This window comes from Pelodiscus sinensis, chromosome 1 (genome assembly GCF_049634645.1).
Source record: "Pelodiscus sinensis isolate JC-2024 chromosome 1, ASM4963464v1, whole genome shotgun sequence".
NCBI lineage: Eukaryota > Metazoa > Chordata > Testudines > Trionychidae > Pelodiscus > Pelodiscus sinensis.
This window is the reverse complement of record NC_134711.1, coordinates 156,479,709-156,536,150: the sequence shown is the minus strand read 5'-3', so window position 1 is coordinate 156,536,150 and position 56,442 is coordinate 156,479,709. Positions and strand designations below refer to the sequence as shown.

Below are 56,442 nucleotides of genomic sequence, written 5' to 3'. Positions count from 1 at the left end.
TACATCTCACTAGAATGCTAATTTTGAAACCTGAAAGGGTGAGACTTTAATGGCCAGCGCTGTTTCATTGGTTATCTTTAGCAGAAATGTTGGGTGTTCTCTGACACTTAACATCTCCCACACTGTTTCAGATGCCCAGAGCCCAAAAGAACCCATTCCCTTGCCAAAACCACTAGCTTCCACAACCCCAAAAAACTTCTAACATTTAAATCTGAATGCTCAGTCAACAAAACCTGAAGCAGTGACATTTATAAATTTAGGCTAGAATGAAAAAAGTCTCCAAAGACCAGTCCTGCACATACAGTTACCCATGCTTAACTTGACTTCAGTAAGACTGAAAGTTAAGATCATGTTTAAGTGTTGGCAGGATTGATTCTTTAAACATTACTAGGGGATATTGCACTGATTTGTGAGCCATTTTTGCAATAAGCTCTGTAAAAGCCAATATTTTTTCTTTATTGTGTAGCTGCTATGAAATTTTTGTTCAGCTGCACACTGTGTACAACAGAAACCAAGGTGACCTGCTAACAATTTATATCCAGGGTGCCACAGATTATCAGAACTTTTGTTCTTGATTTTAGATATACGCAAAAGCTAAAAAGTATACCTATCCCCAGTGAGCTGGCAACTCCAGACATAAGTTAGTACCCTCCAAAGTACAACGCTATGTCACTAGCAAGCCAGGCAATTTAAAAGCTTAAATCTCCATTCTTCTCTCACACTGACAGTTTCCCCACAATGCCTGGTAAAAAGATTAGCTATGCTACAAACACTGAAGATTGTCAGGTTCCGGCCATTTCAGAGTATGTTTTTCACCATTGCCTAACAAAAATAAAAGTGGGTTTTATTTGCCTCAACCTTGGGGTGATTTTTACTTTGTTTTATGTTTCTATTTCTGAAAACTTGAATAAAAATATCAAAAATTTAAGCCAAAGGTAGAACATTCAAAAAGTCTGAGAGATACTGAAAATAGGAGCTTATAATAAAAGAACCACTGTAACCCTTCCCTCATTTTTTTCTGTCACACTGTATTCACATCAGTTGAGAATGTTTCTGGTTATGCTTGCTGCTGAGATCAGTTTGCATTGAGAAACGACTCCCATATGAAAATCAGTAAACCTACAAGACACACGGAGATTCCCCCCCCCACCACCACCACTAGTTAAATCTTCTTAGAGTGAATCTGCCTCAGAGAATCAACAACCCCAGAGAGACACCAGATGATGAAGGATTTGTGATTAAGGGCTTAATCCTACGTCCTTTAAAGCAACATAAAAATTGGCACTGACTTTCAAAGACTTTGGATCAGTCTCCAAAGGAGTCATTTTAAATATTGTGTGATTTAAAAAAATGATATTTAAACATATTTCTACAAGATTGCAATAACAAACCTCAGCAGAACTCAGGCACACCTGTTCTTGGCTCATTGTCCATAACTCTGTTGGGAGTCACAAAACTCAGTGTGAGTCACAGTCCATATTAATCGAAGGTTATTTTTTCTCTGACCAAACACCAGTTTGATTTCTCATTTTATCTGCCTCCTCCTGTGGTTTCAGTACACCAATGTTCAGTACTTTCCAATGTGTGTTTGCTTGCTCTTATAAATGAAGACTTAAATTCCAGAAAGAAATCCAGAACAATGTGCTTTTTAGGATTTGTTTACCAAAAGTAACTTCCAAACAGTTACTTTGGAAGACACTGTTGAAACAAAATAGAAACTTACTTTCTGGATCTGTATTAAGGAGGACTATTTCTCCAGGAGATAATGCTAATTAGCAGGAACCATTACCCTTATTAATCCTACTCTAGAACTTTCAATCAGATTGCATTCTCCCACCTCCTGAGGGAAAAAAATCCACACATTTAAATGATTAACAAGACAGAGAACCATGATGGAAATAATATTTGTCCATTTCAAACAACAATCCATGGCCAATATCCTACAGTACAAAAAGGGGTCTCTTAGAAACTAGGCAGAATGCCATTCAAGATACATATCATTTAGAGTGATGCAGAAGGTATTAAAAGGCTCAGAGGCTTAACACTTGGTGGGATCATTTGCATGTCCTGTAATCTCCCAGCTGTCTCACACAGGAGCTGCTATCTGATCTATGGCAACAACTGGTTTCAGAAATACTTTCTTTGTGTGCTCTACATGATGGAAATCTGGAAGGCTTCCTCACAGGTGACTTCCAATAATTCAGTGAGAGCAGGTGAAAAATAACTAGACTAGACAATAGTCTTGATAAGCACAACAATGAACAATGAGATAAAAGGGCAGTGGCAATTCTAGTGAAGGTCCAACTGAACTCCATTCAAGACTCCTATTGGCATTAGTGGATGCTGGCTGAAGCCCTATATACTGAAAATAGAATAATCATAGAGTCATAGAAACTTAGAACAATGGGACCTTGAGTGGTGAATGGGACTTTGAGAAGTCCAGACTCCTGAGTTGAGGCAGGAGCAAGTAAACCTAGACCATCCCTGCCAGGCACATCTCTCACCTGTTCTTAAAAATCCTCCAATGATGGGGCTTCCACAACCTTCCTTGGAAACTGTCTAGTACTAAATTATCCTTGTAAGTAACAAGTAGATCCTAATAACTAATTGAAATCTCTCGATGTAGATTAAGCCCTTTACTTTCTGTCCTGCCTTCAGTGGACATGGAAAACAGGTAATCATAACCCTTATAACAGACCTTTACATATTTGAAAACTTAGCAGGTCACCCCTCCCCATCTCCTTAACACTTAAATTGCCCAGGTTTTTTTAACCTTTCCTCACAGGTCTGTTTTTATAAAACTTTTACCATTTTTGTTCCTGGACTTCCTCCAATTTCTCCATGTTTCCTAAAGTGCGGTGCCCAGAACTGAATACAGTTCTGGCGAGGCCTCGGTAGCATCAAGTGAAGTAGAGTTCTATATCTTACATAGGGCACTCCTGGTAATACACCTCAGAGTGATGTTCGCCTTTTTTGCAACTGCATCACATTGTTAACTCATTATATTTGTGATCCACTGTAACCTTCAGATCTTTTCAGCAGTACCATCACCTACCCAGTTATCCCCCCATTTAATGGGTGTTCATTTGGTTTTTCCTTCTTAAAACAACTACTTTGCACTTATTGTTTCTAGTTCAACAGACATTCAGATCTTTTTTTCCCATTCTACAAACATTCAATGTTTTATATGTTTGAAAGGAAGTAAACAAATACATTAATATATACACCCAGCTGAATGGCTTCAAAGTACATGACCTTCAACCTATGTGGTATGCACTTTTTGGAAGGACACTATCTAAATCATATACATACAAAAGTAAAATACAGACAAATACAAGTAAACTGCAACATCCAATTATTGTTTTTGTTCTGTAGGTTGCATTTATGATGTTATTTTTTCCAAAATGCACTAATTTTAAAGTTTTTTTCAGCTTTTATCATACAAGTAGTATAATTTAATCATGTAAATATTATAAATATTTGCACTTATCAAACACCTTCCATTGTATAGCTGTTTACTATCATTAGGTAAACAAGGCTTAATCCTTGGTATGCAAACTCATACACGCATAAGTTGGAACTGGTCACAAGTCCCACCGTTTGTGGTACGTGATGCCCATAGAAAGTGATGTAGTTAGGGCTGGGAATTAGATACTTCCTTTCTCCTTCTCAGTGTTTCCTATTCCCCTCCTCCCCCAACACACAGGCTGTGTCTAGACTGGCAAGTTTTTCTGCAAAAGCACTTGCTTTTGCGGAAAAACTTGCTAGCTGTGTACACTGGCCGCTTGAATTTCCGCAAGAACACTGACTTCCTACTGTCTGAAATCAGTGCTTCTTGCGGAAATACTATACTGCTCCCGATCGGGCAAAAGTCCTTTTGAGCAAAAGCTTTGCGCAAAAGGGCCAGTGTAGACAGCTCAGATTTGTTTTGCGCAAAAAAAGCCCTGATGGCGAAAATGGCGATCGGGGCTTTTTTGCGGAAAAGCGCGTCTAGATTGGCACGGACACTTTTCCGCAAAAAGTGCTTTTGCGGAAAAGCATCCGTGCCAATCTAGACGCTCTTTTCCGAAAATGCTTTTAACGGAAAACTTTGCCGTTAAAAGCATTTACGGAAAATCATGCCAGTCTAGTCATAGCCACAGAGTATTCCTAACATGATTAGTGACAATGAGCATCTCCCTTCTCCGGCCCTTTAGTGTTCTACTAAAGGGGCAAGAACCCACAAGCCCTTCCTTCCTGCTATCCATGCTACTCAATTGTGCAGCTGATGATAAATAGGAAAGGAAAAACATCTGCCACACAGGATTTTTATTCAAGTAAATAAAGACCAGTGGAGGTAACTTGTGAACCAACAGCGGAGATTAGACATGTATCCAATATGCTACCCCTTGTCCACATGCTTCCGTGGTGAGGGCAGGAACAGACCACCTAGAGCATCAAGAAGATACTTCAGTATCAATGCCTATAGGCTACTTACCCCTCTAGGCTCTGCCTGCAAAAATGTCGGGTCTGGGATGGCTTTGGTGATGTGGCCCTGTATCAACCTAATGGACTGAATCTACCCAGGACATTTCACACAGGCTATTAAACAGTCATTAACTGCCAAGTCTGAAGTGACAACTGTAACCTAGAGGTGAAATATATATATCCCAAAGCTGACCTCCTGATGCCTCCCTCAAGGTGTGGCTTTGTGCCAGCATATAATTGTATTATGTAATGAACTGACTGATCTCATTCAGAAACCATGTCTTGAAAAATGAAGTAAATGGTTGACATTTATGATTGCCTTTTCTGTCACTAGTCTGTATTGGAGCAACATTATATATACAGTTCAAGGAAGGAGACTAGAGAAAATGAACTTTTTAAAAAAGAATCTCTTCTTTCCTAAAAGTAAAGGGCGTGCTGTATATTTCTCTGGGTTTTGGAGCAAATTTTGCCTCTTATAAGTTTCCTACTCTATTTTTGAAATAAAGTTTGCATCAAATATTTTCACACTCATTATTTCACCTGTGGCCAACAAAAATTAGTAAGGATGTGCATCATTTTATTGTCCTGGCTACTTGCCAGAGAATTGCATTTACTATTATGGAGCCACCTTCTGGTGGCAAGGTGCCATTACACCTACTTAATATTTCTTTTTCCAACTTCAAGTCTTATATATAAAAAATTGAAGCAAGATGCGAGACAGACCAGCTTCATATTATGAGGGCAGGAAGTCTATGGGAGAAACATTGTGCTCATAGGTATATGCACATAAATGGACTTATCAATTTGTGATGGCACACATTTTTCTCTCTGCATGGCTGAATAGTTACTCTTGAAAATAAAATAAATAATGAAAAGGGGAAAAATACATATTAAGTTTCAGAAAACTTAGGATTACAATGAACTGATGGAACTGGGTTCTGACAGTGGTTACGCTGATGTCAACCTAGATTAATTCAATTTTATTCTCCTCGGTGTGACCTTGCAATATCTCAAATAGTCCAGGAGGGTTAAACCAATTCAGGACTTGGACACACACTATTGCATTCATTGCTTGTAGAGAGACGTGCATTAACTACCTCAGTTACAGCAGTGTCCAAGCCTTCACCCATGACTTGCCCAGGCACTTGGGAAAAGGTAGATCACAGTGCCCAGGACAAAGTTCCTGGAAGCTGAAGGCAGAACGTCCTTGGTTTAAGGAGTTTGGCTACGGAAACAGTTACATGAAAGGATTGCCCAAGTCAGAGTCTGGCTATTTTCAAGGCTTATGACAAGATCGCACATCTTTGAGGAAGCATTTCTAATATAAATGCAAAATGTTGATCAAAACTAAAATTACTCCTAAGTCTGGAGGGGAGAAGAATGGAAGATTGCATAGAATCCACCATGGATATTGAAAGGCAGATTTATGTCATGGGGAAGCTTTTCTGAATAGCAGTAATAGGTGCTATGCTAAACCCTGAAGTCCAAGTTGGGCTTGGATCAAAAACCTCCAAGGAAAACCCAGGGTGGTGCCAGGAATGAAGTTAGTTATGAACATGGCATTTTCCCCTGAAAGCCTTGGAGATCACATCTTTTGGATCATTTATTAAAACCATGATAATGACCACTTGCAGCCATTGGAAATTCCTTGCTCTTTTTTTTTTTTTTTTTTAAACAAAGCTTGCAGCCATTGCCTAGCAGCATTTCAGGGTGGGATTTTTGTGGGTTTTTCTACATTTTCCCTCAAGTTTTAAATGAATATGCTATTATTTTTCTTTGTTTTGTCTTGTACTTTATATGAATGGCTCAGTGCAGTTAATCATATATGTTTCACACTTGATGTAGATACATTTCAGTCCTGGAAAAGGTGATCCCTTTTCTGTGCCAAGAAGAATACAGTAGCATTTGTAAACTCCACAACACTTCTATTGCAGAAAGTGCTCTTATTCCATTACGAAACCAACACATCATGTCTGAATTTTGGCTCCTTGTGAAACAAACCTTTATCATGATGGTATTTCTTTACATTAATTGTACTGCTCCTAGTTGAAGATTGATTTCGTACATGCCTGAAAGTTGACTTCAATATTAAGATATATTTTGCAAATGCCAAGAACTAAACCCGTTCTCAACAGGATTCTCTCAGCTCACATTTACAAATGAAGAGTGAGAAATGAAGAACGGTGTTCTTTTTTATCTACTGAGGTCAATATATTTGATATACAATAAAAATATACCTCAGAAAATATTTTTACCTTTGAACAATTGCTATTCTCCTTGGAAACAGTCACTGTTTCAATATCATCCCCCCTTTGGATGGTTATGCATTTCAGTCCTTTAGTCTCCCACTCAAGATGACATGCAGGATAGCCTGACTTCTTCTTGGTCTGGCAGATTCAAGATATGCAGCCAGGTGCTCTTAGCTGTTTACGTCAGAGGAAAACGGCAGCCTCCTTTCCCTTCAGCCTTTCCAGGTGAGTCCTCATTAGATGCCACTGATATATGTGGACAATTGACCTACAATGAATGCTCCTGCTCTTTAAAGGTTAGCATTGGCTAACCTTACCATATATCAGTATTTGTATAGTAAGAAAGATTATAATTTTAAAAAACTGCTCATGCATGTGTCAGAAAGCTTCCAAAGTATCACTAAGACTGTGGAGTAATTATGTCTGCCATATACTTAAAGTGATCATCATTATAGGCATACTAAAAGAAACGGCTTCAACATTTTTCCTAGGAAGATTAATAAAGTGACACATGTGCTAATCTACTCCCATTATTAAGACAGCATAGTCCCATCTGATCACCCAATCCAAGCTGAGCACCTGTAAACTTCAACATGCTTCAGTTAGACTTCAGTCTGTCAGAGGAACGGATGAAAAAGCGTACACTGGAGTGCTTTGCTTTTGACATTGTCGGTGTAGAAGTTTGACTTTGAATATAGGTCATTCATACTGAACTCCAGCAACCTGCATCTTAAAAGGCTTACGGGGTGACAAGATTTAATATTCTTTGAATACTGTTCAGGAAGACTCCAAGAAACATTACAAAGTTTCCAGTTCATGGCAGGATTGGGTAGTTCCATCAGATTCTATCATGGATGCATACTTTATTGGAGGTGGTGGGGGCTTGAAAGATGGAGGTCTGTTCATACTAGAATAACAAAAAAAGTTGTTGAAAACACAACAGCTAACGATGTAAAAATCAATATAAAGTTAATAGAGAAAATGGCAAGAAATAGAGCGCCAAAAGGTAAGAGAGAATTTTGGCCTCTTTCTTCTCTAACATTTTATAGAGCTCAAGGTTGTTCTCTCACCTTCATATTCTAACTCCAGGGGTGGGAACCTCAGGCCCAGGGGCCGGATGCGGCCCCCAGCTTGCCTGGATCTGACCCCCGAGGCTCAGCAGTGGGGAGCCTGCACTGGTGCTCCAGCACCCCTGGCATCCACCCGCATGAGGTGGAGCACACAAAATCTAGGAGCCTGGGTCCTCCTAAACTGTGGTGTGCAAGGGGGATGTAGGGAGTGGCTTTCTCCTTCTCCGTCAGGAGCGTCTCACTTGTATACACCCCCAACTGATTTTTCTGTGGGTTAGTCCCCCTCTTTCTTCCCCCGGCCCAAAAAAGGTTCCCCACCCCTGTTAATCTATTCTGTGGCTCAAAATGATGTTCTGGCATTAATGTGAGCTCTCTTGTCCCCCACCCCTCCCACCTCTGTGTGCAACACACATTTTTTACTCCTGGAGATGCTATGGTGAATAAGGATGCAAACTGTTACTTGCATTGATATATATGGAAACACATTTACAAAGATTTACAGCTGCACATGGAAATTTACAACCCTCAATAAAACAAATGCCCTGTCTCAAGGGGTTAACAATCCAAGGATCAATACAACTTTACTGCAGTTAACTGCATATCCAGAATAGCCAGAGTATGTTTAAAGAGGTTTAGTTTACCATCTCTATATTTCCCCAAATATTTAATGAGACTAAGGTCTCTTATGTAGAAAGTTAAACTGAAGCACATTTAACACTAATCTTCAGTTACATGTCACACAACAGTACATCCATATTTTTTGTTTCTATTAATGTACACAAAGGAAATTGATCTGAACTTGAGTCTGAAACTTTTTGTTGATGCTCATACTAACATCTCTATTTCTCCTCACCATTTTTTATACTAATACTTACATTTCTTTTTGGTACAGACACCATTTTCTGATTCCTAAAAGGATTAGAAAAGAGCATAACAGAAGCAAGATTGCTACAACTGCTGGCCAGGAGAAGTGAACATTCTCTGGTTTCACCTTGGCACCTGAAAAAAACAGAGAAAACGCTATAATTCCAAGGCATGGAAACACAGCCCTCCTCCCCCCCCCCCAAAAAAAAGGAATTTCCGATTATTACCGATCCTGTAAACCTCATTTCATGAGGCATAAGGGATCCATCGGCAAAGGCTTCCCCAGCCGACAGATCCATGTCTAGACTGCTGCGCTGTGCCAGATCAGCTGATCGTCGGCACAGCGTGGCAACCATGTTTATTTTAATGAAGCGGGGATTATTTAAATCCCTGCTTCTTTGCCTATGCCTGGTAAGCTAGTTTACACATGGCTCCATCGACGGAACCATGTAGTCTAGACATACCCTCAGATTTCCATCTGCACCAAACCTGGGGGGACAGACCTAGTTTTCCTATATTTTCCCCAAACCAGTTACAAATATTTCAAATATTAAGTAGAGATTGTGTCCTGAAAAGATTCTCTGTGTGGCTAACCAAACACAGCCCCCTCAGAGAATGCACACCAGGTTCATGCATGTTGTGTGGGTGTGTTAGTTAATTCTACCAGACTTCCAGTGCTGTTGAATATGTTCCATGATGCTCTAGCTCTAAGTCAATACTGAGCTAACCGAAGGCTCAAAATCATTTAAGGCAACACCAATAATGCAGAGTTGCAAAAAAAATTGGGTCTGATTGCGATACAAGTTATGAAGGATGGCAGCAAGAAAATCCCTCTTACTTACTGTGGACCAGGGTGTGAACTCATTATTCACACTGTTGTGCAGTTGCTCACCACACTAGTCCATGTGAGTCAATTCAACTACTCGTGTGACTGACTGCTCTTTTAATGTGAATGAAAAGTTTACAAGCTGTCCCTCCAACTATTAACTTTAGCTCACTGTTGTTTTCCCTCTACCCATCAGCAGTAATAGCTCTGCTCACTGCACAACAAGTAGTACGGGAAACTTGCTGTAACTTTTCATTTACACATTTCTGGAACACATTCTGGTTTGTATGATGGTTACAAGGTACAACATCCTGACATTCCTGCCAGGGACATCACAGCCACAAACTCAGTATTATCATTATTACCTCCAATGAAAACTACTGCATCATAATGGATGTGAAATAAATTAATGATATTTTAGCATAAAAGCTATGTTGTTAGTCCACTAGCAATCAAAGGGAGGGGGAGAAGGAGGATAAATACCAGTAACTTACTGATATATTTGTGGAATTCTATAAGTGTGTCATATTGTTTAAAGTTGCAGTGCATGAAACGTCACAAACCAATATCATCTTTCAGTTATTGGTGGCTACTCACAAGTAGCACACTCAATATACTATTTTGCTGAAGATGGGCTAGGATAGACATATCAAAAGCCCCTGTGATTATCTACACTGTGAAGATAAGAATTGTCATTAGACCTTCATATACTGGTCTGTTCCTTTTTTGGTTGGTTTTTTACTACGAGTATAACTACCCAAAGCTCTGAGGATTACTCTCTCATGTTCTTATATGCAAACAAATATTTATGAAGAAGCAGGCCTGCCGTTGGAGGGAAGCAAAGGGGGCAATTACCCTTGGGTCTGGTGATTCAGAGGGCTTCCCATCCCTTCCACCAGAGACCCCACCCCTTCTGGGAGGGTGGAACCACTAACCCCCTGGTCCAGGGGCCCATGGTGTCCCTGTTAAGGAAATAATTTTGAATGAGTAGATTACCTGTACCATTAGCCAAATTCCTTATAGTCGATAAACCACTGAGATTAGTAAATGAAACTGGATCAACAATTGTGTTGGAAGATAGGGTGCCTAAGAAGAGACAGACATATAATGTAAACAATGTGTTTGACGTCACTGACTATGATGTTTAGAAGTCACTTACAGGCAGTCCCCGGATTACGTACAAGATAGGGACTGTAGGTTTGTTCTTAAGTTGAATTTGTATGTAAGTCGGAACTGGTACATATTGTAGGGGAAACTCTAGCCAAACATTTCTCTAGAGCTCAGTTTTATTCTCCCACACCTTACTTCCCTCAGTCCTTTATTCTCAAGCTGAGGTGTCTGCTGAGAAAAGCCGCTCCGCGTCTCCCTGGTCTGCTGGGGGGGGGGGGGGGGGGCGCTAGCTTCGCGTCTCCCTGGTCTGCTGGGGGGAAGCAGCTAGTGCCGGGTTACCTCACCCCATTTGTAAGTAGGGATCCGATGTAAGTCGAATCCATGTAACCCGGGGACTGCCTGTATATAGCTCATGGCAGCCTGGAAATCAACTGCCCGAAGCTGAGTGCCCACTTTCATTCAAGGGGACAAAGTCAACTTAAGTTTGGACCCAAGATCTAAATTTGATATAAACAACATTTAATACAAATTCACAATTAAAAAAAATCTCCAATAAACAGTGACTTTAGTCACACAGAACTTCTGGGAGAAGTAACCATTTCACTTGCTGTGCAGATGGAGAAATTGAGACCTATAAATATCAAGTGAGTTACCAGATATAACTGAGTATTGTAGCAGAGCCAATAATATAACCCCACAACTACATGCAATTCTACATCTGCCCCTGCACTTACGGTGTGGCAGGGTTACATTTTCCCTGGAGAGGGTTGTGTTCACGTTGCTGTATTGGGCTACTGTAGTAGAATCACTCAACCCTATATAAAAAACAATCAATTTTCAGTAGTTACTTTACAAGCCATTAATTACAGCAATACTAGGCTCAGTTTATGCCCTTTTCTCTTCTAGTTTCTGGGAGTAAACAAAAGAGCAGACCAGCCTAAAAAATGTAGGTATAGTGACTGGTATCTAAACATAATAGACTCAAGTATAAACACGAGGAGTAACATTAGTTCGTACCAAGGGCTTTGGTTCAAACTATTGCGTCCCGGCACACACTTCCTCATTTGAATCAGCTGTAATTCGAACTAGCACGCCGGCGAGATCTTGCTAATGAAGCGTGGGATATTTAAATCCCCGCTTCATTAGCAATTTCGGTCGCCTACATTAGCATCACTAGTCTGAACTAGGGAGTAAATGTAGACGTACCCTTAAGAGATTAAATAATTGAACAGGTAAAAGAAAAAAAAATCCCTATCTTCATATGAGGCTTCCACGATATGTGACTTTTGGTTCTGACCAGAACAGAGAAGTCAGCAAAATTTTTAATAACTTAATCAAATATTGTGAATCCTTTAAAAAAATCCAATTCAAATTTTAGATCAGCAATGGGCAACCAAGTCTACCGAGTGGGCTGAAAGATTGAAATCAGTCATGTGCACTAACCATGACCCCAAGAATAAGATTAAATACATTAGTACATGACATGCTGAATATTTCAAAACAATTCAAAATGCTTTAATCATTCATATATTAATAAAACTGTCATCAACTTCAAAAAATAAAAATGAAACATTTACACTTACTTCACAACATCGAGTTCCTGCCTGGCCTCTGCCCTGCCTCCTCTCTCAACCATGTCCCATGCCTGCTTCTCCCTCTCCCTCCCTGGTCTTCTGGAGCACCAGGAATTGACTCATTTGTGCCCTTTCTCTGCTCCTCCTCTCCCTTCCAGAGCTTGAATGCCACAAATCTGCTGAGGCATGGAAGAAGGGGCAGAGAGCGGGTGCATGGGCTGCTCATAAAACCCCTTTGGGTCGTATGCAGCCCGTGGGATTCAGGTTGCCCACCACTCTTTTAGATGGAAGTTTACACAAGGTCTTTTTTATCCAAACAGAGTAGGCGCTTAATTTCCCATGGGGATGAGCATTATATAAAACACCACACATACTTATTTATTGAGCTCTCTTAATTGCTCTATAAAGCAGCAATATGAACAGCATTACATATTTATTAGTGTTGTCTATTTGTATTATGGCAGCACATAGAAAGGATTCAAGTGGGATCAGGACCTCATGGGGCTAGACTCTATGTAAAGACAGTCAACAGACACTCCTCCCAACCCCGAAGAACTGCAATCTAAGTATACAAAACAAGTCAAGAGTGAAAGAAAGGAAATATTATTGTTAATATATCCTACACACTGCCGATTCACCAACTTGGTCAAAAAGGAATATACCTGATATAACTCTCCTGCCTTTTTGTAGTGTTTGTCCATTGTTTAGCTAAAGCTTAAGACATTATCCCATTCAGGTGTGTCAGTAACTCATTGCTACTCTTTGCTTAGTTTGCGTTCGCCTTTAATACATTTAATATGTTAGTTCTGCCCCCAAACCTCTCTCTATCTTAACTTATGCCGTATCTTATTTTTTAAAGATTTTTATTTTTTATTTTGAAGCTGAGGAAAGTCCCTGCACTGACACGCCTAGAGACTCAAGTCCTGCATGTAACGACCCACACAGAGCTTAGGCAGAAACCGCTTACTTTTAAGTGCCTTATCAGTGAGCCACAAACCTGACATGAACCCACTGATTCCAGACTTTTCAGTATTTGCCTTCTCTGCTAAGACAAAACGTCACCAAGTAATGCCATGTGAGGTGGTGGTTTCTAAGATGTGTCATCCTGTCAACCATAAACTAAAACCTGACCCATTTTGCATAGGCCACCAATGATATCAGATATGGAAACCATTTATAGTCACTGCTGTCTAGAGCTATATTTAAACCAACAACTCTACATAACTTTTGACAAACTCATGCCTTGTTCTTCTGTTCCAGTACCTCAGTAGTCCTTGTCATGACAAACAGAAACTCTAAAAAAGCTAAAAGACATGAATGTCTTTTGATATATTTTGTTATTGATATATTTTGTTATCAAGTTATTACTTATGTGTGCTTCAAGAGGCTGTTTGATGCTAATTCAGACCACAGACACTCATCACAGGAGCTTGAGTTGGGATGCCTAAGGTGGAGGTAGAGAGGACTAGGTAAACGTGGGGTTTGAATATTTACTACAAAGATCATCAAACCCATTTCCAACTCTGGATTCATCTAGTCTGTGGCCTAGCAATTACACTTAGGAGTGATCACACAAGCAGAAAAATGAGATGCTACCTGTTTTAGGTCACAGTTTGCCTAGCTGCAGCTTGCATAAATTCAGATCCATAAGCCTGAAGTCAATGGACTAGAGAAAGTATTAATTCATGTGCTAACTGTTCACCCAGGTCAGTTCAAGAAACATATTTTTGTTGCAAGTCTTTTTTCCCTAAGGCTCTAAATTCTTTTAAGTGTGTGGAAATAAATCTATTGATGGAGGGGGAAGCAAAAACACATTAGGCATTCCTGTCAAGAATACAGCCCCATGTTCATCCAACATCAGACTTTGCATTAGAACACAAAGTAACATTCAGGAACATGTGTCAAACAGATTTGGTGTGAGAGATCAATATTAGCTTGTTTGATTCTAAAGTTCAAAAAAAAAAAAAAAAAAAAAAAACACCACCACCACAACCACCCCATCTTAGGAACTGAATAACATGCCACAGGGAATTTCTTCTCTCAGCTTGCAAGGCAGCACTCATGCCTTAACCTGCAAATATTACAGCTTATGAAAATGGTACTACTTGGAGACTAGCTGGCTCAGGAGAATGATTGTGAGCTAGGAAATCTTTTGTATCCAGGTCACTGGTTTTTCCCTGACTAATGACTGAAAACCATTGCAACCTGATCCCCCAGAAGAAATAAATTAGGGGCATCACCCTGTTTTCTAGAGTCTATATCCTAATAGTTATCAGCACAAATGTTAACACTCAGCACAAAGACCAATGGTTCAATGGGCGAATTGAGATTGGGCTACTCTCTGCCATTGGAGAGAGTTCCTAGGTCTCTCTCAATTTGAAGCACAACATTAGGTAACGTCAGGGGGTAGTCAAGTTAGTCTGTACAGGATAAACTTAAAAAAACAACAAATAGTCTGGTAGCACTTTAAAGACTAACAAAACATGTAGATGGCAGCATGAGCTTTTGTGGGCATGTCAGTTTGGATCTGTGCGAGTTTCTTTGTGAAGTTGATGGATTTCCATGAAAGCTCGAGCTACCATCTATATGTTTTGTTAGTCTTTAAAGTGCTACCAGACTATTGGTTGTTTTTTTAAGTTTAATATTGCTAAGTTTGCATTGATACATAAGCAGTTGCCATCCTCCTTTATCCAGAATCTTTTATTTAATGAAATCTTACAAAGAAAAATATAACTAGAGAGATAGCGGTCTACTTACGCTGTGATGTTTCACTCTCACTGGAAGCTGTGGCATTGGTATAACGTACTATGTCTGTGGTAGAATCAAACTGGCCTGTTGGAAAACAAACAGTTTGCAAAAGTTGTGCTAGAAAACAGGCTTACCTCTCCTGTCTCCAGACTGGATGATGATTAATTCCTTTTTTCTACTCTTATCAACAATTTTGGTTAGTTTAGACAATCATGAAGACGACCTGGATGGATCTTTCTTTACAGAAACCCAAAGCAAGGTTTGGGATTTGTCATATCACAGGAGCACAGTATGAGCTGTGTCAGATTTGGGAAAATTTTTAAGGAATCCAGTGTGAGTTTTCCAAAAATCTGGACTGATTTACCATTTCAATAGGAAAATCAATGAAAGCTTAGGGGTTTAAATTGAGTTTTGGGGCTTGTTCAAAACTGAAGCCAGACATACATCTGCCTGAACATGTATGAAACCAACCTGTCCTTGATCAGTCTCTAGCAATACCATGTTCAGGTGGTGTGTCAGGACCCTCTTTGAAACCCACTTGCAATTCTCCATTTAACAAGTTAAAAAGAATCAAGTAAAATGGTAAACAGTCTAGAGCTGAACCAGTTATTTGTCAGACACTGAAACTGAGGCAGAGCGCAAGCGATTCTCCCACATGGTTCATTTGAGACTTGCTAAAAATGCCAGTCCTTCCTGACACTTGTCTGATTCTGCAAGAATGGCAGTAAGGCATCTGAGAATGCTTGCAAGCCTGAGAAAGTGAAACAAAGCTATTACCTAACACTCAAAATGCAAGTGTCTCCAGGTCCTGCGCAGGAGAGATTAACATGAAAGCTAAGCAGAAAACAGGCTGCAGTTGCAAGAGCTCCAACACTGCCCCCTCTGAGTCTTACAATCTATTTGTGTGTGCTTTCTGCTTGCATCAATCTCCTTACACCAGCTGTCTCCTAGATGCTCATTAAGAGTGCTGTGAAATAAGAAGTTGAATCAAACGACTTTTACACTAATGAGGATTTAGAGGGAAAATCCTCTGCTCAGTAACTCAGCTTCCTCCGAAGACTTTTCTGAAGAAGCCTATGATGACATTGAAACAAAATACAGGACTATGTAGCACTTTAAAAGCTAACAAGATGGTTTATTAGATTATGAGCTTTTGTGGGCCAGACCCACTTCCTCAGATCAAATAGTGGAAGAAAGTAGTCACAACCATATATACCAAAGGATACAATTTAAAAAAATGAACACATATGAAAAGGACAAATCAAATTTCAGAACAGAAGGGGGATACCGGGGGGGGGGGTGAAAGTAAATGTCTGTGAGCTAATGGTATTAGAGGTGATAATTGGGGAGGCTATCTTTGTAATGGGTAAGATAGCCAGAGTCTTTGTTGAACCCCCCGCGTAAAGTGTCGAATTTTAGCATGAATGACAGTTCACAGGATTCCCTTTCAAGTGCAGATTTAAAAGGCTTCTGAAGCAGGATGCAGGTAATTAAGTTGTTGAGACAGTGTCCTTTCTGGTTGAAATGGCAAGAAACTGTTTTTTCTTTGTGATCCTGTCTAATATCTGTTTCGTGGGCATTGATCCTTTGGCGAAGACACTGTCATTCATGCTAAAATTCAACACTATACGCGGGGGGCTCAACAAAGACTCTGGCTATCTTACCCATTACAAAGATAGCCTCCCCAATTATCACCTCTAATACCATTAGCTCACAGACATTTACTTTCACCCCCCTGGCATCGCCCTTCTGTTCTGAAATTTGATTTGTCCTTTTCATATGTGTTCATTTTTTTAATTGTATCTTTTGGTATATATGGTTGTGACTATTTTCTTCCACTATTTGATCTGAGGAAGTGGGTCTGGCCCACGAAAGCTCATCATCTAATAAACCATCTTGTTAGTCTTTAAAGTGCTACATAGTCCTGTATTTTGTTTCAGCTACACCAGACTAACACGGCTACATTTCTATCACTATTCTATGATGACATTGGCATGGAAAGAAGTGGGTAAGTTATTAGAGAGAAAGGAGCTGTGTTATGCAAAGTGCTGGGTCACTCAGCTACCCAATGACCCTTTCTATTGCACAACTATAACTGTGTCAGTAGAACCAGCTACAACACCGCTGGACCCTGTGCACAGGAAACAAGACATGCAGAAGTCCTGTTTACACCACAGCTTTTTACCAGGGGTTCCTGAGCCAGCTATAAAATGTTCTACTTAGAATAGCAGACTCGATTTATATTTGTAGTGTAGTTGAAGCCTTATTTGGATTTCTCACTTATTTATATTTGCATATTGCAAAGCAAACCTAGAAAGGTAACATTTTATTTGCGACACAGGGAAGGTGAGGCCATATCTTTTCTTGGGCTAACTTCTGTTGGTCAGAAAGACAAGCTTTCAAGATTACACATTTTATCTGGCAGCAATTTGGTGGCCTCCACATAGTCCAGCTGGCAGAGTCATGCTTTGTCATGTTTCCCCTCTGCCCCGCCACTTTCTACTATTTCTATGTCTTTGCATTATGTTTTGACTCTGCATTTTATTTTGCATTACCTTTTTACCTTCTCTTAAGTACTAAGACATTCACTTTCTTCTTCTGATGTCACCACTTAACCAGGTTGCCAAAGCCGGTCTACATGTTTAGGTTAATATTGTAAAACGGAGATAATTTGCATGACTCCACCATTTAAGGAATATTTGCAATACCACAATCAAGGATGTGGGACTTTTGCCATCATATGTAAATTTGGGTGTGTAAAGCTTGTAAAGGTACCTTTATATATTTCAGGCCAGATTCATCTGTTCAGAAAGTGGAGGCAGTTCCCATTGACTTTCACAGGAATAATGCAGTCTCCTGGAAGGCTTAATTTGACCCAAGAGGTGGAATTAGCCAAAGGTTTAGGGTTCTTGCTGAGTCAGCTTGATATTACAGGTAAATATGGAACTAAGGAAAGTGTATTGTGAGATAGGAAACCTTGGTATGTTCTGAAAAGTTTTAATGTGTGAATGCTTGTCATTAAGAGGATAAAAACTCTCATGGAAACATCCCACTATCTCAAACTGGGTGCACTAGAGTCACATAACTAGGAGAAGCTAAATTTAAAACAATCACTTTTGCCCTAGTTATTTCGTGCCATCATAGATATGTCACGTTGGCCTTTCTGTGATGTTTAAGATGACAAAAGTCCAGTGCCCACAGTACAGCTGACAATGCATCTGTACTTGTAATATAGAAATGTATTTTCCTTTCTACACCATGACCATGGTGTGGTTCTGAGGAGGAAAATGTGATTAGAGTAGTTTGTTGAACTGACTTCTTCATGCCCATTTCTTCACAGGGGTTGTATCATTTGTGCTAGATTATACTATGTGCCAATTGCTGCCCAGGTGAGAGAGAGAGAATGCCTGCCTAATCCTGGACCATACAAACTGCTGAAGGGAGAGACAATGAGACTCCATAATGCAAACAGCCCTTTAAAAGGGCATTATTAGAGAAGCACAGTGAAACCTTTATTACCTGGCACTCAAGGGGAATTGAATGTGCCCGATGACAAAACATATTGTTCTGCTCCTGCCCCCTATCAGCAGATTGGGCTCCTAGCAGCTCAAGGCAGCTGAGTGGGAAGGAGGCACCTGATGATGATATCAGTCAGCAGTGCCGGCTGTAAGAAGCCTCACAACAGTGGTAGGGGGCACAATGCTGATTAACGTTTTCCAGTTAACAGACTGCTGGATAATTAAGGTTTCACTGTACTTGATACCAGAAAGGACCAAACCATTAGGGTCAAACCACATAGAAGAGGCTCAAAACTTAGTCTGCTTTTGACTCATGCAATTCTCATGTAGTTGTCATGTGGACCAGGAAATTAGATGTGAGCTAATCTCTGCAGGGGAGCCCAAATAAAACCCTGCATTACATTTTCAACTAGTGTTGGTTGAGCAACAGATTTTTTGTTTTGATATAATGGCAATTCCAAAAAAAGGGATGGAAAATAGTTTAGGATCAAACAAAAAAATTTTGAGACAGAAATTAAATGCTTTGTTTTGATTTTGAGCATTTTTTAAATACTCGTTTTAAAAAAAAGTAAAATTCAAGGGATTTGTTAAAGAAAAGGTAATTTAAAACAAAAAAAATCAAAATGCTTAATCTTGAAAGTGTAGAAGTAAAATCTTTTTGACTTTCTTAGTCTTTTTTACTTAAGCACGATGGCAAAATTCACAAAATGTTTTGGAGTAGCTGAATCTGCATATTTTTTAACCAAAAAAGATTTGTGAACAATTTTGTCAAGTTCTGCTTCCAGTAGAGTCCAAAGTTCTCTCCATCCATGTGTAGAATAAATGTTATGTCCACCAAGACATGTGTGGATACGCACCATCAATAGAAACAAATGCAGCTGGCTGTGGGCTCATCAACTGGGCTGCTTTTGACTCTCTCCTTGGCTGTCGCCCAAGCACACAGCTTATAGGGAACATTGGTGGAGTCATATTTCACCGTGCAAACCCAAGTGTCAGCAAGATCCACTAAGACTGCCACAGAGGAAGATAGGGAATCACTAAGTTGAGTCATAGATTATAAATATTTTATTTCTCTAGGCACTTTGTATGCTCTGGTGCTGCAATACTTGGTTTGAGCTTTCAGTATCTGTGAGATATATGAAAAAATAACTGTCTTTTGAATTATAATATATACATGCACAGACACACAGAGTATTTTTGGTCAATTCACCTTCTGAAGCTGGACCATATTTTCGGAAACACAATACATACTACTATATCATAACTAATTTCTCATAGTAGTTTGTTGTTAAATGGTCATCTACTAGGTTGTTTTTAATCAGCCAACTGCAAAGGTGGGTGCAGTAATACCTTTTTTTGGATCAATTACACTTCAAACTACCCAATTGTAACACAGTATGAAATAGGATTATACCTAGGTTTAAATGCAAGTTAAGCACATATGTGCCAAAAAACAGATGTTGTCAGGTATATCGTGTCTGTCTATACTGAACTTTCTTCTTAAATCCGTGCAGCAATACAGAAAATATCTCAGACACAAGAATGAGCCTGAATAATACTTACTTTGTGCAGTGGAAACAGGCTTGGAGGTTACTGGACTTGTGAAGGTTAGGGAAGTTGAAGATACACTTGGAAGTTCTATTTAAAAAAATGTGATAAGGCATTTAGTTCATGGTATCCTTTATTTATTACTAATTCCATTAGTAACTACTACCACCATTCCTAGAGGAACCAACCAAGCTCAAGACCATTGTACTTGGCCCAGTGCTAACATATCATTAGAGACTCTGTTCTAAGTTTATTTACGTTTAAGAGTGGATACAGTAAATAAATTTAGCAAATTAACAAGACAGCTAGAGCAGGATGCTGTGGTTAATAATACAATTATGGTTTTGAACAGGCTAGCTGCATGCACTATTTTTAAGTATTGGGGTTTGTGATGTTTATTTGTGAGGTGAGTACTGTATATTCTTTATTTCTACTTTCAGTTGAGTCAAGCAAGGTCTTTGCAGTGTTAGCCTTGACATATTGGTTCACCATGCAAACCTGCTGTTTACCAAACCCTTCCAAAAGAAGAGGCAGGACACAATAACTGATACAGATGAAAATTATACCATTATTTCTATGCTTTTTTCTTTCTGTAGCGATCACTTAATAGGTCTAGTTAATAATTCCACCATTTTGTCATAATACATGTAGCCCATGCTAATATATATGGGTTACTTATCCATGAATCTACAATGGTGAGTTCATAATCAACTGGTTTTTAAACTACTATTTTTGGATTTCCGTGTTAACTAATACAGGCAGTCCCCGGGGTACTTACAAACGGGGCTTTTCTCGCTCCGGAGGACGCGGGCGGCGAGACTGCCCAGATGCGCCGTGGTCCCACCGCCCGCGTCCTCCGGGGAGAGAAAAGCTACTCCGTGTCTCCCTGGTCTGCTGGGGGGGGGGGGGGGGGGGGCAGCAGACCAGGGAGACGCGAAGCAAAGCCACGGAGGACGCGGGCGGCAGGACCACCCAGATGCGCCGCGGTCCCGCCACCCCGGTCCTCTGCGGCTTTGCTCCGCGTCTCCCTGGCCCCCCAGCAGACCAGGGAGACATGGAGCGAAGCCGCGGAGGACCCGGGCGGCGGGACTGCGGCGCATCTCGGTCCCGCCGCCCGTGTCTCCCTGGTCTGCTGGGGGGGGGGGTGCAGTTAGTGCCCCCCCCCCCCCAGCAGACCAGACTTTTCTCGCGGACGCCTGTGGTAGAGCAGCTGGGGCACTGCCGGTTGGTTCCTCAGCACTACTGGACCAACCCGGCAGCACCCCAGCTGCTCTGCCCCTGGCATCATGATTCAGCTGCTGCTGGTCAGTTTCAGCAGCGGCTGAATCAGAACACCTGGGGCAGAGCACTTGGGGTGCTGCTGGGTTGGTCCAGTAGTGCCGAGGAGCGGCGCTACTGGACCAACCCAGCAGCACCCCAGCTGCTCTGCCCCAGGCATCCCCAAGTCAGCCGCTGCTGAAACCAACCAATGGCTGACTACAGGAAGCCCGAGGCAGAGTTGCTCTGCCCCGGGCTTCCTGGAATCAGCCGCTGATCAGTTTCAGCAGCAGCTGACTTGGGGACACCTGGGGTACAGCAGCTGGGGTGCTGCCAGGTTGGTCCAGTAGCGCCGAGGTGTGGCACTGCGGGGACCTACCCGGCAGCACCCCAGCTGCTCTGTCCCAGGCGTCCAGATTCAGCTGCTGTTGAAACTGATCAGATGCTGATTCCAGGAAGCCCTGGGCAGTTCCGACTTAAGTACAAATTCAACTTAAGAACAAACCTACAGTCCCTATCTTGTAGGTAACCCGGGGACTGCCTGTAACCACACATGAAATTAATTTTACCTTCCACAAGTCATGTTGTACCATTTGAATGAAGGGATGCGGAACTGGACCAAAAGGAAATTGAAATTAAGAAACCTGACAGTGAAGGTAGGAAGTTCATATTTGTGAATGTCTGGTGTATTCACTAATGCATTGAATATGAAACACATAGCTCATTAATAGTTAAGACATTCTCTTACGATGTTTGAGTGAAGGAATAAGTTTATCAATGGGTCACTTTCTTCTCTATCACCACCATATCAATTACCTTATTAGGAATATAATTTTTGCAAAGTATTTTATTTTATTTTTTTTAATTCAGTAAATGTGTGTAACAATTCTATTCAGTATTCAACACATTTTTTTTGACATCTCAAGTAAAATCAATAGAGAATTTTTCCAAGATTTGTGTCATGCTTTCTCTGACTTACTTGATTAAGATCATAGACAATATGGTAGTCACCAGACTGAAGAAAACCCTTTCAGCGTGAGTGGGTACCACTGCATCATAAACACACATGGAACTATAATTCTCAGTCTTGCCTCATTGAGTATCTGATGCTTAAGAACAAGTTAAGTACAGATAAGAACCGAAGAGCAGAAAGATCAGATGAAATATTTTACCTGTGATAGCCATGGTTGTTGATGGAAATGTTGAAATTTCATGATCTGTAAGCAAACAAATCCCATAAGTACTTTTAAATAGCCTTTTCAGTACAGCAATGTAATTTACTAAGTTCCTTAAGGGTTCCAAAGGCACACAAACAATTTACAAAAACTCATACTGGATCTTTCAGAGAAATCAGTATGATCAAGAGGACACACAAATGAGGAAAAACTAAAGAATGGCACAAGTAGAAGAATGACGAACAGGGTGATGAGGGAACATGCTAACAAATAAATAAATGTAGTCAACTTAAGGGTTGCATGCAGTGTTGCTACACAGATTCAAACACCCTGATAACATTAACTTATTTTACAAATCTTAGGCCAGGTTTGAATATCTTTTCAACTGTTGGGTGGATGCTAATTGAAGTCTTCAATGTACCTTGTCGGGATAGACCCCATCCAGCTAAAAAAAAGTCTATTACTGTGAAGGGAAAGATGACGAGGATTCTTTTTTTCCCTTCTGCATAACAAGGTGTCTTGAAGTAGCGTGTGTGCTGCTGACAATTTCTATCCACAAACATTGCAGGTTCCAGGTTTGTGAGCCCACAGTTACTTGAACTCTGCAGATTTTGTATTATTCTAGTGAATACCAAGGAGGGACATGAATAATTTAGGGTGCTATAATGATGCATAACTAGGAGTAAAGTCTTGAAACTGAAATTCTGATATATGCTGCAGAATGCACTGTAATCTGGAAAAAAAACCACTATTCATTAATTACTAGGTGACAGGAGGCTTCTCTGCAGATTGAAGTTTCTTGTTTCTCCTGGCACTGTTTTTAGCTTCCTTATGAGAAGAGATTTAAAAGAGTGGACTATTCAGCTTTGAAGAGAAATGACTAAGGGGAGGGAATATGTTACAGGTCATGAATGGTGTGGAGATAAAGTGTTATTTACCCTTTCACAAACACAAGAAACAGCTCACCCAATTAAATTAATAGTCAGGAAGTTTAAAACAAACGAAGGAAAAAAATCATCACACAACACACAGTCAACCTGTGGAACTCATTGCCAGGGGATGCTGTGAAGGCCAAAGTTATAATTGTATTCAAAAGAGAATTATATAAGTTCATGGAGGATAAGGTCCATTAATGGCTATTAGCCAGGATGGCCAAGGATGCAAACCCATGCTTTTGGTGTCACTAAGCCTGCGACTGTCAGATTCTGGGACTGGATGATGAGAAATGGATCAATGGGTGATTGCCCTGTTCTGCTAATTCCCTATGAAACTGGCATTGGGCACTGTAAGAAAACAGAATTTTGGGCTAGATGGACCATTGGTCAAACCTAGTATGGTCATTCTTAAAGCTGGCTTAGACCAATGACCAAACAGCAGCACTTTTCATGACTATTTTTAAGTGTTCACTGGCTTTTTCCAAGGTCAATATGCACTGAGTCTTCTATATACATACAGATCTACATAGACAGAATACCTATATACATATATGTAGATCACTCGGCAAGCCACTGAAATGCAGCCATCTCTGGTGTGGAACACACTAGAATATTTGCTCCAGCAACATTACTTAAAGGCATTTAGATTTGGGGATGTGAAGAATAATTTATCTAGCTGAAACTATCAACAGAATTTACAGTGACAAAGCAAGAATTTGGGCAAAAAGATACTGGAATTAACTAGCATATTGCTATGAAATGTACCATCTACACTTTAATAATAGCCAGTGCATAGGACCTTGGTAATGAATTTAATCCGAATGAGGTACTTTTAGTAGCACAGTAGCTGCCTAATGTTCTTCTTGGGCATCAGCTGAATACTGAGAACCATCTAGTCAACTGCCAACCCAAACTTTCAGAAGCACCTTAAGTCTTCCTTAAAGACCTCCAATCCCAAGAATGACTAGACTCCCTTCTGCTTAGCTAATGAGAATTAGCTAGGATACATCACCACTCAAAGGGTACAATAGTAGCTCCACAATTAAATATTTTGTTTTGTTATTTTCTGAACTTCTGATAATTGCACAAAGGTGGAGTATTCTAACTATGCTATTCAGTCCATCCAGAACCGCTATGGCAAGTTTGGATGCCCATTATTCCAACAGGGAAACAGAACATTAGAAACGTTGTGTACATACAACGGTGCATCAGAAGGAAAAACAAACAACCTGATGTTAAATATACTAAAGAAGAGTAATTTATCTTACCTTTTGTAGTTGTGGTTGTAAAAGCTGGAAATGGCACTTTGTTATGTACATGGCCTGGGAATAGCCAAATGAAATCAGCTCTTAAAAATAAGACATTTAAACTCATGTTTATAAGATCATAAAAATAATTCACTGATGTATGCCACGAGATAAAGGCACCTCTGTGCATTGCAGCTCTCCCAAGAACACTATGATTTTTCCTTAAAAATAAACATTTCAATATTTTTGTAAAGGAGCATTATCTTAGTAAATCCTACAGTTAAGTTTGCAAATCCTTGATTTGATTGATTGTGTAACTTTGGTTTGGGACTGAAGTTATCAACATTTGAGGTTTGCTGAAACGAGATTATTTTTAAAAATCTTCTCAGTTATTTTTGATCTAGGTACATATGAAATTCCCTCCACACACTTATTTCCCCTTCAGAAAAAATTCACAACGTCTGAGTTAAATCTTGTCATGTAAACATTCCTGACTGAGAAGCATACTCATAATCAAATTTGACTGCAAAACAACATAGTTATTAACTTTTTCAACTTAATACTGGACATACGTAGCAGGACTGGGCCCTAAGGAATCACTCATGTTCCCCTCCCAGTGACAAATATATGATCAGTGCACTAGACATGAATGTGGGTGGCATGCATCTGAGTGTCAGTAGACTGTTACCCCTTCCTTAACTATGGAATTGGAAAAGAGATTCCTCTATAGCCACTACAGCATCCCCAGGGAATGTAGTTATGCTGTAGGTTGCTATTACCGCACATCAACAAAGGTTTTTGACTACTTAATGCAGGGCAATTCTCCATGCAACTCCCACAATAGCAGAATGCAAAGCACCCATATGATGTTAACAATTCTAAGAGGGCTCCATGCATACTGCCTATTGGTTGTGGTTTCACTAACTTTAGAGCCTTTTTCATCCTTCACTCTGAAAGGCTTGAGTTTCCAGACAGCTGCACAGTGCATATGCATGCCTTTCCCCGGGAGTGCACACTGTAAAATGCTTATTAATAATTTACTGGGGTGCCTTGTAGCTAAGCCAGTTTATACTTAGCACAAGCAGGGAGTGGTATTACAGTAAATGGAATGAGCTCTCCACATATGTGGAAACCAACTTTTTTTTTTTTTAAACTGTGGTAGCTTAAACTTGACAGATTCTTAGCACAGTGAAGGTCTTACCTGGAAACTGTGCATGCAATCTTGTATTTCCCTGAGCCTGGTTTGTTAATTATTATTATTATATTAATACTTTTAAGATACAGAAAGCTCAATGCACTCTGGGTTCTTAATGTTTTAGATCTCAGATATATCATAATTAAAGATGACAACTTACCAGAAGAAACTATAATTTCTTCAGATGAAATATTCCAGGTTTTATTCCCCAGGAAGGGAAAACTACACATACACCAAAATGTTTGATTAGTGGATGACTGGTTTGTACTTTGTATCTTCAGTATTGATCTCAATTCATATAAACCTTCACCGTCTTTTAGATTTTCAGCTTCAACAGATGTTTCTGAAAATAAGATGGAAATGCCATTAGGCCTCCCTTTCTGCCCTGCTCCATGAATCACAGCAGTGCCAAATGCTAGTTGTGCAAAACAAACTCATACAGCGTAAGGTTTCTTAACTCAGTTCAAAGATGTAATCAGATAAACACAACTGTGCCAAGTTGTCGTTTCCATCACTGCTGGTTCCCTCTGCACTGAAATGGGCACCCACAAACCTTCACCTTACAGGCATAGTGTAGCACCAGCTCCTTTTCGTCTGGTTATATCTTCTTACAAGAATATTATTTCTGATTAACATTTATTACCTTCCAACTGGTCGTTAAGAATCTCTCCATCTGCGTACCATGTGAGGTTTGGCTTGGGAAATGCCTTCCTTACAATACAGGTAAGACTAGCCTATAGGATAGCAAGAATATATCAAATTATTAACCCAAACATTTCCAACATAATTCACGTTACTGAAATATTGCTTACAAATAATAATACTACAAAATTGTTCCAACGTATTAGCCATTCCAATTTAGTACGAACCATTTACTTCTCTTTTATGAGGATGTGTTTTCTTATCTAGTTCATTCTGTTTCTACATCAAAGGTAAGATTTATCTAGCTCAAAAGACTTTTAACTGGGATGTATATGCATTTCACACTCAATATAGATCTTTCACTGAAATCTGGGCCAGATTGGGAGGCTTGAAAATCCATTACCATCCATTTGTGATAGTGACCTGAGTGAGATGAGAATGACATCTCAGTACTATTCCTATCAAATAAATGGCTATTTAACAAAATTGTAGTAGTCTGGATTCTCAGGGACTCTTCAGGCACAGTCTCCTTGATTTCATTTCCTGCTTTCTGTGAAGAGTGAAGGGGGGGCACTGATGTCAGTGTGTCTCCATCCCCTCCCTCCCCCACACCATATACCCCTTCTCCACAGAGTGGGGAAGGGAGGCAGGGCTCAAGAGCAGGAGGGAGCTGCTTGCAGCTGCTGAGGTCTGAATGAACCTTCTTGTGAGTGCCACTGGGCTTTGTGAGGATGTGCCCCCTCCCTTCACTCTGCATGGAAAGCAGGAATGTCCCTTGGAGCAGCTGGCCAGGTACTCCAGGGCAGAGGGCAGGAGCAACGCGGCTGCAGAGTAGCCTGATGTGTGTGGCTTTGCTAATCAAGGGTAAGCCACACAGCTTAGAGGGAGCACAGTGTCTTAATCCTCAGTACCACTCTGCTGTCCAGAATGGATTTTTATTCCTTTTGGGGGTTAAAACAGAGGAGGAAGGTGCTCAATATCTAGATGAGAAGAGTTAAAACCTCTTAAAACACAAAAAGGCGAGTGCAAATGAGACTGCGGTATTGAAAATTGTGCACTAAAATAGATAATGGGAGAAATGATGACAATTCTATGTTCTGTGTCTGACACGTGGCTAATCCGTAAGCAGGATGCATGTGGTTTATGCAAGTTTTATCTTCTGGCAGCCTTCACAGAGGAACTGTTTTTTTCCCTATCACAGAACTTATTTCAGTTGTCTACTGATCTAAATGCTAGATCTGACTGGACAAAAACTATGCAAACAGAGTTCATGCCCATCGGGCTACTGATCCATTTTATACCAGATGTGATCTGAGCTGTAAGATTTGGGTAAAGATTCTTAACGTCCATAATTCTTAATGTATTCATATCTGTGATTCTTTTCTGTAGAGGTCTTCTACTGACATTGCAAGCCATGTGCCTTAGCTACATTTCTCTTGGCAGATGGCAGTGATACATGGAGAAACAAGAGATGATAGAAACTCAAAAGGCTGCCATTGGGTGGTGAGTGTGGCAATTTAAGACACAGGACACACTTTTCAAACAGATTGTGCAAAGGTGGGATTGCATCACCTCTATATTGATGCCCTCACCTTAATCTTGGGGATTGCCAGGGCTGGTCAGAGCCCAAGAGAAATTAGAAAGGTTAATGGGCTATTTCAACTTGCACTAGCTGGTTAAAAAACAAACCGGATGGAGTGTTATGTAACTGGAAACATTGCCAGTGCAAGGCAGAATTCTAGCTTTACAGCCTCTTTTTTCTCCCCGCAATACAGATTCAAATTCCATAGTCACTTTTGCCTATCTGTGCCCAGTGACATAGCAAGAATGCTATTCAATTTCTTTAGGCAGCATTATTCCCAGCAAGCAAGTGCCTGGAAATCAACTCTTTTTCCAGGAATCTAATAGCCTCCTTGGGCCCCTGGGCCAAGTGGGGGGACAAAAGGGGGAAGCTGGCTCTGTGCTCCCAGAAGGGGTGGGGCCTCATGCAGAAGGGACAGGGCTGAGGCAATCAGCCCTCCAGGCTGCAACCTCCTCTCCCTTCCCCCAACCCTCAGAACTACACAGAACATGTGGGGCAGTGCTCAAACAGAGATTTAAAGGGCCCAGGGTTCTGGCCACCTCTGCTTTCACAAGCACAGTATCTGGCAGCCTCAGGGCCCTTTGATTTGCCAGGCCTGGGAGCAACTGCCTCCTTTGCCCTCCCCCCCATTGGCAGGCCTGGCTAACACAATAATGGAGTGATGTGTTTTCCACCACTTCACTTAGCTGTTGCAAAGACCTAGGGTTTGGCTTAAAACTGAGGAAAAACTGAGCTTCGCACTAATTTCTAAAAAGCTTTCAATGGTTTGGAATGGGGGCTAACTTGCTGGAGAAGAACAGCAGTGTCATTTGAACAATCCATTGATAATTTCATCAGTTAGAAGCATTTCAGTAAGCCTTTCTCCTAAGAGACCAACTAGCAAAGGATATGGATTTGTATTTTGCCCATTCCTCCCCTTCCCCTCTACTACGAAGGCCATGCAGAATTGTTCCCTCCAGGATACAGCATACTTTGGCATTTTGCCCCATCTCTCTTTTACCTTATTAACAATCAGTTTTAATCAACCATTAGCAACTAATTATTCAAGACATCTGGGGCCCTTCCACCAGTTCCCCTGTGAGGCTGTCCCCCTAGTAGAACTTTCTTTAAAGACATTTTCCTGATAAACAGCCTGCATTTTCCAATTTCTTGTCACCAAAATTGCTAGTAACATCCCCTTGGATCATCCTCAACAACTGCCTCCTTGATGTGCATGAAGGTGTAGTCAAGCAAAAATGCTCTGGGATCTTTAACAATCAGCTGGAGGCAATAGTTGTGTTTTATGTCAAGTTTACATACACTGCTCCATACCAATAAGCTGGTTCACAAATACCTCAGATTAAAAAAAATATGAAATACTGAACTCAAATGATGTGACTTACTGGGGTACCTGAGTGTTCAGTAAATTCTAAAATCACTCACCTCTCCCACAGTGCCATTGGAACGATTTTGGAGAGCAATGGAGATTTCTGGTTTGGCTTGAAAGCAAATAAAACATATGTTAATGAAACTGGCAGCAATCACCACAGTAATTTAACGTTTCATGAGTCTTAATACTGTATTGCCTAAAATGGATACTAGCTCAACGTACACCTTTTTATAATGACTGTATACATGGGTAGTTAGTGCACACTAAATACTCCTGAAGAGGCTGGCACTTAGAATATACTAGAAGTAGCTATTACAAGACCTTAAATATATCTTGTTGTTTTTTAATGATCCTAGTATCTGACACACATATACCCAAGAAGTCAGTTCATAACACCTTATACATAGAATGATGATGGTCATAGCCATAGGAGGAGGAAGACTAGTAGCATTTTTTTGCCTTCAGTGTGTTTTGTTTGAATACAGGTGACTATACTAATATGAGCTTGCAAATATTTTTAAGCCTGTGTAAATGCTTTTTTTCTTCTAAAAACAACAGGTCACCACTCATTCAAAAATAAAAGTTGCATTGTAGCACCAGTGAATATTCAGATCATTAAATTAATGTCTGTAGACATTATTAGTTACCATCCCTTCAGACAGATTGTGACTAGTGACTGATGAGCCTCAACAAATGTGGATTAACCCTCCCCCCCAAATGCTTCTCTCACCCTTGTCTTAACTATCCAGCTCTCTTTGGACTGCAAAACTGGATTGGAAATCTCAGGTAAGTAACCAAGGGTTTATTTTGTGAACTCAGGTTCTTCCTGTTTCCTACCTACATCTTTCCCTGTTTCAGCTGTGTTGCCTTTGCTCTCTGTTCCAAAACATTTTCCCAGTTTGCTTCTATAGAATCATGACACTACTTCACGGAGGAATTCTGCCCAGACCTGTCTGTCACTTCAGAACAATGCAAAGCTATTCTGTTCAAGTCCTACTGTGGATCTTTTCGATAGTGTCTTATTGCTCTTGGAATCTTTGGCATGTGTAGTCAGTTTTGTTGAGTGGTTTTGGAGGGGTCCAGATATTGTCTCCAGATACTGTATTGGGAGACTGGTGCTTTCAAATATTCTGTTTCCAACACTAGATTTAACTAGGCAGTAGAGAGGAATATTCAGAAATAGTTTGGTAACTATATTTTGAATATTGCATGATTTGGCCAGACTATTATATCCTAGCCATTTTTGTCCACTCATCATTTTTCCAAAGCCCAAGTTTGTTATTGGCCAAGCTATTTTCAATTTTTTAATAAATTATGTTAAGTGCACGATTGTTCAACCCTGCATCTATGAGAAAAAGAATTAGAAGATTTAATATGTCTTTTCCATCTATCTTCTAAACTTTTATTAATTGTTTGGCACCCATTTAGCTTTCTAGGATCTTTTCAGATGTTTCAGGACCAATAGAAATTCAGTATTTAGCACAGCAGTTTCTGCCCTTGTGCTTTTATTTGACTGGTAAATCATTGGCAAGCTCAGACTGAAAAACTGTTCTTGCTAACTTAACTCAGAGCACTCTGTTGATGAAAAGTCATGTTTCCTAAATATTTAGTTCAAGAAATCTTTTATTAACCCAATTCCCAAAATTACTCAGTGGTGTTCATAGGAAATTGCAATTTCTGTCAGGTCCCTCTGTTTGGCTTTTATATCATATCTTACTTGAACTGTGACAGACCCAATTACTCTTCTGAGGAAGTTGGTTTTACCCACAAAAGCTCACGATTCTATATAGTTTTGTTAGTCACGGGTCTACTCATTTTTAAGTTACAGACTAACATGACCATCCCTATGAGACTTATAGGCCCAATATGATACTTAATTGCTGTCACTGACTCTTACATACAGTCAGTTTTTGCTGTGCCCAGGTAAAATGGGACACAGCAGTGAGATGGGGAAAGTTGTTGGGAGAAAGCAACAGCTCCCTCATTCTCTGCACAGCTCCCGTTCAATATCCATAGCAGAAGGGCAGCTGATGACTAGCTGTAATCCCCAAATGACCATATGAGGGTTGGGAACTGCTCAGTCACTCTGCTACGGCCACTCCCCTGTTTGTCCTCCCCAGCTCTCATGCAAGGGATGAATGAAGCATAGAAGCTGGCTATGCCAGCTGTATGCCTATTAGGGATGCTCTTACACCAGGGTATTCCCAACAATACTTGTCTTCAGTCTCTGCTCCAGAACTCTAAAAGGGAAACAGCTGGGCAGAGCATGTCCTACACCAGGGCTACTCAACATGCGGCCCATGCCTTATTTGTTTGCAGCCCAAGGTGCTGTTTGGGTGTACATAGGGCTCAACACGCGGCCCATAGGTAGGGTCCTTTGAACATGGCCTCCACTGGGAACACACTCCACAACGGCAAGGCATCTCCCAGGTGGGTGTGAGCATTGAAAGATACAAGTGGACGGGCTGGCTGGAACCGACGGGTATAGGATGTTGGTGTTTCTAGCTCCCAGGGAAGAGATGCCTGGAGTGCTGGGACATTGTGTGAAAGAAGCTATTTGCATATATATTTGCATGTACATGCAACCACATGTTGCTGTGGCCCTCAGCATGTGCTGTGAGTATCATTGTGGCTCCCGGGGCTTCCAAAGTTGAGTAGCCCTGGCCTACGCTATCTATACATTACATACACCAAAGCTGCACTCAAAGAAATAAGAATTAACATTGACATCACCACAGTGGAGGAGAAAGGAGAGTGAACACTAGTCAATTAGCCTGATAAAGTATTAAATACCAGCAAAGAGAAAGAGAAGCAAGTTGCAATCCCCTTGACCTGTGGTTTGCCTTCTGTGCAGGCTTGGAGCAGAGCAAAGGGCACAATCACTCAGGAGCCTGGTGATTTAAAAGGGCCTGGGGCTCTCGGCTTCTGTAGCAGCAGTGCCCCAGGCCCTTTAAATCACCACCTGAGTGCCACGTGGGGAGGGGAGTACACGGCAGTCAGGGTGACACTGACGGCTGGCTGCCCCTGGCCCTGTCCCTTCCAACCAAAGCCCTACCCTTCTTGGAGTGTAGTCACCCCTGCCTTTCCCCCCCCCCACACACACACATATACACCTTGCCCCAGGGCCTGGCGAGGCTGTCAGCTCCTCTACACGTGTGACTAAGATTTGAGAGACCTCAAGTCAAATTCTGAATCCTCCTCCAACCTTTCTGCTGACTGAAGACAAGGAAGGGAAGGGTACCCAAGACAACCTATATATGGCACAGAACCCTTCCCCTCCATTCCAGCTGCTCAGGTTGGACGGAGGCTACCTCAGGGCCCTGAAAAAGCACAGCAAAAAGCTTTGGATTGTCTAGTTTGTGCTGATGTCTGCTCTACCTCTGCCCCCTTCCCATTTCCTGCTAACATGCTGGCGTACGTGTCTCTGTGCACAGCCACCCCGACACAAGTTTACAGTCGTAGCAATTGAAAGATATTAATGTCTCACATACTGGATGCAGAACAAAAGGCTATTCTAATTGTAGTGGGTTCAAATATCTGTCAGTGCTCAAGTGACTATCCAGGTTGCACCACTAATTTGTCAAAGGTCACTTTTTAAACCAAGAAACCATTTTTGACTCACATGAGCACAAGAGGAAGTCTCAGACCAGCTTCTATTTTTGGATCTCTCACTTCAGCATGTGTGAGTCTAAAATAATATTGTTTTAAAAAAATATTGTTCCTTGCTGAATCTTCGCAGTTAGCATCATCCCAGTGAGAGCTGTGTTGAAAACTCTTGAAAGCAGGAGGTTATATAATGGATTTGTTGACAGACCCTCCGCTCAGTGCTTATTCTTTTTAGCAGCCCTGAAGTTGTACCTTCAAAGATTCAGTGTACAATAAAGCTGATTGATCACTTTCACAATTCCCCATGTCACTGACATAGCAAACAATGCAGTCCACTGGCATTTTAAATGAGATTTCCTACACTATTTAAAACAGACAAGACCAAGATTTGATAATAAAATAATAATAATAATAATATGGGATTTGTAGGTGCCCAGTCTGTGACAACTGATTTTTCACAGTGGACCAGCCCAAGAATCAGGCCCTTTTAATGTTAGGCATAAAATAAAAGCAGCACCCAAAAGCATAGTCACTTACTAAAATCTTGGCCGTGATTTATAATTGAATTGGTCACAAGCCAATAAGGGCCACAATTCGATGTGTTCTCAGTTAACAAGGGCATAATTAGATTTACTGTGAAAGTGCATGAATCCCCAACTGTTACCATGCAAACTAGCAGATAGAGATGAGCTACTTGCACAATTGTTTGCATATTATGTGTCCATTTGCATATTATGTGTCCATGGTGCTTTCCAGAGATGCTTTCCTCAGCGTTGCAGGTGGCCTCAAGTATTTGTTACTAAATGTGAATTACTTCAGAAAATAAACCCACAAGAACATAACGGCTGTTTGTGTAGCATGAATCAAAAGTCGTTAAAATACAAAAAAGGTAGAATCATCATAAACCACTTACCAAATACTTTCACTTTGGTGGTGCTTGCCAGTATTCTTTCAGGATGGTACTTCACATAGCAAGAGAACACCTTGTTGTCATCATTAATTTTTACTGGGGAAATCTTTAGTTCATTGTTTGCACCTAGCTGAATTCTTTCCTTGTACAATAGGTTAATAGTCTTACTCACATCCTGGTGGTAGAACTCTTTGATTGTAAGAGTTGTTTCTTCATGTCCATTTTCCGCCTGTTTAAAAACACAGGCAGATGTTTTTTCTAGTCACAAACTCTTGCCTCCCTCCACCACAATGATTTCCTTCTCACCTTCTTTGAGTCAAAGCCTTCAGGATCAACCTATGGTTGCAACATTTAAACTACTCATATTTAAGCTTCTCACTCACTTTTCAACTCTTGGATCTCAGAGCATATCACAAAAATGGCCATGGTCTCTATTTTATACAAGGAGGAAACAGACCCAGAGTAGCTAGTTGACTAGCTTATGGTCAAGTCTCCTGAAGGGTAGACCTGTGGTTTTGACTACACAGTGTCCTTCCCATCGACAGCTACCCTTCCACACAGTGTGGGGCAACATTAGCACATTTAAGAATGGAGAAAAATTATAAGAGTTTTCTTCATCCTTTGATTTTTTTTTAAATTTCTAATTGCACTAAATTAATTGGAAAGCTGAACTTCTTTATCCTCTTCCATTGACTCATGTGCCAGAGCTAGTAGCAATGCCTAGCGTTAGGATTTATTCACTTTCTCTGTGTGATTGTACACTCATTATCTCAACATGTACCATATATTTTCACAGGCTGAAGTGCTATATTTTTTATTTATTTTTTCCAGATTATAGTTTGAATTAATGCCACTAACTATATATACACATTAGCACAATGTGTAGGTTTGCCCTAGAAAATTGCTACATTTAGGATAATCTAGTATAAAACTGTGGAGATCCAATGACAACCAAAGGGGATGGAACCACTGGGAGAAATAGGATTTATGTTTATTTTTGATGGTCGGATTAAAAAGATTCCATCAATTCAAGCTTTTCAAAAGTAATAGGTGTCAAAATATATAAACCTCAAACAAAAAAAAAAAAGAACAAAAAAGGTACAGAAAATAATGAGCAATGTCAAGGACAGTTTGCTGATCATCTCTGAACTACTAAGAACAATCCTATAAGGCAAAGGTGGTGGGGGGAGGGGAAATAAAGATTCCTTCTAAAAGTAACATGCAATACAAAAAATAACCTGCTCAATTCCAAGCCAAGAGCTTCTGAATGTGTTTTGTATGTGGTTTCACAGTCGTGTGACCTCTTTCGCCCCTCCCCCTATTCTTAAAATCAAAGCTAGCGGCAAGAAAAAAAATATCCCAATGTAGCCTCACTTTCCATTTCTGAAATCATGAGGCATGTTACTTATGAAACAAAAGTTCATTATAATGGGCAAGAATTAAATTAATTAAAAATGATGCAGAGCCTGTTTTAATTGAGTCATTCAGTTTTACCGATTTTACTGCCTTTACCAACACATGTTTTGGTTTAAATTATTTTGTGAAAAACTGAACTACAGGTTGGACCTCACTGGTCTGGCACCCTCAGGACCTGAGCGGTATGGATGAGAAAATTCACCGGATCAGGGAAGGTCCCCTGCCATCAGCCCTCTTAGCTTGTCACCCCTCCCTGTTGCCATCTCCTTTGGCCCTGCTGCCATAGCTGCTGCTCCAGCCCCACTGCCAGCTGGCATGTGGACCAGATGGGGCTGCTGGCCTGCCCCACTACCGCCATCGGGCTGCTAAGGCCCTCGCCTCACTACCACCAGCCTTGCCATGTACGGGGGTCTCACCACCTCGCCCTCCTGCCCTGGGGAGCTCTCATTCAGCAACATCCATGGTCCTGTTGGACCATGGCTATTGCTGGAGGAGAGAATCCTGGTTTAGGGAGGTGCAACCTGTATTATAGCAATATGTGTGTGTGGTGGAGGGATGGGGGGAAGGGTTGTTGCTGTTTTCTAATACACTGTTTCCGGGGATAAGTATGCAGCATTGTCTTCTGTAGCAACACTGCATTTCTAGCTTCTCTTCCCTCTTGTCACAGTCTGATGTTTACTCAGGTACAGATAGCATATATACTTCTTAACAAACCTTTACTTTAACTGTTTGCATCCCCCTCAGCAAAGTACATCACTTGTATTCACTATGGTTTATTTCTTACTTTCTAATCAATGATGGAGGATAGTTATACTTACTATTAGCCATTTCAAAGGATACTTGGACCAATTTACGGAAGTTATATTCTCAAAACACGGAATTTCCAATGTTTGGTTTAATAGTACTTCTGCCACCACATAATGCTTTTCATCTTGTAGCAAAAAGCAAGAAGGATAAAGAAAATTATCATCACAATATTTGGGGTGCTTTAAAACCAATGCATTGCTCTTCTGTTCCTTATACTATTGATACACAGAATATGCATTTGTGGTTAAAAAAAAGTCAGTTTAAACACTTCTAAAGCACAATAATCTTTTGGAGACTCATTTGCTAATTGAAAACCATGGCCTCGATTCTGCAAACAATTCCGCCTGAAAGTACTTGGATATTGTGCATGGAGGCTTGCAAAATAACTTCTATTATTTGTATAATCAGGAGTTATTCTGATAAGGGAAACTGGGAAAGGAGGAAAAATGAAGCTTGTTCCTCCCTTCTGAGACTCTCAAGAGTCTAAAAACTTCCACATTTTTCTAACTGGAATAAATTTTAACACTAATTTGTCCATTTTTGGTACTTTTCATTTGAGGACCTCAAGGAGCTTTACAAACATTTATGAACCCTTGCATCATCTCATATGAGGTAAGAGGCGCTAAGTGAGGTGGCCAAAATCACATAGGTATGTCACATCTGGAAAAAGAGCACAGAATTCCTAACACTCAGCCTTTTTCTGCCCTTGATTGCCCCTTTTTAATATAACTATGCTGTTTTGTCTTTCCTACCAAGGCGTTGCCCAGGAATGTTCTGTGTGGTAATCACTCAACAAATTTCAGACATGGATACAACAATTTGAGTGCACGTTTCCTTCTCCATACCAGCATTACATTTTGAACTAGTAATCACTAAGCATCTGCACTTATCTTTTCCTTCAATATTTTCTACCATTGTGTCCCCGCTTTATGATTCAATTACAGGCATTAAAGGGCAGAGCAATTATATAACTAAATACTGTACAAATGTGGATCAAGAAATATGACCAAATGCAAGATACGTTTTTTTTCCTTAAGTTGAAGCTCTGCTCTGATGTACAGAGGTCAGATACCCAGGCTAGTTTTATCCTCAGATAGGATTCCTGAGTGATACTGCTGGATTGTCTGCAGGACCTGGCGGGATGGATGGGATTGCTGAAGGTTGCTCCTCACTAGACAGATTCAGGTGGTTCTGAGGATTCACTGCTTGTGCTTGCTGAGGTTCTGAAGTGCAAGGTGAGTCCAAGGTGCCAGTCTCTCGTCTCTCCCAGTCCCCATGTACTGGGGCAATTGTAGAGGGCTGACATATTTCAGTCTGCAGTATCAGTGAACTGACTACTCTCAACTCTATTTCTCTTCCTAGGTTCTGTCCACTGTATGAAGTTTAGAATCAATCCAGGGCATACTAAGGTGATGCTGGTGGATAGGACATTGTACAGCTGCTTGGGATCAGCCTGCTTCCTACATTGTCTTATCCTGGAATCTTATTTGTTCTATTACTTCTCTCAGGTGACAGCAATGGCCTGCTGAATCCTTATGGCTCATCACAGTGCTTGCAGGTCTTTATTCTAGTAATGATTTTGCCCATTGATCCAGGCCCTTGTCACTTCCAGGCTGATGAATGATATACAGTCTACTTAGCATGGCCTTTGAAGGCCACCTGAAAAGGTTAGCTAGTACAACGTGCGACTTTCTGCCTTTTCTGTGGGAAGCCACTCATGCACAGTGCCAATTTTCTTCCACAAATTGATCTGAGGAAGTGGGTCTGGACCACAAAAGCTCATCACCTAATAAACCATCTTGTTAGTCTTTAAAGTGCTGCATAGTCCTGTATTTGTTACTAATTAGAAAGCTCTCCAGCTCTGGAACTAGTTTCACTAGTAGATTCGTCCAAGCTTACGCCTACCTCACCTGTTTGCATGCTAGATGTGTTCTTTCCTCAGCCACAGGTCCTCCGATTAGCTAGGCTTCCTGTGGCAGACAGTTCCACGGGTTACAATTTCGCTTCCAGATACAACACTGCATGACAGCTGCAAGCAGCCCTTGTCATGAAGGCATTGAATTGTAACCTTCAGAATGTTTTGCAGGACACTCAACATAGGAAGCTGCTGTATGTATTTTGATAGGGAAGGAACACTTCCAATGGTAAATGTCACTATCACTATATTGTAAAAGGGTCTGCTTCGCACAATAGTCCAGAAGGGGGAAACGCGGGGAATCCTTAACGTCTCAAGTTCATGGTAATACAGCAAAACTGCCTGGGTGAGCCAGAAGGTAAATTACATGTCATGCAGCAGGCTGCAGGCAGTAAGGTTTAAGTAAATTGAGGAGGCAAACAGGAAGAGGAGTTTAAAACATGAATTCTTGACACAGGAGATATTTTTGCAGACTGCTTCTCTGCATTCTCACAATCCTGTGTCAGCAGCTCTATTTTTCAGCAATACTTTGATTCATTTCCCCAGTAACAAACTCTCTCCTGCGTGTTCACTATTCCCCATGTTTGTCATACACTTGCAGTGGGTGTGTTGATGAATGCAGTAAAAATGTTTGGTTTGATGTGGTTCGGGGTAGAGCACAGCTTGCTGGTTTGTGCCATTTCTGCAAAAAAGGCAGTTTGAAACTGAACACGAACAGCAGTTGTCTTCATTTTAACCCAGTTAGAGAGGAATGGTAATGCTGGGAAGGTCTGAATCAACAAGAAACAGGAAGAAAGGCTTCATTTCTTTAAGGAGAGAGAAAACCCAGCACAATGAATAAACCTGAAGTCATTTAGTGTATTCCCTTCATTGCTCCCAACCAGCGCTGTCCACACTGTAAGACTGTACAATAGACATGGCATAGAAGCAGAACTTTCTCTCTCTCAGGGGTGTCAGGCATACAGTTTGGCTACTGCACACAATGCTGTTGCAGTCCTCTTCACAGTGCCTGCTAGGTTTATAACTGCTCTTGGAACGTAGGCAAGTTTCACTCATTGATTATTCACATTCTTCATAGTGTCTCACTTCACTAGTTCATTTTATCTGTCTTTTGCTGCTAGTCAAAGGGCAAGAAAATCCCTGAGAAGGACACTATGTGGGAACTCCAAGAGACCTTCTGCACCCATGACTTAAGACGGAACCTTCTTAACGAACCAACATTTGCCATTTCAACCACAGATGTCATACTTTTGATGCAGAGCAACTGCGTGTCCTCGTTTGTTTTAGCAAGTCAATGGGGACGGGTTTGTAGTGGTGGTCAGCCCAGGTGTTAGTCCATGAAAATTAAAAAACCAAAGTGAGATGCTCAAAGCCACATTCTACTTCTGTCATCACAGTAAGAACTCCAAACTGGAGATTCAGAGTTTCAGCTTACACCTCCCTGCGGATGTGCCTTTTTTATAGAAAAAATCAAATCAAGACACTGAGTCAACTATATTTTGTCCTTGGGGCTGGTAGAGGATCCTTAATCCAGGTGCTGCCATTCTGTTTTGTGCCTGTTTCCTATCCCATGAAAGGTCAAACATGTTACTTCTGCTTTCCCTATACCCTTCAAACTACCTCAAGGTTTGCAACGACAACAATAGCAAGACACACAGTGCCCAAGCAATGACAAATCAGAGTCCTTATAGTCATTTTACGTCTCTTACGCCTGTAGTGTCTTAAATACTTGAAATCAAATATTTCAATAGAGCTTTGCAGTAATGAAATCTAGCTGATTTAAAATATGAAAAACTGAATTCTCTCCTAAAATGAAAACAAAACATTTCCTGACATTTTTCATGTAATCGGAAACCAAGAAAAATTAATTTGATTTCTGATATCATTCAAATCAAGAATTTGATCCAGGTTCCCTAACCCTTCAGCAAACTGAACCAAGTTTCATAAGATCTTGTTAAGGATTCTGGGTGGAAATCAGGTGGAATGCATTGACCTCAAATGGCTCAGAGATGAAACTTGGCACGTTCAGCAGACTTTAGTTTTTGAGTTAGTTCAACTCAAGCATGCTATGGAATTCATCCAGATCAAAACTAGAACCTCTGCATACCACACTTACTGACCTGGAACAAAGCACTGCTCAATGTGAACTGAATTGGTGATCATGTGCTCTCAGCTAATCCTACCTTTGCTTCTATTTTATTAGATGTCTGGAAGCAGTGTAGCGCAAGTTTGAGAGCTGGCTCAGAACACATTTGAGTCTCCATTTCCCCCACCTACCCTTAAACCGAGGCAACTAGCTACCCGCAGACATTGCAACCTGGTTTTCGAAGACACCCACGCTCTAAGACAACACATGTCAGTCTAAGGGAACTGAGGATGTTCAGCCCTTCTGTTTATCAGTCTCATTACTAATGATTGACATACAGAGTACAATATGTTTGGAAGGCACGTGTCCTCCATCCCCAGTAGTCTGCATTGCCAAGCGCATCTCTCAGTTACTGTTCTCTGTCCAGTATATCCTTATTCTCGTTTACGAATGCAGACCACCCATCTTCTGCCCACTCACCTGATTCCTTTCATCAACCTGCACCAATATTTTCATACAGAAGTAAAACTGGGCTCTGCTCCTCACAAGGCACTGTTTACATATGATATGGCCATACCAGGGCGTCAGACAATAGCTAACCCAGAAACAGCAGCTTGTCTAGGCAGAAGCAATACAAGTGCTCATTTGGAATCACAGAGCATATTGAACATAGCCATTGAAAATATTCACATCATTTACTTGTTCTATTCCCCCCTTAATTGTTACCGAAAAGCAATAGGTATCTTAATGTCATTTACCTTCTGCCTTGATAATAAGATTAATTTCTGCAACCTGTGTCCCATAAGGGTAGGTAGCAAAGCTACACTCATACCGCCCAGTGAGTGAGAGACTAACATTACTCATATGTAGAATCCATTGATAGCATTCCACAGGATTTGCTCTGGCATCATGGGAAATCGAAGTCTGGTTGAAGTCTGCCCAGCAATGGTGGGTCTTTCTGAAAACCACTGAATAGTTATAAGAAGTCTTAGAAAAAGGTAAGTACGTAATGCCATATACAGGGTGAGATACAGCTATTCTACTGGGCGGCGTATCATCGACCTTTGACCATTGTGTTTGTGTCACAGAGATGCTATTTCCATTCAGGATGCTGCACATAAGAGTCACATCACTGCCAGGGAGAGCATGGACTGCTTCTGTCTTGATAATGGTGCCTTCAAGCTGACCTTAAAAAGAATCAGAAAAATGGTCATGTCAGGCAATGTTTATAAACAACTCTCTTTTAAATCTTCTCAATACTGTTTGTGAGAGAGAGAGAGAGAGAGAGAGAGAGAGAGAGAGACCGACCTATACCATTAGCTGGAGCCTAAAATATAGTGCTGTAATATTGAATATAGTGAGATGGCTTAGCAAGTGGTGGCAGCAGTAAATCTTTAGTACAGATTCCAGAAAAGGAACTGGAGAAAAAGAATAAACAGTAGTTCAAATAGCTGGAACAGGATGGGGAGTGCTCATTATATCACCTAAAGAGAAAGGGGCACTTTGGTGGAAGAGATCTTTCAAGCGATATGTAAAGTAGAAGCCATGACTGCTTATGTTGCAGCTTTCTTTGCAAGACCCAGCCAGTTAACTCTGCATGCCAATTCTCTTCTGAGAAACTGCATTCTGCCTTTTTTCAATAGGAAAAGCTATTATTTTACATGCACCTTGCTTGGCAGCTTCTGCATTCCTCCGGGGAGGTAGTACTTCAGTGTTGGAGCAAGCAGCCTCCTCTTGTTTGGTTTGTCAGTTTTTGAGATGCTTTGAGGTCTTATGCACCACATAGAGTTAATACATTTTTGAAAAGAAAAGAAGTTTTCAGCGTGAGGGTTTTTTAATTTTTGTTTCTTTTCAGAAATAGCTACTACCCCAGTGAAATTGACTCTCTCTGTCTTTCTCCTCCTGGGGGGAAAATAATTGTAAGATCTATCTCCACTGTCTCTGTCAAGTTCCCAGGGCCATATGCAGGAAGCTCCTAGGTAAAAATCAAATGATGAGGTTATATAGAGCAATCCTCTACAGCTGAACTCCCATATATGGCTCCACTGTTTGGTTAAGTGATGATCTTTTTGTCTAAAATATTTGGCAGATGCTAGAAACTTTACGGCTCACTCTCCTCGTGTCATCTATTTTAGCCTCTCCCCATCTTAAAAGACTATTCTCAAATGATGTAGCTACATTCAGAGTCATATTTTTACATCTCCCTGCCCAAGATTTTTACATCTCCCTCCCAAGATTTTTGTGCCTCCCCCTATCCTGCATCCAACACTCTCAAGTCATTTTATTCATTTTGAATTTATAAGGGATATTGCAATTTGATTTTATGTTATATTTAATTATATCTGGGATTGTCTAGATAATACTTAGTCCCACCATGAAAGCAGGAGACTAGAACAGAAGACCTCTCGAGGTCCCCTCTGGTCCCATGATTCTATGTACCATAGTCCCCAAAAATGCCTTTGCAGATGCAAGACGTAATTTAGCAGTGAACTCATTTGTCATTTACACAATGTTAGTAGTTCTCTAAGAATTATACTGACAGCTATCAAGCCACAATGCAGGCCCTGAAGGGCTTACAGTCAAATGCCCCAGTCCTGCAAGGAGTTCAGTGTAGGCAGCCCCTGAACTGCCAAGGAGCACATTGCACAAGAACTGGCTCTACAGCAATCAAATATGAAACCAAGTGAACAGAAGCATGAAAAGCCATGTGACTGAAGAGTTAGGTTAAGTGTACACATCTCCAGCATTTTAGTATCTCCCCCCCTTCGTGCGCATATTTTTTACAGGAAAATAAATGGGAGTGGGGGGGCTCACGTGAAGAAGATTAGATTGAAGGGGAAGATTTGTCTAAATGAAAATCTCAGGGTCTGTCCAGATGGAGGATGATCTCAGACCTCTACTTATTAAAGGCATCTGTTATAGTCAAGAGATAATATCACTTAAATAGTTTCCAGAGAAATCACGATAGTTATTTTTAATAGCATATATTAAGATCAAAGAGCCACATCAAGCAGGAATTAGGGATAAACATTTTAGAACTTCAATTTTTTTAAAGTAATTGCTTAACACAGCGTCACACTGTTCATTTTATCTAAAAGTGTGCTGCAGCTTTCTTATATGTGGGCACTGGAATCTTGCTAATGGTTTTAATAACTCCCAATTGTTCCCCAACATTTAAAAAAAAACTTTTCAGATGCCCTTAAGTTCACAGTTAGCCCCTTTTCCTGAAAAATGTTTCATCCGTTCAGAGTATCTTGAAGCACAGTCAACTCAAACACTTATGTTTAAAGTTGAAGGACAATGTTGGCACCAGAATAAACTGGTGTGTACTGGGCAAGATTCTTTTAGTTTCCAGCCTAACTTAAAAGTAAAGTTTCCAGCCTAACAGTAAAGTTTCTAACCATCAGAAGAGTGAGGGTCTGAGACAGCCTTCCAGTAGGAGTTTTGAGTTTTGTTTGAGGGCAAACAACCTAATGAGTTCTAAGACAGATCTTGATATATGGGATTATAGGACAGGGCTGTCCACAATAGTAAGGGACAGGACTTGATGACCTAGAAGTTCTCTTCTAGTTGTGTTTTCCTTAGCACTGTGATTTTTTTTAAGGGCAGAACACCTGTGACTTCAGATAACTTACATGGACGTTTTACCCAGATAAACAGCAGGATTTTGTCCTAGTTTATGTTTTGTTGAGATTTAATAAGGACACCTGTTTTGCTACAGTATATTTAATATGGCTTTTCGTTAGCCATCTTACTTGACTCTGTGCTTTTCTATATCTAAAATCAACTAATTTTTTTTTCTTTATCAACAATCAGTTTCCCCAACAGAAGTAGGAAATGTCTCCAACCTGCTTCATGTATATACAGACACGGACAAATATGCTCAGATACATCTTGCAATGCCAATTAGGTACCTGCAACATCTTCAGTTTTTGAATTGGAATCTGGATTCAAGACACAACATTCATACGCACACTCAGCCCAGAGTTATAAGTACCCCAAACTTGAGAATGCACACATGAAGCATGATGAGTGTCTGGCTCCAGTCTAATTTTTGAGAAGGCTGGTTTTGATTAAGCTCCCCTGATACAAACACAGAATCTCTCCCTTCTCTCAAGTCTTATTCTGATATCAAAATGCTTTACTCTAAAGGTTCATCTACATAGGAGCTGGGAGGTGTAATTCCTGGCTTGGATAGACATATGTGCATTAGTTTTGCTTGATTTAGCAGCCTAAGAGCAGCAATGTGGCCACACCAGCATGGGTGGCAGCTCAGGCTAAGTATGTAGCTGGGAGGCTCTATGTGGGACTGCCCTCAGTCAGCTAATCTGAGCTGATGGCTTTGCTGTCATGGTGACATGGCTCTCTCTCATATGCTAGCTTGAACAGAACTAGTATACATCTGTCTGTACTGGGAATCGTATCTCCCAGCTGCTGTAGAGACAGTTTCCTAATGACAACCTTGTCTTGCAAGCTCTTAATACAGTGCCCAGATGGGGGGGGGGAAAATCTTTCCAGGAAGCCCAAACAATCCATATCATGGTATTGTGATGAACGGTCACACTTTGCAGAAGAGTGGAAGAGAAAGTTAAAATACTAGCTGGGGAGGGGTGCTCATTTCTAAAACATATATTTTCCTACAACGAGTGAGGTCATTGCAATGAAACAAACTGTGAAAATGGCTCACAACATCGACGATGCTCATTTGCTAGTCAATACAACCTTTAATAGTAGTAATCTGTATCTGACTGTAGCAAGTAAAAAGTTGCTTTTGAACACAAAACTATTGTTAGCAGTTTCATTTTTGTTTTAAAGTGAAATTTAAAACAGGGTTTTTCCCAAATTAAAGAGGCGCAGCCCATAAAACAAAGTTTAAGCCTAATAGCATATGCAAGCTTTTCTTACTGGGACACTTACCATCAACATGATGCGTTAGGATGAACAAACAAAACACACAGGAAGGCCACCTTTTCTCCATCTTCATATCTTGGAGTAACATTAACATTGCCATAGCTGTCTCAGTGACTGCTGCAAAGTCTTTGTAAAGGAAACCAACACAGACTGCCTTTACTCAAACACATGTCTGATCAGCCCAGTTACCCAGACATCAATTCAGGATGTCTTCAGAGAACAGCACCGTCAACAGGAAGCTGAGGTTTTCACATGTGGGATGGTAAAATTAGTTTGTCTTTTAAAACCTCTCAGTAAAGATCATGATTGGTTATTGAAAATATAAAGCCTAGATACTCTCTGAAAATGCTGGCTACACTGAAGTTAAAAACCACAGCTCATATTCAAAACCATATAGAGCTTCAGAACAGACACAGTTATTAAGATACATGTAAGCTTCTTGAAAATAGGCTAATGTTTAAGGAGTGTATATGACGTGATGTCTGTAGCTGCGGTTCATTGTCTGTAATAGGGATGCTACTATTTGCTGTGCTGTGTACCCATACATTTTTAAGAACCTGTCAATGGACAGACAGGAATTTTGTTCTCAGAGTTACTCCAACCTGAGGTGAGCAAATCTTACTACTGATGAGCACAGCGGTAATACTAATGTTTTTAGTAAAACAGAGCCCGGTAGCTTACATAAGATTGAAGAGAGTTTTTTTCCTGGTCTACACTGCACAGTTTAGACTTAGGCTATGTCTACACCACAGACTTTTTTCAGAAAAACAGCCATTTTTCTGAAAAAAACTTCACTTAATTCCACACTGCAATTGCATTCTTTCGAAAGAAAATCGGAAGAACATAGGGTGTTTTTTTACATTAGTAAACCTCTTTCTATGAGGAAGAAGCTTTTTTCCAAAAGAGCTCTTTCGGAAAAAGGCGTGTGTGGACGGGGAAGAGGGAGTTCTTTTGGAAGAAGAGGAAAGAGGAAAAAGCATAGGTGCCCTTGTGGCTACTCCGTCCATAGGAATCACAGCTTAAATGCACGATAGCGTCCATTCACTGTGGACACTCTCTTTCGGAAAAAGTTTTTTCGGAAGATCTCTTCTGGAAAAGCTTCTTCTGACAGAAGCCTGCAGTCTAGACATAGCTTTAGTGTGGACAAGAAAAACTCCTCAATGTTATGTATGCTACCAGCATCTGTGTGACTAAAAACATTAGTATTACTACTGCTAATAACACACTTGAAATCAATTTTCAAAGAATACTCCCATAAGTAAGGTCTTAAGAGGTTTCTAAAGGTCTGATCTCATCATGGCAGGGAGTACATATTTATTCAATTTCATAAGGTCCATATGCATCTACAGTGCTGCCACAGTATCACAAACTGCAGAGTTTTGGGTGAAAGTTCTAATTAGCAAGGCAAATCCTGTGTAACTTAAAATCATGCAGACTAAGTTTGTTGCACAGCTTCCTGAAAGTTACAACAGTTGCAGCTGGAGCATACAGAGTGTATAAATCCTGCCCCCATTTACACCATGTCAGAGAAGCAGAAATCCCACAGGCCTGTCCCATTGCATTTGTAAAACTACAAACCAGATGCACTGTTATCCGCGAAGCACTTCCTTACAACATTGTTTTGAGTTTCTGGGAGTTTGCATACCATCCCTACTTACTGCTCCCCTCACCAATTCACATTTCACAATCAGCTCAATACATATTTTGGTAAGGTCCATACTTTTTACTACAGATGAAGACACTTGGTGTTGGTCTACACTAGACAAGTTTCTTACCAGTTTAAAATCTACTTAAATTAGTGCAAATCCCTAACATAGGAGCACATAAGCTGTTATAGCTTTCATTTATAAACAATATATTTAAACATTTGTATATTACCAATGAAAAGTAATACCATTTTAGCAAGATTCCAGGCCGTTTACATACACCTATACTAGGGTTTGCACTGGTTTAACTAGATCTGATACTAAGACTGAGGCTTAGGGGCTGCAAGTAGCTCTTCAGTGTGTCTCCTACAGCTATATAAGGCAAATGGTATTAAACACTTATTCAAATACTAAATAGTCTAACTCGAAGACATTCACCAATCAGGATATTTTTATTACGTTATTAACCAATTGTATAATACTTGTTCAGTCATTTTGCTGGGAGAATCGTGTGTGTGTGTATGTATGTATGTGTATCTACACACACCAGAGATTTAGATATCACTGAACTAGATTAATTTTACATCATTTCATTAAACTATACACTCTTCCAGTAAAGACAAGTACAGTATCCTTATAAGAGACAAACTCCAGAACAGACGTAAACAAGTCTCAGAGGGATAACTGGGTTAGTTTGTAACTTTAAAACAACCAGCAGTCCTGTGGCATCTTAGGGACTAACAAATATATATATATAAAATCATGAGCTTTCGTGGATAAGACTCACTTCATGGTATAGCCCAAGGTCCAGTGTGTTTCAGCAGCAGCCCTAGGAACTACAAACTGCGGCATGTTGGGAGAACTTCCTGGTTCCAGCCAGGATGTGCCTCCTGTAGGGTCTCAGCAAGGACTGTGCTAGAAGCAGCACACAGAGGCTGCATGCTCAGAGTAGGGGCTGATGAACTGTTTTCTTCTTCTATGTTTTTTTATAGAATAAAGCCTGTTCCTGGTGATTTGTCGGAGTGGGTCTGGTCTGAGGTACAATACACAGTGCAGAGCACACCAAGCAGCCTCAGGGATAGCCCCCCCACAGTGGTGTAAGGAGTCACAAGGCTTCCCCTATGCTGAATAACCTCACACTGGGCTAGCCAACAGGAGGGGTTATAATCAGATGAATTTTCTAGCATTATCAGTTTCTCTTCCAGTAATGTTGTTCGCCTCCTTTCTCCGGGTGCTAGATTAATTGTTAACATTCTTAATACACATGGCTGTTCTTCAGTAAGTAGAGTTTGTGTGTTTTTCCTCTGTTTTATAATGTAAATCCTGGTTTAAACTGGACTTCAAAGCTTGAGCTTCAGTCTCAGACAAAAATCAGAGGTCTTCTATGCAGATTCAGAGACAGATTGACAACATTCTAGTTGCATACACGTAAGGCCTAATAAATAACTCAATATATTCTGAGGACTCATGTCACTTTATTTAATGGCAGCAGGTTGACTCTGAGCTGTACATTTCCTGTGGGCAATAATTTCTTGTATATACAGTTGATTTCCATATGCAGCTTGTTGTAAGATGCTTGGTTGTGAGCGCTGCCCCAGCTCTGCACGGACAGCAGGCACATCAGACTTCAGGGCTGGCCTTACCATGAGGTGAACTGAGGCAGCTGCCTCAGGTGCCAAATTGTGTGTGTGGGGGGGAGGGTGCCACTAGGACCCAGAGTGTAGAAAATTGTGTCTGCTGCTGGTGCATATGTCCATATGGGGGGGCGTCATTTGAGCGCCCCACCTCAGGTGCCAAAATGTTGTGGGTCAGCCCTGCAAGACCTTGATCAAATCACAAAATAACCACAAAATGCATTAAGGTACTAAATGCTTAGTACTAAATGCCTGCCAGGCTTATTGTCGAGGAAGCACAATCCTAAATCCCTGGATCACTGTCTGTAGTCCTAAATCCCCCGATCATTGTAGTATGCCTGTGACCGTGGTCGTAGCTCCGTGAATTGTGGGATTTTCCTGCCTCTTGTTCACAGCTTGACTGTGCTTTATATTAGCAAAGCTTCCACCCTAATTTTAGGGTAGGTCTCAGGCCTGGCTTCTGATACAAGGGCTTACGTTTCAAGATCTCTTCCCACCACACAGCTCAAGGTCCTTTTTTAGCAAATTTAGTGCAGGCTTTTAAAAGAGAATAAATTGGTTTTGAGCCATTTCTTTTGCTCGTCCTTGGAATATTTTTCTTTACAATGGCAACAAAAACAACAAAACAGAAGCAGCTGGAGTACAGCATTCCCTTTAATTTTTTCCATCCATGTGCAGAATAAACTGTGTTCCATGCATCAAGACATGTGCAGATATGCAGCACCAGTAGAAACACATGTTGCTGGCTGTGGGCGCTCTGCTAATCAGATGAATGGAATTTGATTCTCTCCTGGATGGCCACCCAAGTGCTCAGCTTACAGGGAACACTGCTGAGTACCCTTCACACAAAGACCTGTTACCAACTGAGAACTGGCCTTCAGTGAAATTGTGCTCTAAGTCAGAATCTGGCCTCCCCTTTCCTAAACATGTGATTGATGAATCTTTGCTTGTGACTCCAGTGCCATCTCATCTTCATTACTTTAATTCCATCATTATGACAGTTGTGCTCCAACATGTGTCCTCCTCAGTCTCCAACAAGGAACAGGGCATTAGACTGCTAAGTTGGTAGCCAGCTGCAAGACAAATCAATTTAACTCCAAACTTCTGAAAGCGAACGATCCATGAATAGAGTTCTTGTCTGCCACTGCTGAACAGTTCCCAGCTACAAACTTTTGAACTACTGTTGGAAAGGGTGTGTGTGTGTGTGTGTGTGTGTGTGTGTGTGTGTGTGTGTGTGTGTGTGTGTGTGTGAGTGAGTGAGTGACATACTGTAAAAACCTTGTATGAGTGACTTTTCAAATTGTTGATGCATGTTTTTGAGATCAATAAAAGACAGCTCAAGGGTGCTATATTGTAGAAAGCATCTAGATAAAGGTCACCAGCCACAGCTCTTAGTTCATCATTTGGCCTGATCTCAGAGTTTGTTCGTCCAATGAAAGATTGTCTAACAATATTATGGGTTTAAATCAAGTTGTGCTGGTTGATTGCTGCCAGTCAGTATTCTTGTTGAGTCTTGCTGATGTTTAGCAAGAAATCTCTTAAAAAGCCATTTTCTTCTAGTCTGACTCCGGATTTCACAAGTATTACTCTGAACACTGTCCTGAGGCATGATGGACCAACATCAGTAAGGAACTGCCAATGTATACACGATTTAAAATTAAATGAGGTGCAAAACTTGTCTTGATGTACCAGTGGTATCCCTAGTACTACATATATACTTTGCAATACCTATGAACATAAAGCCCAAAATCCATCCATGACTACCAATATATTTTTTTAACAGAAGACTTTCCCCCAGGAATGAGAATTCTCTGCCATCATCACATATAATGCTGTGAAAACAATGGGCTTTTACAAAACTACATAAGGTTGGGCGAGGAGGCTGAATAGAATGTTTCTGAAGAGGTGATGGCTCAGTAAGTGGAACGTTGGAGATTGTCCACAATGAGCTTCTCTATCGGACAGGCAATACTGGGGGTGCTAGTTGCACACAGCAAGTATCCTTGTGTTGCAGTCTCAATGGTTTTATCACCACATTGTTGGATTGCTTAAAAGCAGCTCTAGAAGACACATTGGCAAAATGTAAGGCAAGTGTCAGTGTATCAACTGATCACTTGGGCTGCAAGGTTGAAGAGTAAGAAAAAGCCTGAGTAGGTAAAGCTTGAGATAGTGGATCTTTGACCAGGGACTGCACAACATGAGGGGACTCACCAGAATAGTCTTTTGGAGAAGATTAAGACAAACATACTACAGATGTTCAACCATTAAAGGTCCAACTTCTGGTTTTGTAAGAGTAGGGATGTTAGCCCCAGCCCCTCAGTCTAAGTTCCAGCTAGGAAAATTACTTTCTTGCTCTCTGGACTCCTTCAGTTCCACTTGGCTTGCCTAGTTTTTGTCGTTCTTTGCCTCAAATGTATATAGTGCTACTGTGTTTATAAATCGTCACTGTGCATTCCAGCATGTAGGTGGGCTCATTGGATTGTATAATGTGCATTTCTTTCTGTAAAGCATTCAGACACTGTATGTAAAAAGGTCTTCTATGAATGCAAAATATTTGTACTTTCAAGCACCCTCAGAACTCTCTTATGTGGATTTTGTGTTTATCTAACTTTTTCTGAATTTAGAAGACCAATTATTATTTGTAGCCAGTAGATGGCAGTGATAATTCATATCGGTAGATCACAGCTGCACCAACTCAAATTCATCACATCCGCTTTATAGCAGTAAGTGTATCCAATTTGGGGGGAAAGGAAGGCTGTAGGGGTCCTCCAATTATTTTCTGCAGAGGCATTCACCACCGAAGCAGGCATTTTGAATGATAAAAATGACTTTTTCCATGGAAGTCATGCCGGTCTCCTCCATTATACTTCGTGCTCACAAAAAACCCTCAATTGCAACACAATTCTTCTCTCTCAATTACAGTAAGCAGCATCCAAGAAAAAAAAAAAAGAAGAGCTGCAGTCGGTCCTACAGAAGAAAGAAATCTTGAACTCTAGAGACAAATTCAATTATTCACAAAGAGAACCTTTTCAGAAATGCAAGGGCCTGAGCTAGTCCTGCTGGAGGCAAGGAATGATTACCCTTGCAAACTAGCGTCCTCTAAACATTGCTTAAAGGAAGTGCTGCTCCCAGATGAAAAAGGAATATATACTTTGAAGCGGGAATTTCATTAAAAAGTAAACTAATCTTTTAGGGTTGCTTGATGTTTAGTACCAATATTCCTACATTGCTGCTCTGTTTTGGTTTTGAACGTCATTGAAAACAGTAATAACTTTTATCAGAAAACTTTCAACAAAGCAACTCACTGAGTGTCTGATTAAAGGATCACTTAGGTTGTGGAGAACAAGACACTGGGATGGGAGTCAAGAGACCTGGATTCTGCTCCTGTTTCTGCAACTGGCCTGTTGTCTATTCGGCATGTTAATTCTTCAGGATAAGGAGGCAGTCTCACATTATGTTTGCACAGCACCTAACACATTGGGGCTTCAATTTCAAATGGGGATCTTCAAGCACCATCCTCATGCAGATAAAGTTAAAAATCATCTTTATTTCAAAAGTAATTTTTGTGATGGCAACTTTTGCTTCTCAGACAGAAAACTATTTAAAAAACCCTACATTTCATTTTCCCTCTTTTTTTATTAGCATTTCTTTACGCCTGGATAATGAAAGCAGACTCATTTTGCATCTAAATTTCCAGGCTGGCCTGCTTGCACTCAGTGCACTAGTTGCTGACACAGTAGGGTCAAGTTTCTTTCTTTCTCTCTTAAATACTGTATCTATTAGAATTAAAGACAAATCCTTTCACCAATATTTCATTTGTGTTCCAGTTCTGTAGAAACTTTAGGGCCAAATTTAACCTAACAATGTCCATTTAATTAAGTCTCTTAACTATCCTTATGTAGAAGATAGACAATGTTTTCTCCATGGTCGAGATTGGGAAACTGGCTCAAGTGAATTGATCTGTGCAAGGTCCTAAATCAAGTAAAATCACAATGGTAGGATTACAAGCCAGGAACTCCTAGTCCTGTGCTCTAACTATTAGAAACAATGCAAGGTATTTTAGTGATGTCTTGGATTAAACAAGGGCCATTTTCAAGACATTACAGAAAGTATGATCATTTGGAGAAAGATTCGTCCTGCAATGAATTAATCCATGAGCCAGATTGAAGCTTTAAATTTCATAACATAGCTAGAAGGGGAACAGCAATGATGGTCAACAAATCAGAAGCTAAGAGGTCTCTAGGAAATCCCAGCTATTAAGGAGATATATATTCAGTCTTCCACAATGAAATGTAAGTGTCCAAGGGTAATAAGTGAAAACAACTAGCTTTCTCATTTATGGTGCATCTACCCAGCACAGTTATTTTGCAATAACAATGCCAGCATCTGTACAGCAATTCCGTTATTTCAAAATACCCTATAATTTCAAAATAACGGACGACTTATTTCAAAATCTGTAAACCTCATTCTTCGAAGAATAATGCTTATTCCAAAATAGGTATTTCGGAATAACAGTAATGTGGATGTTCCACTGCTACTACATTGAAATAGCTCCTCCCAGGGCCATTCAAGTAATTACTCCCCAGTGTCTCCTGGGGCTCTAAATTGAGGTTACATGTCCTCATTAGGGAAGCCTGCCTCAGACTAATTTTGAGGCTTCCCTGTAGGGCAGACATGCTATTTTGAAATAGGCTATTCTGGAGTATTTCTTCTGGAATAGCTTGTTTCTAAATAAGGGTTCAGTGTAGACGTACCCTTACTCCACAGTCAGTTCTGGAACATCACCTTTTCCCCTTTCAAAACCACTATAAATCTCTAAACACTGTATGGCAGCATACAGCTGACTGGAGACCCAAATATTATTTGTAACAAAACACTCTCAGCCACCATCAGTACCACACACAAAGAAAAAACTACCGTGACAGTCAGACACATGCTTTCCAGCAAATTAAAGCCTGCATAGAGCCATTATTTTCTAAAGCAAACTGTAGATGTCTGCAAGATTAACCCTGCTTATTAATTGCTGCTTTTCGGCTTCAACTGTGGTGAAGTCATGGTATTTCTTCCTTTTCCCCTGCACCACATAGATGTGTTTACATGCACATTTTATTCCCTCCCTACCTTGTTGTAGAAAAAAAAACCCATGTAATTAGAAGAACTCCTCTACATCAGATTGTTTGCAGTGTTAGAGAGAGCCTCTTCATAGTTTAAGAGAGTGTCTCTTTCACAAACAGAAATTGGGCCAGTAAAAGATACTATTTCACCTGCCTTGTCACCTGCAAAACATTGTGATACTGATCACTACTAAAACCTCTGTTAGAAAAACATTAAACACTTCTGTGAGAAAATATAGTCATGTTAGATTACAGATTCTCTCAGAGCATAATACCCTGTATTTTCCACCAGGTTCCATATGAAAAGATTATGTTTCTAACATTTGATTTTCAGATGGTCCTTAAATGCAGTGATTTCTGTCCGAGTCTACAAACTTACTGAAACATTAGTGCTGAGAAGGGTGTGGACTGCTTCTATTCATTTCACTAGGCAACTCAAGACCATTGCTGACATTTTAAATAATCACTATTTCTCTGTTTATCAAAACCCATTAATATGGATGAACACATCATGAATCTCTCTACAGAGAGTGGCATCTGGTTCAGCTATCTCCAGGCTGTGGAGCTTTATTGGGGAGCATAACTTGAGACAGTATTACTTTCCCCCCCAGTCTGATCCCTCGTCCTAAATTCACTGCCACTGACTTCTTTCTGATACACTCACTGGCAACAACGTGCTAGTGACCTTGGGTGAGTGACTGTGTGCCAGAGTTTTCCTGTTCTCATTTCCCCACCCTCTTACCACTGATTCACCTTTTCAATCATGTATATATAGTAGCCCAATGTCTGAGACTAACACTGAAATGCTGGCTGTTCCTTCTGAGCGGCGCTGTTGCCTCCCACCGTGGCACTCAGCTGACTTCTGTGCCGCTCAACTGGGCCACTGCGGGGGAGCAAGTGGCGCAAGAGACCGTTTGGGCTCCCGCGCTCCCCATGTAGCATGGGCCGTTTGGGATCCACGGTTCCGAGTGAGAGGCAGGAGGGGGAGGAGAAGAGAAAGAGAGACAGAGAGAGAGAGGCCGGAGGTGTAGGAGAGCTGAGAGAGAGAGTGGGAGGCAGTACGAGGAGAAGGAGAGAGACAGACGGAGGGAGAGACCGGAGGCTCAGGAGAGAAGACCGACATGGAGGAGAGACCTGAAAATCCCGTCTTATGACGGGCTAATTGGCTAGTAGCACAATATTAGCCAAGCATTTTGAAATTTTCAATTTGAGAGGTTCCATTTTATTACCCTCTCCAATTTACAAATGAGTAAGTTGAAGCACAGTGGGCTCGCAGGATTGTCCCATGCTGCATAAGCAACTCAGTGGCCGATTCAGAAGGGGTTGAAAATTCCCAATTCCAAAATGTATCATCATTGTCTATGTATCATCGTCTATTATTCCCATAGGTTGAGGCCACCATCTGCCTCTTGAAGAAAATCATGACTGTAAATTAACTTCTCTCTTATGGTAACTGGATTTTTGAAAAGGAGCATCTTACAAGACCCTCCTTCAGTACAGTGAACTGGATAACTGCTCTATGAGCGAGCATAGAACAAAATGACGAATTTAAATATAATCCTACATTTGAATCACAAGCAAGGAGGAAACTCTCTCACTGGTGAATGGAAATAAGCTGATTTGCTGTGAATCAGATTCTCAAAGGGACACACATGACGAGGGAAGTGGAATACATCAGGCAAGGAGAGACAGGCGCAACCATTACAAGTGATATTTTTCTCTTTAAATTGGGCAATTACAGAGAGTCAGTTTCTACAACAGATGTTACAGCATGATAAAGAGCTTATTAGAGAAATACATACCGTGGATTTACAAGAGACACTAGTTTAAAAGCCCAACAGATTGATTTGTAGGAGGAGTAGGCCAGAATCTTTTTGGGCTAGTTTCACTGACATTAATGAATACACAAGAGATGCATTTAGCCTATGATGTTAAGTTGGAAAAGAGCTGTTGTCATTTGCAATGGTAGGAAAATATTTCAGATGAAGATCAGTTGAACTGACCAGCTGCTCAGAACATAGATATAATATTAGAACTCTGATTTAATATCTTGCTGGACCCACAAAGCTTATGGCTAAACAGGAAATAAAACTCATCTATCCTTATTACATTTGAGCTATAATCTCATACCACTCTCAGATATTGGACTTTTCTAGCTGGATTCCTGGATTGTTTTCATACTGCTATCAGCAGCATAGGGTAACAATGCAATTGTAGCACTAGAACAACCCAGCAGTGGTACAGTTTAGTTGAACTCCAAAATAGACTGTGAATCCATAGTATTCTCCCATTTAGTGTTTTGAACCATAGAACTATCAAGCAAAACCCTATATGAGAAACAGATAAGAGAAATCAGTGTTTTCATCAGGGATGATAAACACAAGGAGGATTCACACTGCAGTGGCTATTGCCTATATTAAAAAAAATAGAGCTGCAAGTATTGTATTTCTACTTTTCCTCTTTGCTCCCTGCAGGTGGGTAGCACTATTAAGGAAGAAAGCAAGAAAACTCATCCCTATGCACACCAGCAACTGCTTTCCTCCTATATGTGTCAACATTCTCCTTTGGCCTCAATATAGAACTTTTGAATAAAAAATGGTGACATTTTCTTTTATAATTGGTTCTGCATCATCTGGAATGATAAGAAACTGGGACTCAAACTTGCCCATTTTATTTTAGGCTATTCATAACAAAGGCAACATTTGCAATTTCATTTTAAAAAATAGTTTGTATTATAGAACAGCAAATTGTGTTTTAGACTCAGGTAATAATGTCTAAGTTTGATGATATAATTAACAGAGGATTTGACATGTCAAAATTAGATACTGTCCTTTGAATAATCTTAGGAGAGCAATAAGAATCCAGCAGCACAGAAAAGAGCACAAAGGCTGTCTAACTCACCCAACTTCATTAGACTCCTCTGAATGTTCCAGCCAGAACAAACAAGTAGGGGATGTATTCCATTTCACACACTCCTTTGTGTGCACAAAACCCACCTAACATAAATCCTTCCACTTTCTC

General features: G+C 40.6%; 1 protein-coding gene across 2 annotated transcripts; it reads right to left on the bottom strand.

Annotated features, from left to right (window-relative positions):
* Window positions 1-4,032: 4,032 nt before the first annotated feature.
* Window positions 4,033-45,255, bottom strand: CD96 (CD96 molecule). 2 transcript variants are annotated; one of them, XM_075908487.1, is made up of 16 exons: window positions 45,034-45,168; window positions 41,784-41,886; window positions 40,875-41,303; window positions 36,127-36,239; window positions 33,896-34,121; window positions 29,430-29,485; window positions 26,427-26,517; window positions 25,944-26,126; window positions 24,610-24,663; window positions 22,404-22,448; window positions 19,990-20,064; window positions 14,918-14,992; window positions 11,321-11,401; window positions 10,473-10,562; window positions 8,662-8,785; window positions 4,033-7,623 (listed from the first exon to the last, which is right to left on the bottom strand). In XM_075908487.1, exons 3-16 carry the CDS (start codon window positions 41,233-41,235, stop codon window positions 7,515-7,517), a joined length of 1,683 nt encoding a protein of 560 aa, XP_075764602.1. In that variant the 5' UTR covers window positions 41,236-41,303; window positions 41,784-41,886; window positions 45,034-45,168; the 3' UTR covers window positions 4,033-7,514. The 2 variants fall into 2 exon arrangements, with proteins under 2 accessions (XP_075764602.1, XP_014425846.3); XM_014570360.3 differs by lacking the exon at window positions 41,784-41,886 and having other exon boundaries at window positions 4,039-7,623; window positions 45,034-45,255.
* Between the last annotated feature and the right edge of the window lie 11,187 nt (window positions 45,256-56,442).

What these genes read in the sequence shown, in the direction of transcription:
- CD96 (XM_014570360.3), bottom strand. Translation starts at nt 45,127, where the DNA reads ATGGCAATGTTAATGTTACTCCAAGATATGAAGATGGAGAAAAGGTGG. An exon ending in AAATGTAACCCTGCCACACC is followed by an intron (nt 10,563 to 11,320) that starts GTAAGTGCAGGG and finishes GTCTCTTCTTAG; the next exon opens with GCACCCTATCTTCCAACACA. An exon ending in TGTCTGTACCAAAAAGAAAT is followed by an intron (nt 7,624 to 8,661) that starts GTAAGTATTAGT and finishes TTGTTATTCTAG; the next exon opens with TATGAACAGACCTCCATCTT.